We start from the raw sequence: 72,089 nt of genomic DNA, 5'->3' as shown, positions 1-72,089 counted from the left end.
ATTTGAAAATGAGATTTGAAATGGGCAGCATGCTGGCTATAAAAGCTCATTTTGGGCCGAAAAAATCTAGTCCTATTTGAGCAACATTCCGGGTTTTTAAAACCATGCTATTTTAAAAGTGAGTTGTTCAAAGGTTCGGTTTTGAAATTGACATGGAAAATTTGGAAAAAGACTCGGGAAATTCACATTTGCACTTTGTCATTCTCATGTTATAAGGATGTATGCTCCTAGACATTTCTAAGTCTCGGCAAGTCTTCTATAAGAAGGTCTATACCCTCCATCCTTTCGCGTCTAGTAGGGCAAGGGCCTTTAGGTAAAGTACCTAGAAGAGCACACTCACCCCCAAGAACCACGAAGAGGCGGAGTGGAAGCAAGCAAAGTGCAAGCACCTGGCATAGTGGGACGTCGCCCCCCACGCGTCACAAAGAAGCGCTGGGACGGCCCGGGAAAAGTCCTTAAGGGTTTATACATGAATCGTAGCACTACGAGTAATGTTTTACTTTTCAATACTTTCTTTTCAAGTTTTACCTCGGAGGAAAAGACCCTAGAAACAAAGTGTAACTAGTCTTCTTTTCCCCAGCGGAGTCGCCAAACTGTGGACAACGCCCGCGGGAGCTACATCCGCGGGATCCACCATGGCATTATCGATTTGAGGTTCCTTCGAATCAAGTTAAGACAAATTAGAGTCGCCACCAAGGTTTATGGGAACTTGGAACCGTTCAAGTCAACTTTACACTTTTCATCGAAAAGCATAAATCCAATCGACTACGAGTGATTAAAGATAAAGACTTGTACCCTATATTACTCGATTTGAATGACTCTCCTAATCCAATGATATTTAAACGGATCCACAAACCATAGATCAGCCCATAAGGACATCTAACCCCGCCCGTAGATGACAGCCTCAACTAAGTCAAGTATTTGATTTCAAACAAGGTCGTAGCTACTACGATATATGATATGCAAACATCATTTTATAAACCCTAGCATGCGAAGTTTCTATGTTGATTTAGATGCAACTAAACTAACTTTGTCAAAGTTGTAATTTAGCATGTGGGTTGATTGATTTAACAACATACAAAACAAAACAAACAAGGCTTGATGGGAATGGGGGAGCCGTTGGGATGTATCCTATTACAACCCAGGCATTTCATGCCGACAAAACAAGAAAATAAAGATACAACTCGATCTAAATACAATTGCTATATATGACACCATACACGACACATGGCCATTTCGGCCTAGGAAAACGTGCACAATGTGGGTCACTTCTCGTAGTGCGTGATTTAACTTATTCTTATCGAATTAGATATTAGGTCACGCACCAAAGCTTGCATTAGCATAAATCGGGCCACGTTGCTTTAAACAACATGCGATTTACTACGCCCTTACATGCATTGGAGCACAACTATCTAACCAAACAAGACTAAGGTTTTTAGAAATCATTTGACTCGACAAAATAAAAAACTTATTACAAACGAATTACAAGAAACGACTCGATAAACAAAATGTAAATTACAAGCTACAAAACAACGATGAACAAATGATATAAAAACGAAGCAAGAATAAAAAAAGACACGGCCAAGCACACAGCCCTAAACACACGAGATAATCCTATTACATAGGTAAGATTAGATTCATTAGGTTAGATCGATTGCAAAACGATATTGGATACATACTAGAAATCGATGACGAAAGAGGGTAGAAGGCTTCGCCTAAACCGAGTGTTCTACACGGTCTAATGGGTCCTTTTAGGTCAGGTTCGCTAGTTAATTTAACTCGTCGAGTGTTAATAGGAAGGTGCTAATCATGCACTCCTATGCTAGCGAGAAATCAAGTGATAAGGAAGATGAATTCAATTGATTTATAGATTTGTTAGCCGATTTTAATTCTTATGTCGAAACAGCCTAATGTGTCTAATTAGGTTATTAAATCACTCTAATGTCGTCTAATTGAGTCATATGTTAAGAATCAGAGGTTGAATTAACATGCAAACGGTCATAGGGCTGGTCGAATCGAGCAAAACGAGCGAGGGGTCAAAAGCGAGAAACAAAGTCAATATTCGTTTTATTAATGCCCTACCTTGAACACGAGGATATGTAAACGAGCGAGGACAATCGCCACTGGCAAGTAAGACGTTTTAAACTCGAGTCAACACGGGTGTTCATGGTGGTATTTCAACTCATACTCGGACTAAACTAGTTTCATAGTTAACGATATCAAACGATGCATAATGATTAACATGTATCGTTGACACCGTCTTGGATTATAATCGTTAGTAGATTTTATCTCGGGGGGCCGTCGTCGACGAAGAACACAGCAACAATCACGTTTTTTTTTGGTAAATCTGGACAACAATTTTCAAACTGCAATTTCTCACTCGTTTTTTGATGAAAATTAGTTTTGAAAGATCTTTTGAAAACTAGAAAGAGAGTAGAACAAATATATTAAAACAAACCATGGTTTTTATGAGGTATTGGGCATGAAAAACGAGCACAAACAGAACTGGACAGACTAGAAAAGCCGCAAAAATAGAGTGTATGACACTCTGTTCTTCGAGGGGATTCGTGTGCTCTCAAGGTCAATTTGGCTCGTGAATCTTTGTCTAAGATATATGTGGATGTTATATGGTTAATTAGGAGCAAGAAACGCGAGTTTTAATGGATATTTGAAGGGAGAACGAATGGTATTTCGAGAGAGACACAAACGGTTTCTTAGTTTGGTTGTCTCGGTTTAGTCGAGAGTTTTGAGAGGCAACTAGGGTTTGTTTGGCTCGTGAGTTATGATGGAATGGTATTAGGATATATGGAGAGCTTAGAGAATCGAATTTATGGCAGAGGGGAGGTATTTATAAGGAGTTAAAGTAGGGTTTTAAGGGGGGGGAGGCAGACGGGCTCATTTGCGCATAGCTGTTGTCCATCAGCTTTCGTGAGGGTTTGAGGATTTGTATGAGGGGTTTGCTTGGTGTTTAAGCTAGGGTAATATGGGTAGGATACCAGGGTATGGGTTAGGGTTAATGGGCACGGGTTTAGGTGGTGTTTGGAGTGGGTTTTGGAGCGGGTTTGAGCACGCAAAACAGGGGTGAACCCGTGTTATTTGCGGGCCGATTGTGTCGTGTTTGGTATGGGTTTGTGGAAGGGTTTCATGGTGGTCTAGGTTCTGGGTTGTTGTGGGTAATGTGGAGCAGGAATTGGATTGGTTGTGGCGGGTTTGGGTCAAGCTTGAAGCACATAAAACGGGTTGGAAGAGGGGAAGAGCTAACACGGGTTGGGGTGTTTGTGTGGGGCTGTTTTTGGACGGGAATTGGATGGGTTAAACAAAGGGTTTGGGGTAGGCTTTGGCTAAGGATCAAACACGGGTTATGGGATAGTTGGTTGGGTCGAAAGTGCGTCGAAAATCGAGCCCAATTCAAGCATAAAACGAGCTCACAAACCGTGTGATTAAAACGAGTTTTCAACTTTCGAAGTCGATTTTTCAAATCAAATAGCACATTAAAATAAATAACTTTTCAAATCAAATACACTCATAAAATGATTTTTCAAATCAAATATTTATTTTATTTTCAATAAAAAAACTTGAGAAAATAAATTCAAATTAAATAAATAAAATGAATTAAAACTCTTAATTTAAACATCGTTTAAATTAAATAAGAATTAAAACATTTAAATTAAATATCATTAATAAAACGCTTCATCGATGACGCCCATTCTACATCGTAAAACGAACTCCAAATAATGACAATGCCAACTAGTGAATACATGTCATCATATCATCATCGGGTGTTTGTCGGGTTTTCTGTAAATTCCAGTATCGACGGATACGGGTATCTACAATATGACGCAGGCTGCGTGCTAGACTGCCGGGGGGGCTCCAAATTTGATTTTTGATACTTGTTGTCTTTGGGTGAAATGAGCATCCCCCACACTTGAGTCGTCCTTCATACTTCAAAAATACCGAGTTGACCCTTTTTATCGCGTTTTCCCATGCAAAACTCGTCTATCAAACCTCCACAAGAGCATTAGTAACTTCCAAGTATTTGATGCAATTCATTTTTAAAAAGAAATGAAATGACATGAATTTAAATGACATGAATGTAAATTCTATCTATGAAGGCGGTAAATTATGTTAAAGAGAGTGTATTTACAAAGGTTACCGTATTTTTAACGTCGATGGCTCGACTTAGTGCTTCATTTTATCATGTTTGATAAATGGGGTCTTCCAAAGTGACTTCCTCCACCATTTGTGGTTTCATTCCCTCGTGATATGCCCTGAGACATTGTCCATTCACTTTAATTCTTCCCCGTGCTTGGGTTTTCAACCTCAATCGCTCCATGAGAATGGACCTTTCTCACAATGTAGGGTCCGAACCATCTTGATCTTAGCTTTCCGGAGAACAATTTGAGCTTATTTTGGAAGACAAGAACTTTGTTACCTTCCTTGAACTCCTTACGACTTATCATCCGGTCATGGCATATTCTTTCTCCTTGTATATAGCGGCATTATCGTAAGAGTCAAGCCGGATTTCCTCAATTTCTTGAAGTTGTAGCTTCCTATGGAGGACCACATCATCTAGGCTTTGATTGAAAGATTTGATGGCCCAATAGGCCTTATGCTCGACCTCCAAGGGAAGGTGACATGCCTTTCCATAGATGAGCCGGTATGGGGACATACCAATCGGGGTCTTATAGGCGGTGCGATACGCCCAAAGATCATCGTTTAACCTTTGACTCCAATCTTTTCTATCAATGTTCACCGTCTTCTCTAAGATGCCCTTGATTCCCCGATTAGACACCTCCGCTTGCCCATTTGTTTGAGGGTGGTAAGCGGTGGAGACTTTATGTACGATCCCGTACTTCTTGAGTAATCCCTCCATAATCCGGTTGCAAAAGTGAGTGCCTCGGTCGCTTATCAATGCCCTTGGATAACCAAACCTTGAGAAAATGTGGCTTTGAAAAAAACTTAAAACCGTTCTGGCATCATCATTCTGGGTTTGTATAGCCTCAACCCATTTCGAGACGTAATCCACCGCCAATAGAATGTAGAGATAGCCATCCGATTTGGGGAATGGCCCCATAAAGTCTATTCCCCACACATCAAAGATCTCCAAGTAGAGCATGGGTTGTTTAGGCATTTCATTGCTCCTTGATATGTTTCCAATCCGTTGGCACTTGTCACAAGTCTTTGTGAAAATGTGGGCATCTTTGAAAATGTTTGGCCAATAGAACCCGCTTTCAAGAATTTTAACAACCGTTCTTTGGGGTCCAAAGTGACCTCCGCAAGCATATTCATGGCAATGTTTGAGAATAGGTGGTATCTCCACATCTGGCACACATCGGCGGATAACTTGGTCTTGACACATCTTCCATAGATAGGGATCATCCCATATGGAAAACCGAGCATCGGTTTTAAGCTTGTTCCTTTGACTTGATGACAAAGAAGTAGGAAACTTCTTAGTCACCATATAATTCACCAAGTTGGTATACCATGACTCTATCATCCTCAAAGCATAAAGAGATTCATGAGGCAATATTCCATCAACTACCCCCATTCTTTACATTTGTTGATCATCAAGATGTAGCCGACTAAGGTGATAGGCCACGATATTTGCCAACCCCCTTTTCTCCCGTATTTCAATGTCGAATTCACTTAATAGGAGAACCCACCTCATAAGCCTTGGTTTGGTGTCTTTCTTGCTCACAAGTTGAGTGATGGCTTTGTGGTCGGTGTAGATAATCACTTTGACTCCCAATAAGTACGACCGAAGCTTCTCAAGAGCATATACCACCGCCAATAATTCCTTCTTGGTTGTAGTGTAATTCCTTTGGGCATCGTTGAGAAGGGAGGAAGCATATTGAATGACATAAGAGGCTTTGTCCTCTTTTTGCCCCAACACGGCTCCAATGGCAAAGTCACTCGCGTCCGTCATGATCTCAAATGGCCGATCCCACCTCGGTGCTTGGATGATCGGGGCCGATATAAGGCTTTCCTTCAACAAGTCAAATGCTTTCCTACAATCATTATCAAACACGAACTCCACATCCTTGTGCAAAAGTTTGCACAAGGGGTTAGCGATTTTGGAAAAATCCTTTATAAACCTTCGATAAAAACCCGCGTGTCCCAAGAACGACCTCACATCTCGAGTATTATATGGATACGGTAAGGTTTTAATCACATCCACCTTTGCCGTATCCACCTCAATCCCTCTTTTCAACACTATATGCCCTAGCAAGATGCCACTACTCACCATTAAATGACACTTTTCAGAATTTAGTATGAGGTGAGAGTCTATGCACCGTGTTAGGACCATAGCGAGGTGGTCTAGACATGACTCAAAGGAGTCTCCATGGATGGTGAAGTCATCCATGAAGACTTCCAATATGCACTCCACATAGTCGGAGAAAATGCTCATCATGCAACGTTGGAAAGTTCCAGGAGCGTTGCACAATCCAAAAGGCATACGTAGGTAAGCATAAGTGCCAAATGGGCAAGTAAAAGTTGTTTTGGATTGGTCCTCCGGGTGAATGGGGATTTGAAAATACCCGTCCAAAAAACAATAATACTCTTTTCCACTTAACCTCTCAAGCATTTGATCTAGAAAGGGTAGAGGAAAGTGGTCCTTCAAAGTGACTTGGTTTAGACGCCGGTAGTCAATGCATACCCGCCATCCCGTTTGTAAACGGGTGGGGATCAATGCCCCTTAGCTTGGGTATTTTTGACTACCGTCACCCCTCCTTTCTTTGGCACAACTTGAGTTGGACTTACCCAAAGGGAATCACGAATGGGGTAGATGATTCCCACTTGAGTTGGACTTACCCAAAATTTGATACTGTCATTTCAGTACCAAAAATAAATACCTAAGTACAACTAACAGAAGTCAGCGTAAAGTAGGGTCGATCTCTACAGGGAGGCGGTCACTATCTACTTATTAATTCGGTCTGTCTAAGGTCACAGTGGGGGTTTTGATTGTTTTGACTAAACTAACGAGATTAAGGCAAGAGAAATAGAGATACGAGAAGTTAAGCAGAGGGAAAGGAAACTAGGATGTCGGTTCATCAATGAACGTCAATTAATTGCAGTTAAAGTCACAGATTAGTCGATGTGTCGGTCTAAGGGGCAATTAATATCTCCTTCCGGTCTCAATTCGCCCTAAAATACTATTAGCTTAGCTTCCGCCCTCACTAAAGCATTCTATTGTTCACTACAGGTCTCACCCCTTCCAACCTTCTGGTCTAGGTCAAGGCTTACCAGAATTTAAAAGGCAAGAGGCATCGATTCAATCAGCAAGATACAATTAAAGCAGTGATTAACAACATAGACAAAAACAACAACGACAATCTATAAACCTAATTAGCAATTAACATTGGTCCATCGAATCCCCTAATCCTAGCAGGGGAATTAGCTAGACATAAATAAGAAAAGAGCAAAAGATAAGAAAGAAGCAAACATTGCAAATTAAATAAAGTGAGTAAACGGAGAGAGAGAGAGTTACAGATTAAGATCCGGCAACAATAAAGAAAAGAGGTGTTTAACAGTGAAAAGAGAGAAAGAAAAGTATCATAAGTGGTGAAAGAGGAGTCAAGGATTGATGTCCAAGATGTAATCCGGTGTGTCCCCCCAATGTGTTTGTCATCGTCCTATTTATAGGAGAGACGAGTTTTATTTAACCTAATAACAAAATAGACTAAAACGCCCGAGCCCAATAGCAATTCCACTCGATCGAGAGGTTTGAAACCACTCGATCGACGAATATAATTACTCGATCGAGTAACCATTAGAATGAAACCATTCGATCGACCAAGGAAAGCACTCGATCGATTCACTTTGACCACAACAGCTCATAACTTTGTTAGTTTCAGCTTCGACTTGTCTTTTTAGCTTCCGACATGTCTTCACGTATCCCGTAACAGCAACATTTCCGCTCTTAATCTACTCATCCTCCAAATGCATGCAAAGCGGACGGTAAAAGGCTTGATTTCACTACTTTCTGGTCCATTCCTGCAAATAGAACAAACAAACCAAAGTAGAATATTCGAGCCATTTCGTAGCATAAAACTATGATAATAGCATAGAAATACGTGCATAAAAAGGCCTAAAAGGACTATATAAAATGCACGTATCAAATCCCCCCTAACCGAACCTTTACTCGTCCTCGAGTACACTAAATGCAAACTAATGGAACAGAAAAGATAACTCAGACCTAGCTACAAATGCCCACTTAAACCAATTTAATGCAAGCAAACTAACACTTATAGCAAAGCAGTCAAATGCAAACGAGTTATAGGATGTTTATAAAATAGCTGAACCGTCGACCTTGCAAGACCTTTAATAATGGACTCTCACGGGTCACTCTTCTCTCATGAAGCAAGGGGTAAGCATATAAGTGCAAGAGAGAAAGAAATATAGTCGCTCACCTAAACTACGACCCACATAAACATGCATGCATCCAATATGATAGACAATTCTAACTACCGCACATACATTCCAACCAAACAAGATCCTGTCACAGCCGAGGGCTTACAAAAATATGGTAAAGTTAGGCAATGGGTAAGAAAAGGCAAAATAACTTTGGGAATGTGGAGGTATAGGCGGCCAAGCTAGTACCTAAATAGAACCAAACAACAATATCCCATTCTTACTCAATTATGGAATTAAGCACATGTGCCTTTCATTTGGCATCAAAACTCACCAAACCGAACTGAAAATACTCCTTAAAAAATATGAATAAAGCGTAGGAGCAGAAACCGTCTCAACAAATCTTCTTTTTTTTCTCTTCGGTTTCTCTTTTTTTTTTTCGAATTTTTTTCTTTTTTGATGGTTCACGATTTTTTTCTTTTTTTTCCTTTTTTTTCTTTCTTTTTCATGTCTTTTTTCATCATCCTCCTTTTCTTCATAAATTACCAACTCCGAATCAATATAAAACAAGCATTACTTGGCACAATGAAACATGTACCGCAAAAACATACACTAAACTAGCTTGACAAGGCAGGCTAAATTTGGAATGTAGCTAAGAACAGGCAAATTTGGCTAATGTGGAGTTTATGGGTAAAAATGAAAGAAAGGGAAAATTGTAAGCACCTCCCTGCATGTGACACCAACCACTAACCCGAATGTATGCAGGCAAAAAACAATTGAATTTCATACACGTGCAAATTAATGATACATGTTATGCAAGGAGTAACTACTCACAATCCTACATGAAACCGATCATAAATGACATCATTGAAATCTACCGTTCCGACTCAACCTATATGCTAAAATAAACATGAAATTTTTTGATTTTTTCGTTTTTTTATTAATTTTTTTTTAAAGCAAAAAATAAAGAACAATGCATACGAAAATTAAACGTGATAACAGAAATGCAAATAAAAAAAAAATGCAGACACAGATATGGATGCATAACCTCCCCAAACCAAACCGTACAATGCCCTCATTGTACCCAAAAATAGGGAAAGGAAATGCAAACTAAAAAGGAGAGAGAGTGTAGATGCAGAAAACTAACAAGATAACGCGAAGTAGGGACCTCCCCAAACCAGCCAGCAACATGGGAGGTCGCAAACAGCCCAGAGCGTCGCAGGAAGCTAGTCCAAGCAAAATCACTCGATCGAGAGAGTAGATTACTCGATCGAGTGACTTGGGCATCTAAAACTGCTCGATCGAGAAGATAAGGCACTCGATCGAAGGATTCTCTTTGGCAAGCACTCGATCGAGAGGAATATATACTCGACCGAGTAGAAACAATAGCAAAATGGTTCGATCGAGTACAAAAAGCACTCGATCGAGCCATCCTCAATGGATTCCTGCAAAGACGCAATAAAACAGCCCGCAAAACTAACAAAACAAGCGTAACTGATCTAGTCTATGGTACGAAGACCAAGTATTACAACTAAAATGAAATGTTTGAGAAACAACTAAAAATTAAATCTCCGGGTTGCCTCCCGGGTAGCGCTAGGTTCAGACAATTCCCAATTCGACCTTCTTTTCCCCGAGCCTCTCTAATTTAGCCTGGTCAAAACAGCTCAAAGTGCGCAGCAACTGATCAAATAGCTGCGTATGTGCTACACAAAACTGTAAGTAGCACCACAGTAGAATACTGACATAGGAAAATAAAATGTATAAACGTTTAAGTCTAACAAATTTCCTATGATAGCTCCTAAATTTATCAACAAAATAAAGGAGCTCAGGAGCAATTAATAATAATTTAGGGTACCGTTTCAGATTAATAAATTTAAGATGACAAGTACGGTGAAAAATCGTTAAATTACTTGTCCAAATGGAAGGGGGTATAGCATTAAAATGTGAAGCATAAGTCAAATTAGGCAATGTACTACTCAAACAAACAATAATAAAACTATCGTTAACTACCTCGGGTTGGTTGCTCTCAATGACGGAATCATTGACAAAGGAAGATATTACCTCTTTCGTGTTGGGAGCAATCACTGACTTAACTACCTTCTCGTCACCCTCCTCTGTGGAATCCGTCCCGTAAATCGCAGCCTCAAGCGCATCCAATTCGGCTTTGAAAAGTGGAGATTCACCGTAACCATTGTCATCATCAAAATCGTCATCTAGAACGAACCCAAGTGATGTTACATTACTCTCTCTAGCCAAATCAGTCGATCGAGTAAAATTAGTACTCGATCGAGAGCTTTCCTCTTGATAATCACTCGATCGAGTATATGAAACAGCTCGATCGAGTACTTCCTCTAAGCAGTTGTTCGATCGAGTGATGGAATATGTTCGATCGAACGTTTCTTCAGGAATTGCACTCGATCGACCAATATAATCCATTCGATCGAGTGATTCTTGCTGATCAGTGCCTAAATCTTTGTGTAAGGCTTTATTATCTGATAGAACTTCGTAATCCGAGTCATCCCAGTCATCAGCAGCACTAGGCAACGCGGGTCCTTCATGGGAAAGACCACTCTCTACGTAGGTAAAGTATACCTTCTCGGGTTGCCTAATATTCGACTCAGCTGCTAGCTGAGCTATTTCAGACTCAAGCTCATCAATTTGAGCGTAATTAAATCTCTTGCAATTGGAGTGCAAGTGCCTTCACCAAAGACTTCAGCTCAGCAATCTCTTCTCTCAGTTTATTAGGAGGAGGAGCTTGTTGTTGCGATCGCCAGACAAATGGAGGCTGTTGGTAGCCTCGTTGATAGGGCAGAAGTGGCGGCGCAATTACAACAGATTGATTAGCTTGTCTGCGTTGCTTGAACGCATAAACCTCGTCATTTTCAGCTAAGCAAAAAGCTGCATTGTGCCCAACAAAGACACCACATCTCATGATAAATCACTGTTGCGCCATATAATAGAACATAGGTGACGGGTCAAAGGTACTCAAGCCTTCCCTTTGACGATCTTGTACTTAGAACTGTCTAGGTAGGACCTGTAGGGCCTATCAAAACAGCACTAAAGAAAAAGATGAAAACGGCCTCAAGGGAAAATCCCTTGAGGCTAAAGACAGACCAAAATAACAAGCAAATAAATAGTTGCCTCCCCGGCAACGGCACCAAAATTTGATACCGCCGTTTCAGTACCAAAAATAAATACCTAAGTAAAACTAACAGAAGTCAGCGTAAAGTAGGGTCGATCTCCACAGGGAGGCGGTCACTATCTACTTGTTAATTCGGTCTGTCTAAGGTCATAGTGGGGGTTTTGATTGTTTTGACTAAACTAACGAGATTAAGGCAAGAGAAATAGAGATAAGAGAAGTTAAGCAGAGGGAAAGGAAACTAGGATGTTGGTTCATCAATGAACGTCAATTAATTGCAGTTAAAGTCACAGATTAGTCAATGTGTCGGTCTAAGGGGCAATGAATATCTCCTTCCGGTCTCAATTCGCCCTAAAATACTATTAGCTTAGCTTTCGCCCTCACTAAAGCATTCTATTGTTCACTGCAGGTCTCACCCCTTCCAACCTTCCGGTCTAGGTCAAGGCTTACCAGATTTTAAAAGGCTAATGGCATCGATTCAATTAGCTAGATACAATTATAAGCAGTGATTAACAACATAGACATAACAACAACGAGAGATCTGTAGCCTAATTAGCAATTAATATCGGTTCATTGACTTCCCTAAATCCTAGCAGGGGAATTAGCTAGACATGAATAAGAAAAGAGCAAAAGATGAGAAAGAAACAAACATTGCAAATTAAATAAAGTGAGTAAAGGGAGAGAGAGAGTTACAGATTAAGATCCGGCAACAATAAAGAAAAGAGGTGTTTAAAAGTGAAAAGAGAGAAAGAAAAGTATCATAAGTGGTGAAAGAGGAGTCAAGGAACGGTGTCCAAGATGTGATCCGGTGTGTCCCCCCAATGTGTTTGTCGTCGTCCTATTTATAGGAAAGACGAGTTTTATTTAACCTGATAACAAAATAGACTAAAAAGCCTGAGCCCAATAGCAATTCCACTCGATCGAGAGGTTTGAAACCACTCGATCGAGCAAAATTAAGCTCAAACCACTCGATCGACCAATATAATTACTCGATCGAGTAACCATTAGAATGAAACCATTCGATCGACCTAGGAAAGCACTCGATCGGTTCACTTTGACTTCAGCAGCTCATAACTTCGTTAGTTTCAGCTTTGACTTGTCTTTTTAGCTTCCGACATGTCTTCACGCATCCCGTAACAGCAACATTTTCGCTCCAAATCTACTCATCCTCCAAATGCATGCAAAACGGACGGTAAAAGGCTTGATTTCACTATTTTCTGGTCCATTCCTACAAATAGAACAAAACAAACCAAAGTAGAATATTCGGGGCATTTCATAGCATAAAACTACAATAATAGCATAGAAATACGTGCATAAAAAGGCCTAAAAGGACTATATAAAATGCACGTATCAAAAACAACAACGACAATCTATAAACCTAATTATCAATTAACATCGGTCCATTGAATCCCCTAATCCTAGCAAGGGAATTAGCTAGACATGAATAAGAAAAGAGCAAAAGATGAGAAAGAAACAAACATTGCAAATTAAATAAAGTGAGTAAAGGGAGAGAGAGAGTTACAGAGTAAGATCCGTCAACAATAAAGAAAAGAGGTGTTTAACAGTGAAAAGAGAGAAAGAAAACTATCATAAGTGGTGAAAGAGGAGTCAAGGAACGGTGTCCAAGATGTGATCCGGTGTGTTCCCCCAATGTGTTTGTCGTCGTCCTATTTATAGGAGAGACGAGTTTTATTTAACCTAATAACAAAATAGACTAAAAAGCCCAAGCCCAATTTCAATTCCACTTGATCGAGAGGTTTGAAACCACTTGATCGAGCAGAATTAAGCTCAAACCACTCGACCGACCAATATAATTACTCGATCGAGTAACCATTAGAATGAAACCATTCGATCGACCAAGGAAAGCACTCGATCGATTCACTTTGACTTCAGCAGCTCATAATTTCATTAGTTTCAGCTTCGACCTGTCTTTTTAGCTTCCGACATGTCTTCACGCGTCCCGTAACAGCAACATTTCCGCTCCAAATCTACTCATCCTCCAAATGCATGCAAAACGGGCGGTAAGAGGCTTGATTTCACTACTTTCTGGTCCATTCTTGCAAATAGAACAAAACAAACCAAAGTAGAATATTCGGGGCATTTCGTAGCATAAAACTACGATAATAGCATAGAAATACGTGCATAAAAAGGCCTAAAAGGACTATATAAAATGCACGTATCAGCAGGCTACGTCCTAGGCTGGATCGTGCACTTTCATTTTTTTACTTTGGGTAATTCCTCCGCATCTTCAAGACTTTCTTCCTTGTCCAAGTACTCGGTATAATCCTGCACATCACTAGATAAAACTACACGCAAACCTTCTTGGTCCAAATTGTTAGTGAGGGCAACCTCAAGAGGGTCCCTTTGACACAAATTATACACTTGTGAGACAATTGGTTCAAAGATGTTTAAGAAATAGCGTGAATGTGAATCGCTAGGTTATCTCATAGCATCATAGATGTTGTTTGTGAGTTTCTTGCCGTCAAATTCCATGTGAGGTTCCCATTAGAAACATCAATCTTTGTCTTAGAAGTTTTCATGAAAGGCCTCCCCAAAAGGATCAGAGTGGCCCTCGAGTAGACTTTCATGTCTAGAACACAGATGTCGGCCGGGAAAGTCAAGTGGTCTACCTCTACCAACACATCCTCCACCATCCCCTTTGGGTAACTATTTGAGCGATACGCAAGTTTGACCACTACGTCGGGTTTGTTCAAAGGTGGAAGTCCCAAGGTCTTATAAAGGGTATAAGGCATAACATTGATTGATGCACCTAGATCTAACATAGCATGGGTGAAACTCTTTCCCCAATTGAGCATGGTATAGTGAACATCCCCGGATCGCTACACTTTTTGGGAAGTGATTTTTTAAATATGGCCGAGACATGTTCACTTACCCATACTTTTTGGGTTCCCTTCCTTGTGTTTCTCCTAGGCGTACAAAGTTCCTTGAGAAACTTTGCATACCTCGGAACACCTTTTAAAAGATTGAGTAGGGGAATGTTTACTTCACACTTCCTAAAGGTTTCATAGAGATCCTCATCTCTTTCAAAAATCTTAGAATGTGCGAGAGCATGAGGAAAAGGTACCTCTACGACATGTTCTCTCACGATCTCCTCAATATGACCATTGGTGTTGTTACTTTCTTTCTCACCTTTGTCCTTGCTCAACGGACTCTTCATTTCTTCTCCACTAGCTTTGGATGATGACTCCTTTGCTTTGTCAACCACAATCTCTTCCTCCTCTTGTACCTCAATGTCAATAACCCTCTCATTTGATTTTGCCTTTCTCTTTTTCTTTGGGGCAGATTCTAAGGTTCTCCCTTTTCTCAAGGTCATGGCACTTGCATTCTCTCTTGGAGTGAATGTGGTAGAGGGGATTGAAGTAGAGTTCTTTTGGTTGCTCTAAGCAATTTCTTGGGAAATTTGGCCGAGTTGGATTTTAAGATTCTTCACCCTTGCCTCACTTGCAAGTTTATCGGCATCCATTTTGTCAAACATCTTTGTTGTTTCGGCTTGCTCTTTAACAAGAATTTTCAACGTTTCTTTATTTGACAAGTCATCTTCTCCTTGATATGTGGAACCTCATCCTTGTTAAAAAGTTTTATGGTTGCCTTGAGGACCTTGGTTACCTTGATTCCCAAATTGGAAAGACCCCCCTTTCCCTTGTTGAAAATTTTGGTTCCTTTGGTAGTTCGGGTTTGGACCTTGTGAATTTTGGTTTCTTAAATGGTTGAATTGCCCATTTTGTAAACTCTTTGAAGTATCCCCTACCCAACTAAGGTTTGGATCGTCCCTTGAGCCGATATTGTAAGTGTTGCCACTTGGATCGTATTTGTAGTATCCTCTCCCGGTAGGATTTCTACAATTATAGTTAGCATGCATCATGGCACTCACATTCTCATTGCGTATCCCTTGTTCTTGTATGATGGGACAAGACTCCACCGGGTGTGGACCTTGACAATAATTGTACTCCGCATTGGATCCTTGTACTCCACCTTGATTGTTTCCCATTAATTGAGCTACCATTTTGGTGAGATCATCCACGGTCTTCTCAAGTTTTTGGTTGGAAGGAGAGGGTGTTTCAATTGAGTTAAGAGTCTTTGACCCCCGGCCTCCTCTTCCATAGCTTCTTATGCTTGCGACTAACCTCTCTATGATCTCATTTGCTTCCGCCATGGAGTAGTTGTCAACCCCTCCACCCGTAGCGGCATTCACCATTCTTTGGTCTTGTTGAGTAAGACCGTCACAAAAGTTCACTAGTAGGTCGTCACCACTTAGCCCGTGGTATGGACATTGGGCAACTAACTTCTTGAACCTTTCCCAATACTCATACAAGCTTTCACTTTGATCTTTTTTCGGAGAAGTGATGGCTTTCTTGGCATGGTTGTGTCTTGAATCGGGGTAGTACTTTCCAAGAAATGCCGATTTCATGGCCTTCCAAGTACGAATTGTACTCAGTGGAAGGTAGAATAGCCAATCCTTTGCCGTATCTAGTAAGGAGAATGGAAAAGCTCGCAATTTAAATTGATCTTCCGTGACACCATTTGGTATAGCACCCTCACACATCATGTAGAATTCGGAGAGATGACGGTTGGGGGTCATCCCCCGCATGCCTATAAAACTTGGGTAGATTGTGGATAAAGTAGCCCTTCAACTCAAATTTTGCATTAGCTCCCATGGGTGGGTAGGCAATGCATAGGGGTTGGGTATCATAGTTTCTTGCCCGGAGCTCTCGGATGGTTCTTGTATCATTAGCCATTGGTGGATATTTTACTTCTATTGGATCAACCTAAAGGGGGTGTGGATGGTTCCACTTCAACTTGTTCTTCCCTTTGAGGTCGTTGATACCAAGGATTTGTGAATAACCACGAATATGCTCCAAATCCGTCTTCTTCGTTTGGAGTGGACTCACTACCTTGTTGGGACCTAGGCATAAACCTTTACACTAAACAGATAGATTAGAACTACCACTTACTTTTAACAATAACAAGGAAATAAGAACAACAAAGCATAAATCACAACTCAAGTTCTAGTTACGTTGCCTTCTCCGGCAATGGCGCCAAAATTTGATAGCTAAAATGCCGGTTGTCGTTATTACTAGGATTAACTACCAAATTAACAATTTATAAGCCTAACTAAACTCTACTAACTTCAAGCAATAAGGTAGTAAATTGGTAAGCTAGGGTCGAACCCAAGGGAAGGACTTTTGAACTAAGGACTTGAATTTAAACTTTATAGTAACTAATTAGGACTCTATGAACTAATTAAGATACTAACCATAATTAAGACTTACTAATTAAGTTTATCCACAAACAATGATTATGAACAATGGTTAACATGTAGTATGACATAAATGGAGAAGGTTTGGTTTTTGAAGTAGCACAAAAAAGAATAAAGATGCAATTTTTATAATAGAAGCAAAACAACAAATACTAGATATGCAACAATCAAATATGGGAAAGGGCTTGATGTAATTCTCTCTTAGTAATCCAACAATGATAAAGTTTGACTCTTTTCTCTCTATTGTTATCTATCCAATACTATCATCTCAAGAAATTGACACACACAATTAAACCATATATGTGAATCCTTCAATTCCAACCACAACTCATTAAACCATGAATGAAAACTAGAATTGCGCATGAAGCTTTTGGCAAGAGTTATAAGATAGAATCAAATCCTACTAGATTAAACCATGCTAGCAAGAAAAGACATTTAATTTCCAACTTGTTATATGAATCCTTTAAACCAAATCAACATACAACAAGTTTGCTCCAAAAAATTCTAGATAGATTAAACCATTTCTCTAGAGTTTGCAATAGTTAGGTAAATAAGATGCAAGAGTGATCAATTCATATATTTATCTACTCAACATAAGAATTTAAGAACAAAGGAAAGAACAATAGATAAATTGAGAGAGATTTAAGAGTCTTACAACATCAAAGTTAAATACTTTGATCAAATTACATCAAGTTGAAAGTTTAGCCTTCCATATCCTTAGGGTAACCCAAGAAATGTGGAAAGATTGGCATCTAAAAATTCAACAAAATATTACGACTTTCACCCAAAAATACTAAGTCTTTCTTTCATACAAGTTTTTGAGATTAATCAATAATGAGATGATAAACTAGGTCTTCAAAACATGAACTATATATAGGATTGCACTCCCATCTAGCCTAGACATGATTTTGGGCTTCCACGAAATGATTAAAGACGGATGATAAATTCTTCAAGGCCGAGGAGGACGCAGGCTGCGTCATCCACCATAGGCCTGCGTCATCCACCGCAGGCCTGCCTCGAATGGTGCAGGCTGCGTCAACAGACACAAGCTGCGTCCTGGACTGATCTCCGCTCCAAAATTGCTCTCCCTTTTTTATCCTTTCATCAATTGGCCTCCATGCTTTTAACCAAGGGATGTCAACGCCTATGTTAGCTCGTGTGTGACCGTCTTCACTTGATTGCTTGATTAGGAGTGTGGCTAGAGGCTCTTGCTTGGGATTCCGAACTTTCCTCTCAAAGCAATGCTCCACACATGCATTAAAACTCATTAATCACGACAAACAAAGGGACAGGAACACTAGCTCATTATTCCGACAAAAAGACCTTTAAATTAAGCCAAACTAGGCCAAACAAGGCCTTATTGACTCGACACCATGGACTCTATCAAGCACGCCGGTGTAATATTACGGTTTTCTATGTCTTTGGGTACTCTATCTAGTGGGACTTACTCTGTCGAGTAAGTAATCCTTTACGCAAAACAGTAGTCTGCCTGTAGGGCACTCGATCGAGTAAGTTGGGTACTCGATCGAGTAGGGGGCACTCGATCGAGTAAGTGAGTTTATGGCCTGAGTTTTGACGGGTTTTGTTAATGATGCGAGATTAATATATAATGAGTTCCGTCACTTTTCTTAAACTTCTTTATCATTCTAAAAACCTAAATTGAGAGAAAGAAGTTACGTAAGTTGATTCATCGCATCATTAGCAAATCCCCAAGGCTAGGAGAGTCGGATAATCTTGTTCTTTGTGCCGTTGTGATCCTTGTGTCGAGGGTAAGTTCCTTATACCTTTTATGTTGGATTTCGTTGAGTTCCTTTTAAACCCTAATTGGGGGATTTTGAGGGTTTTGGGTGATTTGTATGTATGTGGTAGTAATTGAATGTATACATGTTATAGGAGGAGGATTCGTAGAGGAGAATTCTAATTAGCTGCTAAATCGGCTGTGGTGGTTGCTTTTCCAGGTATGGTTCTTTCTACTAAGTATTAATCACATAAGTGTGGTTGGTGATTACTGTTGTTGTTGTATATCGTATTGGCATTGGAATCTGATTTGGTGATTGTTGGTAGTGTAATGTGATTGTTGTTGTATAACTGTCTGTGATCTTCGGGGCGCGTCTCTGGCTGAGTGGAGTCACTTGCGGGAGTGGCTTCACGCCCTTGGTTCGCCCTCTGTGGAACCCCCCACAAGAGGGGATGTGCATATTAAGGAAACTTGGGTTTATCGCTCGATGGAGATGAGCGGGGATTTGGTGGGTACGGCTGCGGTCCCCCACTGGTGGTATAGAGTACTTGTTGCGATGGGTACTCTGGCAGGGCTACACACTTTAGTGTGTAGTCAGTTATGTGGAGATTTGAGATGGAGACTGGGGTTTGTTGAGCTGTTTGTGCTGTTTGTGATATTGTTCCTTTATGGTATTTGTTTTATGTAATTAGTACTGACCCCTTTTAAATGTTTTAAAAACTGTGGTGATCCATTCGGGGGTGGTGAGCAGTTATTGAGCAGGTATGAGACGATGCGCAGGGGATAGCTGGGATGAGTCACCACATTGCAGTTTTAGAAGTCTTCCGCTGTGTCGAACATTTTGTAGTTGTTTAGTAATTGACAGTTTTGAGAACCTTTGTATTTCTTTATCAGTTTTGGATTTGAGTTGTATCACTTAAACTTTATTACAGTTAAAGTATATTTTGTTATTGTCATTTGATTATCATAGCCTCGGGTAACGGAGATGGTGACGTTCCCATACCTTAAGTGGTCCTGGTAAGGCACTTGGAGTATGAGGATGTCACAAAGTGGTATCAGAGAGACGATCTTGAAACCTATAACCAATGAACCTAATGAACATAGGGAGTCAAAATAAAATGAACCCGGGTAGAAGTTGTAGGAGCTAATGCAAAGACTTGGGAGACGTCCTAAAGTCGCGAACTCGCCCTACAATTTTGAACCGGTCACTATGGGGTGTCATGGGACCGCTATGTGTTTGCTAATGTTCTATTGCGTATGTTGAATGATGTGTTGTATAGAAATGTTGCAAAATGATTGTGGTGGAATGAGGAATGTGGTAAATGATAAAGTGTTGTGAATAGGCATGTTGCATGATAGTTGGTTTACAATGTTGTTTGGAATTGTTGGAAAAGTATATGAGAATGATAAATGATATGGTGGAAAAAGGAAGTAGTTCATATATGATAATATGTGATGAATAATGATATTGCAGGATGAATGGTTTGTAATGTGGAAATTTTAGTAACATGAGATTAGGCGATGTGATATTTTTATGCATGATTTTGTTTCCGTAAAGTAATATAATAAAGGTATATACTATATGCATGCTTTAGATAAAGTGTATGATGGATGATGGATAATCTTGAATAACAATATAATTTCAGGATTTAAGCATGTTTATATGACTGAAGTGGATTTTTTGTTGTAATGTTGATATGTTAGTAACACATGAATGGGAGTTTGATGTTATATATTATGTCATTGTCATACAAAAAGTTATAGAATAAAAGCATGTGGGTAATACATGATTGACAAGTTGAATAATATATGTGCATGACGGAAGTTGTTGTTTGGCTTTGTAAATAGTAACATATGGTTAGGGATACTGATTTTATGAGTATTGAGTTGTTTTGTTTACCTTGTTGTTGTTTAAGTTGTTTGGTAGTAAGAATCGAATAGTTATGTCGTCTGATTAAAGCGAAGTTGTCTTTAAACTGTTATAACTTGAGATGCATAAATTATTTTAATGTGATTGTAATCGGAGGCGGTAGCTTGTTCTTTTACGATTCTAACGATAGGTCACACGCCCAAAACGACCAAGAAACGAGTGAGTTATGACCGTTTTACGAAAATTAAACAGTGGTGAGAAATCCGTAGGGTACTTAATCGAGTGGCCCTCACTCGATCGAGTGCACCTCTTGTTACTCGATCGAGTAGCCCTAGTAATTTGTTTTACGTGCTTTTGACCTTCACCTACTCGATCGAGTAAGTCACTCACTCGATCGAGTGGCCTGTACTCGATCTAGTGACCCTTATTTTGGGTCATACGCTTATCGTTTAATTTTGTTGCCTATTATCTTTAATTCAAAGGTGTTATTTTGCTTCTTTATGCATTGTTTTACGTATGTGTTGGTCCTGATGCGTAAGTTACCCAATCTTGTGATGTAAGGTGTGACACCTGTGGTGAGTATGAGTTTGGTGGGGAGGATATGAGTTATATGTGGTTGTGATAGATAGTGGAAAAAGAAAAGGAAGATTGCTAAGGCTTATTAAGGCATGGAGCATGTTTTGTTAGATGAGAAAAGTGAAATGATTGTGTGTTGAGTAATGTAAAAGTAAGTGAATGTGGGCAAGGGATGATGTGAGTCTTAGGAACGTGAGAATGAAAAGATTGAAAGGAAGGATGTGGATAGTAGCAACTTGAGATGTGTAAGGAATTATGGAGAGGGATGGTTAGATTGTGTTGGTTAAGAATGTATGTAATAAAAGATCGTTGTAGAGGGATGAAGAAGAGTGGTATATAGTGAACTTAGTGGAGACATGCCGCGACGTGGATTTGCAGATTGTGAGCGAGTTTGGGAATTTGTATTATCAAGAGGTGAAACTAATGTGTGATTTCCTTGGGCAATTAACGGTATGAAATGAGTTTTGGGATTCTAGAAAAAACAATGTGATAGCATGAGATGGTCTGGACTGATTGGTGATAAATGTGAGTGATAGCATGATAAGAGAAGATCCATGGTAAGAAAGAGTGAGATGATACTGGTATAAAATAATGGGATTCGAGTTTTGGAATAATGAGAAGGTAACCGGGGCACTAAAGAGTTAGATAGAAGTAATAAGGAGTTGAACTACTAATTGGTATTGTTGAGTGTAAAGAGAAAAGAAGGATAAAAAGTAAGCTGAGAAAAATGTTGTCCGGAGTTATGTGATATAGAAGTAATGAATCGTCGAGATGTGTGATACTATCATGAGAATTTGAGTTAACGGTTATGTAGGGGTTCCGGGACGACATGTTAATCATGAGTTTCGAGGAATTAAGGAAAGTAAAAAGCTTGGTGAAGAATTTGCACGATAGGAGATCCTGGTGGTGAGTTGGGTGACGATACAATTAAGGATAATATTGGGAAGAAGGTTGAGGTAAATTTTATTGGTGGATTTGATGTCGTTATTTGGAATGCTAACCGAAGATAGGAAATGAACTGTTATATTTATAGGTGAGTGGAAGATATTTGTTGTACGAGCAGTGGTGGTATTGTGGTGTTGTCACTAGTGGTTAAGGGTGATGATAGATAAGAAAGATAGCAATTCTAAAGAGGTTGATCTTGTATAGGACGGATTGATATGTACGGTTGCGAGGAAGTATAAGACGTGGTCTTAGGAGGCGGTTGCTATTAGTTGAGTATTAGCTGTATGGTTATATTTGGTAGGGGGTGATGGTTATGCGAATGGGAGAGTATGTTATGAGGGGCATAGGAGTTAAGCTCGGGCGAGAGGTAACCTTTATCAGGTGGTAACTTACGTGTTTAGGATTGACTTGTTGGATGTGATTATGGGTCTATGATGTGTATAAACATTGGTGTGAGGTTCTGACCTCACGATAAGTGGTATGGTGTGATAGTCGTAAAGTTATTATCTGAATGTTCTGTAATATGTGTTAGATACGGTAACCTAATGGAATGATGTTCAAAAGTGATAGTTTGGGTGATCTGGTATGGCTAGTTATACTTGTATGTGTATGCATGATATATGTTTATTCCGTGAAAAGGTATGGATGATATTCATGAGATTCTTGTCTGTTTAGTCCGTATAATATGTTGTGTTGTGATCTAGTAAATCAGTTTTTAGTAAGTTTTCTTGTCCGGAAAGTTATACTGAGTCAGTGCTTATGGGCATTGTATGTGGTTGTGATGTCTATCGATGTGGTTGTTGTGCCTTGTGTGGTGATCCGGGCACGGTACTTCGTGTTGTGATGCGGGTATTTTCGCGCTGCGGTGCGGCTGTTGGTGGCGGTGTTACGATGCCGCACTGGTTGTGGTGGAGTAGGTGGGATGATTACGATTTGAGTTTCGAAAGTACATACCAGTTATGCATAGATTGATGTTTTGTTGCCGCTGTTTCATGTGAGTTCCAGTTTAGATAGATAGGCGGTTGTTTTGTTTATTGATGTTTCTTACCAGTTTCAATTTGGGAGTGAGGGTAGAGTATGATATGGAAGAGAGTTGTGTATGTTTCCGTTGTTGTCATGGTATAGTGATATTCTGTTGATGCGACACAGTTGTGAGAGGTTGTTACAGTAGTTTGACCTTGTTTTAGATGAGGCTTTGGTAGACATGGTAATGGCAAGTGAATGGTGGAACATGTGTTGTACTGATCTTAAAGCTGCAAGTGGTTCATAATCTTTTATTGGGACAGTGAGTATAGGTTGTTGGAAATTAGTATCATGTTAAATTATGGATGAGTTTTGCGGTAATGAAAGAAAAGAACTTGAGGATCTAGTGTGAGTGTGTGTAATAATTGTGGATCGTGAGTTATGTGTATGGAGATAGGTGCATGTATTGAGGACTATGTCATTTTGGCGGTAATAGGGAACAGTTGAAGTTTTGGTTAAGCTAAATATTTTGTGGTATAGGTTAGGTGGTGTGCCGAGTGAATTGAGGTATGAGAACTTTTTATGTAAGAGAGCCTTGGATATAGGAATGGTGAGTGTTTAGATTATAGGCGGTTATCTTTAACATGTACCGGGGATGAGGATAATGAGAAGATATAGCTAAGGATTTAGTATTAGTGAGTTGCGAGGACGTAACATTTATCTTAAGAGGAGTAGGATGCGATAAAAGAGAGTTTCATGGTTGTGCATGTTGTAGTATAATTGGAAATAGAGTGTTGGTGTGGCATAAAGGATGGATCTTTGTTATGGTTGATATTGTTAAAAGGTCAAGGCCATGCTTGTAGTAGTGTGATGTCAAGGGGTGTGAGAATTCTTCGAGGTTTTGACAGTTGGATGATGATGTTATGAGTGGGAGTAAACTTCGAGGACGAAGTTCCTTTTAAGGGTGGTAGAATGTAACATTCCGTTTGATGTTATGAGTGTCGTGATATTGGATTTTCTAAGTGGATAATATGTAGTGAGACAAAGATAGCGATGTTGATGGATGGTATTTGGAAATGTATGGAGTTAGTGTCGACAGACTATAGTGTGGTGGATACGATATCGTGAAACATGTTGTTGAGGTAGGCATAGTTGGTGGAGTTGGTGTTAAGAGTTCATGTTTGATAGGTGGGGTTTCGTTTTGAGTTCCTAGTTGCGTTGTTGTGTCTTGGTCGAGTTAGTGTGTTTGTTTTGAGTATGGGTTGAACTTCGGGGACGGAGTTCTTTTTAAGGAGGGAAGACTGTAATACTACGGTTTTCTATGTCTTTGGGTACTCTATCGGGTGGGACTTACTCTGTCGAGTAAGTAGTTTTTGACGCAAAACAGTAGTCTGCCTATAGGGCACTTGATGTGACCATTATTTGAGCGTATTTAGTCCCCGAATTAGCCTCGTTCCCATGCTTTTTAGTGCATATTTAGGTCATTTATTATCTTTAGTCATTTGTTTTGCATATTCTTTGAGGTTTTGTTCCCTTGGTAGGAAAGGAGTGCAAACCTTGCATTTTCATGGCAAAATAGAGCTAAATTGATCGAATTCAATGACCAAGCATCAAAGAGAAGACAAGACTAGAAAGCCTTTGTACATATTATAGTAGATGGGCAATGATGAGGAAAGATTCTTGCATCTCCGACTTGATCCCCGAGGATTGTTGGAAGAAGGAGGAAGAAAAGAAGAAAACTGGTCCAGAATCCGAGCGGCTTGACCCTCGGGACGCTCGTCCAAGACGGCCAGAATCCGAGCGACCGGCCATGGAATCCGCTCGTCCAGCAGCTAGGCAATCCGCTCGTCCCGCTGCCTTGGATGCTCGGATTGTGTTACAGCAACTTTCGTTTTCTTCTTGTTCTATGAAGGATGCGCATATTTCGAAAAGACCGGCAAAAAGGAGACCGGCATCTCTTTTGAGAGGAGCGATTCCTCAAGGACTTAATCGTCATTTAAGCCCTTAATAAACCTTAATTTGTGTACCTAATCCCCACTATAAATACCCCATTAGTCTAATTAGATAATGATGTTCTTCTTATCAATCTCTAGTGTAGTTTATATCATTCTAATCTCTTCTTAATCTTGTAATCAACTTTTAATCAAGTCTTAATACAAATCTCATTTTCTTAATCTCTCTTTTGTTCATCTTTTATTTTGGGTAATTGAATATTATTTTGGTTATTATTGGGAGATTGACAACCTTCCAATCATTCATCAAGTACTTCTATTATTCTTTGCTTTATTATTGGAATTATTAGTAGGTGTAATTCTCTTAATCCCTTTTTAATTATTGTTAATCTTCTTCATTTATTCATCATGTTTTGCTTTGTTGGTATGATTGACAACCTTGCTTAGGGGTGAACAAAAAGTGGTCCGGACCGGCAAACCGGACCGACCCGGACCGGCCGGTCCGGTCCGGTCCAGACCGGATACATACCGGTCCGGTCTCCGGGTCCCAAAAAATATGGTGACCGGTCTCCGGTCCGGTCCGGTCCGGTCCACATAAAAAAATAAAACTAAATTGCCTTATAAATTAGTACCGGTCCGGTCCAAACCCGGAAAAAACCGGACCTAAAGGGTTCCGGTCCGGTCCGGTCCGGGTCCCCTTCTAACCGGTCCGGTCCGCGGTCTTGGGTTATGTGGTTATCCGGTCCGCGGGTTCATCCGATCCGGTCCGGTCCGGTCCGGTTTTGGACCGGTGAGCACCCCTAACCTTGCTAGCATGTTTACCATGATAATGAGTGAGTAGTTTCTTTAACTAGGGTTAATGGGTAATTAGGGGAAACCAACATGGGGGATGATTCATGCTTAATTTAATATGTTTTCAAAATTTATTTGCTTGTTTGTTGTGATCTCAACTTATGCACATGTTATGTTTGATGAAATGCGAGCCTATGAATCCTTGCATTTTTTACCCATCACTTACCTTTTCAATGAGACTTGTAAGACATAAACCAACTCGAGTCTCATTAGACCATGCATATAGTTGAGTAGGGAGGATTAAGTCGACTTGTAGGTGTTGTACAATCTAATCGATTCGGCTCCGGGACCCAAACCTTCCTAGGATTGTAAGATATAAACCAACTCGATCCATCACAACAATAATTACTTGCTTATAATTTGAGAATATGTTTGTATGATCAATTCCCATGAATCCCCTATGACCACATGACACCCTAGTGCCTTTTATCAATTGTTTACATCCCTTTTTAATCATCTTGCTTGTTTACTTTTATTGCTATTTAGTTTAGTGATCTTCTACTTCACACCCCAAATTGTGACACCCCTAGACACCGCTACTTGCAATTGAAAATCTTACTTCAATACCCGTCCCTTGGGATCCGACCTTTACTCACCTCTTTACTAATAGTAGAGTTGTTGGTGGACATATAAATATTGTTTTGGTCTAGGTGCTCCTAACGACAAGTAACCGAAATTAAGCTCCAAGTGAGTCCGACCAAAAATGGCGCCGTTGCCGGGGACAGTGTTAACTTGATTTAGATTTTCTTTGATTGTTATTAGTTGTGTCTTTCTTTGCCTTGGGGAAGTAAAACTCCTCAAGGTTTGTTCTAATTATTTTCGAGTTGTTTGATATTTTGCATGTCTAGAAGATCACAAGGTAACTTGTTACCCATTGATCACAAAATTGAAAGAACTTTGGCAAATAATAGAAGAATTGCTAGAGGTACTTTGAGAGGTATTGGTGAGGTTATAGATATTCAACCAAACACTATTGAGTTCGTCAACCCTTTTACAAGAGAAGGTGAGGAGAACCCAACACAAAATCCAACACAAAATCAACCCACAATGCCTAAATTTTCATCACATTCCGTACCAACCGAGGAGAATCTACCCAATGGTACTCCCACACCACAACACTTAACCGGAAACTTCATTGCTAAATTCGCATTTATCCAATTAGTCAAAAGAAGCCAATTTGGGGGGATGCCTAGTGAAGACCCTCATTCTCACATGGAGACTTTTTGTGACTATTGTGATGCGATTTCACAAACCGGTGTAACTCAAGACCAAATTCGATGGGTCTTATTCCCTTTTTCTCTAATTGGCACCGCAAAACAATGGTAACTAATGCCATACTTGACTTTTTCAGCAGTGGGAAGATGTTAAAGCAAGTAAACAACACAGTGGTTACCCTGATCCCTAAAGTGGAATTGCCTACTTCTGTGAATCAATTTCGTCCTATCTCTTGCTGCAATGTCCTTTACAAAGCCATCTCTAAAGTTCTTTGCAACAGATTGGGGGAGGTCTTACCTGAGGTGATTAGTCAGAACCAAAGTGCATTCATCAGAGGTAGGGACATAGTGGAGAATATTTTGATTTGGCAGGACCTGACTAAGCTTTACAATAGATCCTCCTGTTCTCCTAGAGTCATCATGAAGCTAGACCTTCAAAAAGCTTATGATTCTCTGGAATGGAGCGTCCTTGAGGAGATGATGAGGGCTTTAAATTTTCCCCCTAAATTCACCAGCATGATTATGGAATGTGTGTCCACCTCACATTATTCTTTGTCTCTTAATGGAGAAATCTTTGGGTTCTTCAAGGGGCAGAGGGGTTTAAGGCAAGGGGATCCTTTATCCCCCTTGCTTTTTACAGTGTGTATGGAATATTTAACCAGAGTGCTGAATGTAGTCCAGGAATATGAGGAGTTTAAATATCACCCCCTTTGCAAGCAGTTGAAACTCTTTCATTTGTGTTTTGCAGATGATTTACTACTTTTTTGTAAAGGTGATAGGAGATCTATTGTGTTGCTTCTTAGAGCTTTTGCTACATTTTCAGATGCCTCAGGTCTGAAAATGAATGCTAGTAAGTCTAATATCTATGGTAATGGGATGATTCAGGGGCTATTGCAGGAGATTGCTGACCTTTCTGGACTGAAAGTTGGGACATTGCCATTCAAATACTTGGGTGTTCCAATTGCTCCTAGGAAGCTCCCAGTCCTTGAATGTAGTGTTCTGGTTGAAAGGATAGTGGATAGAATTAGGGCTTTGGGTGCTAGGAAACTTTCTTATGCTGGTAGACTAGTGCTTATTAAATCAGTCCTAAGTACTCTCCACTCTTATTGGGCCAGAATTTTCATCCTCCCCTCTACTATTATGAAGAAGATTGAGTGCATTTGCAGAAACTTTCTGTGGCAAGGGGATATTCATGCTAATGCACCAGCTCTGGTTTCATGGGAGAGTGTTTGTTATCCTAAGGAGCAAGGAGGATTGGGGATTACTGACATTACTCTCTGGAATCGTGCAGCTATGGGGAAATATATTTGGTGGATAATGCAGAAGAAGGATCACTTGTGGGTTAAGTGGGTCCATAGTATCTATATTAAGCAAACTTATTGGACTGTTTATGAACCTCCTGCTAGGGCTAGCTGGTCCTGGCATAGTATTTGCAGATGCAAGGAACAACTGATCTCTGGGTATGTTGGTACCTGGTGGCTTGATGAGGATGACACCTACTCTGTGGCTAGTGGCTATAAGTGGCTCAGAGGGATGCTACCAAAGATGTCTTGGCATTCTTTGATTTGGAACTCTGTTAACCTCCCTAAACATTGCTTTATTGGGTGGTTGATTATGAGGCAGAGATTACTCACTAAGGATAGGCTTTGCAGATTGATTGGTAGTACTGAGGATGGGTGTGACTTGTGTGAGACGGATAAAGAGACACATGATCATCTCTTTTTCCACTGTCCATATAGCAAAAGATGTATACAACTGCTCTCTGACTGGTGTATGACACAGTTGCCTAGTTCTAATTTTGATGAATGGTGGAACAGGCAGACATTCCAGTCCCAGGCAGAAGGTGATGTACTTGCTGCCATTCTGGTAGCTGCTCTTTATAATGTTTGGTGGGTTAGGAATCAGTGCAGGGTAAACAGTATGTTGTTTAGACCTGAATATGTTGTAAGTAGCATTCAAAATGTGGTCAGGACTAGATGTAGAGATAGGTGGCAGGGCAATTTGTCTTTCCCTTGGCTACACTAGTGTTAGAAGTTTGTTGTTTATGACTTAGCTTTCATGTTAGCGGTCATATTCCAAATTGTATGAGTCGATGTAATGATTGCTCGGTGATGTTCTAATATATCCTTACATTCTACCAAAAAAAAAACAATGGTTGAAAGGCCTTGATAAGGCTACTCTCGGAATTAACTCTTGGAAGAAATTTGCTCTAGCTTTCTACAAAAAGTTCTACTCACCGGAAAAGACTAACATGCTAAGAGCTCAAATTACGGGTTTTAAGCAAAGAAATGAAGAATCTTTGTATGAAGCTTGGGAGCGGTTCAAGGGAATTTTTCGCTCATGTCCTCATCATGGACTTAGCGAGTGGTTCTTGGTTCAACAATTTTGGAATGGTCTTTATGAAGACTCAAGAAATATTCTCAACATGGGATCAAATGGTATGTTCGCCGAAGTTGACGATAATCAAACTTGGAACAAGATTGAGGAAATGGCGGTCCATAATTCACAATATAGTAGACCTCGCAAGGCTACTAGAGGAGGAAAGCATGAAGTGGACTCTATTACTCAATTGGGTGCTCAACTTAGTGCTCACATTGATACCATCAACTTGAAGTTCGAAAAAGCTATGGCTAGACTTGAAGAAGCCTCAAAATCACCAAAGAATCATGTTAATGCCATGACGGCATCTTCATCAATCCCAAGTGGGATATGTGAGAATTGTGGAACTTTGGGACATAACCAAAGTGAATGTAGGGGAACAAATGAACAAGTGAATGCTTTTCAAGCATACAAGAGTGGTACCCCTGATTCTAATTATTACAATGAAAACACCAAATTCCACCCAAATCTCTCATACAAAAGCCAAAATGTTCAAAACCCTCAACCAACATACACCCCACCTCCCATGAGAAACCAAAATCAAAGAACCTTTTTCAACCAAAACCAAGGTTACCAAAACCAAACTCCATACAATCAACAAAATGACCAAGGTTTTGATGTTCAAAAAACGGTCCTCGAAATGCAAAAGAATCAACAAGAGTTTTTCACTCAAATGCAAAAGGATAGTCAAGCAAAGGATATCACCATCAACAACATCCTAGCCCACACCAAAATGTTGGAAACCCAATTGAATCAACTAGCATCTTCAAGTTCTTAAAGACAAAAGGGGCAATTATCACCTCAAAGTAATCCCCCAAGACATGAAACGGTTAGTGCCATCCACTTGAGGAGTGGTACGAGATATGAAGGACCAAAGAAGCAAGTTGAGGATGAAGTTGTGGAAGCTAGTGACAAAGAAGAAGTTGTGCAAAACTCCAAGGAAGGAGAACCAACAAAATAAGAATTTTCAAAGAAAAGTGAAGACAAGGCCAAGGAGAAGGAACTGGAAATGCGTGGCCACGCTCGGAAGGTATCTATGATAGATAAATCCGGTCAATCAGTTATTCTTCAGATCGAGGAAACCACTCTCGATATGATCACTTGCAAGTACGACCTGAAAGACACCTTGCATTGAGTGGGAGATAGTAATAGGACAAGAGAATTGGTGACGCACACTTGTCGAGGACAAGTGGGAGATTGTTGGAATATGTGTCCTCCGACAATAATGCGATCACGACTGTTGATCATGATGATCACATGTTTAAATCTCATTATAAAGAATACAATTGGGAAGTAACTTTTTACTGTCAACTGGTCCACACATATCGGTAATGATTGGCTGACTAGAGTTTGACATTACTGTCGTGCGACGGTGGTGATCAGTTGATCCCCTAGGTCATACCTATAGGGCAACACTCTTAATTGATCATTTAATTGATCGTATAACGTTACGAGTCAATTAAATTATTTAAAATTGACGGACGATTTTGGAAGTAATATTTACGTATTTCATTGGAATTTGATTAAATAAGATACGGTCTGAGTAATCGAATTGTATCATTACTCAGATGAAATTATTGTTTAAAGAAACAATTAAATTTGAATGAATTATTATAAATACAATTTGTTGTGATTTATAATTAGTAAAATATTTTGTTACAAGTAATTATGAATTACTAAAGTCGATTTTTGTATATGACTTATTTTTATTAATACGTTGATTTTTAATATGTTAAAAATACATAACAATTTTATGTAACATGTGACATAAGACAAATTGACATTTTGACAAAGATAATATGGAGTCCATATTATCTAAATGGACCGAAATTATGGGAGTATTAGGCTAATATTGTGTTGATTAAATTAGTGCTAAACACAATGATTACCTACTAAACTAGCCATGCAACCCTAATGTTCATTGTGAAGACAAACAAAGGCATGCATTGGCTCCTCTCCCTTCCCCTTGTCCGGTTTTTCTCAAGGAAAAACAAAGGGGTTTTTGCCTTATTTTTGATAAAACAATACATAACATTATTGTTATTCATTTATTCTTCATTCATCTAAAAATTTGAGTTTTAGAGAAAAAAAAAGCTTCCTTCTTCCTCCTCCCATAAACCAAAAATATTAAGTGTCCTATAATATTTTTGGGTCAATTTTTCTACAAGATTAATATTGTACTAGTATTTATAATATTAATTTTAATTAAGAGTGTGCTTTGGGTATAAAGCTTTGGGAGAGATCCTACACTTGGATCTTAGTTCTTCCACTAAGGAAAGCACAAGAACAAGAGAGAAAGGTGATCTCTCTTGTGCCCATATAAACCGAATTTCCAATGTAAGAATGAAGTTTCTTCCTTATTTTGTTTATAAGTTTGCATGCATAAGATCACCATAATTTAATTTATGAGTAAATTAACAAAAGCATATATGAATATGTTAGTATATAGATCTAATTTTCCTTCAATCGGTATCAAGAGCCATGGTTGTTTGCATGCAAATCGGTTAAAAGTTTTTCCGAGTTATAAGAATAACATATAAAACTTGTATATTTTGTGCTATTATGATATATCACGAAATTAATTTATGCATGTTAAAATTTCTGGTCCTAAAATGTTTTTAGGATATTTTGGTTAATTTATGGATTTTTATTGTTCATATTACATAATAATGACATTAAAAATATGATTTTATGAATAAAAATGTCATTTTCGGACTAAAATCAGCTAAACTTCGACTTTTCCAGTGATTTTTGGATATGTTATCACATATATTATTTTGAGATGACCTGTAAATTTTCATAATTTTTGGACTTCTTATGCTCAAAAAATGGATTTTTCATTATTAAAATCGGATTTAAGTGAAAAATAGGTTAATATGAGTTAAATTTCGAATCTGGTCATAGAAATTTAGTATGTTGTCACATGCAATTTTACAAGATGTGTGTAAAATAATAGGCTATATTGAAGTCTTTGTGCATGATTTATGATTTTTTGAAGAAAAATAGCATAAATAGTGACATTATTAGTGAAATATTAATAAAACATAATCTATGACTAAGGAAAAACGTCACATGTTGCATTTTATTATCATTTTCAGATCTAAAATTGAAAAGTTGGTGAATATATTTTTCTCATGTTTTTATGATTATTTTGTTAAAAACCGATAAACCGCAACGTTGTTTTTCCGGATAAATTTCGAAATTTTTAACCTAAGTTTTTGAACATTATGAGTGTCATGGTATTTGTCCAGAATATTCATGAGTTTAAATTTCAAATTTTGAATTTATTTGAAATTTTGTGATTTATTTGAAGTTTATAGCTTATTTTTGTATTTTTGGTCCATTAATGAACAATTTTTAAAATATGAGTTAATTATGGTCAAATAATTAGTGACGACTAAATTTTGAGTCCTAAGAGGTTAGGGTAATTAACTTATGCATAAATATGAATTTATGTAATTATGTGATTATAAAATGTTGAAATCACGCAAATCCGTAAAAACCGAGTAATATACGATATTGGCTATTTAAAAGGCGATTTAGCATAAAATTGGGCATGTTCATACATATTATAATGCTGCATTTTCTTTATGATTGTCATAATTTTATTTATGTAATTTTTGAATTATGTAATTTTTACTTAGTATGGCCTTAGTTTTAATTGGTATTTCCCGAAATGTATGGGAATATCGATTCGGTTGTAATTTATTGTGATCTCGTATCACCGTTTTGTAATTTAATAGATCTATTTTATTTTAGTTACAAATGTATAATAGGAAATTATGTAATTTGCTATGTAATTTAATTTATCTCGGAGTTCCCCAAGACGGATTTCTTCAAGATGGTGATACATAAAGACGGTGTTACCTCGAGATGTGTGCCACAACCGAAGTTCAAGGGACCAATGGAGTTGGTTTCCGAATATGTAATAGTTAAATAGTGTTCTATTTTTAGGAAGGCCATACTAGGATTTATTTTTATGCTTTGCATTTTATTTATATGTCGCATGCATCGCTAAATCGCCATAACTAAAACATGCATCATCATCTTCATCGAGTTTATCGACCGTGTCATTTAGAATTATCGTAGTTCACCGCTTTAGTTCACTTAAAACGTGATAGATAATAAATTGACATGGCCTCTCGCTAAAATAATCAATTGAGACATAGCCTTACCAAATAGTAGAAACCTGTTGGGAAATGTGTCCTCAACAATAGTGCGATCATATGATTTAAATATCATTATTAAATCTCATTTTAAGAATACAATTGGGAAGTAATATTGTTACTGTCAACTGGTCAACATATATCGGTAATGATTGGCTGACTAGAGTTTGACATTACTGTCGTGTGACGGTGGTGATCAGTTGACCCCCTAGGTCATACCTATAGGGCAATACTCTTAGTTGATTATTTAATTAATCGTATAATGTTGCGAGTTAATTAAATTACTTGAAAATTGACGGACGATTTTGGAAGTAAAATTTACGTATCATATTAAAATATGATTAAATAAGATACGGTCTGAGTAATTGAATTGTATCATTACTCGGATGAAATTATTGTTTAAAGAAACAATCGGAACTGAATGAATTATTATAAATACAATCAGTTGTAATTTATATATGGTAAAATATTTTGGCACAAGTAATTATAAAATTACTAAGTCGATTTTTGTATATGACGTATTTTTGATAATACGTTGATTTTTAATATGTTAAAAATACATAACAAATTTATGTCACATATGACATGTGACATATTGACAATTGACAAAAATAATATGGAATCCATATTATAGATTGGGCCGAAATATTAGAGGAGAATTAAGCTAAAATTGTGTTTACATTTTTAGTGGTGAACATAATGATTAAAAGCAAGTGTAGCCATGCAACCCTATAAGACATTGTGAAGACAAATGAGGGCATGCATTGGCTCTCCTACCTCTCTCCATTGGGCCGGTTTTTGAGAGTGGAAAAACTAATTGTTTTTCCTCTCAATTTTACCTAATATACAATAATGAAAGATAATTATTCATTCATTCTTTCCACCATCTAAAATATGAGTTTTAGAGAGATAAAAACTCCCATCTTCTTCCTCCCCAAAAACCGAAATATTCAAGAGTTATATAAATATTTTGGTTCAATTTTCTACCTAATTAATATTATACTAGTTTTGTAATATTAATTAAATTAAGAGAAAGCCTTGGGTATAAAGCTTAGGGAGAGATCCTACACTTGGATCTTGGTTCATCCATAAGGAAAAGCTCAAGAACAAGAGAGAAAGGTGATCTCTCTTGTGCCCAATATAACCGAAATCTACAATGTAAGGACTTGATTTCTCTTCTCTTATATTATTGTTTGCATGCATAAAATCCGTTTTAATTTTATGACAAATTAATTATGACATATATGAGTATGTTAATTTGTATATGAATCTACATTTCCTTCAATCGGTATCATGAGCCACGGTTGTTTGCATGCAAATTGGTTAAAAGTTTTTCCGAGTTATATGAATAACAAATAAAACTTGTAAAATTTGTGTTATTATGATATATCACGAAATAAATACATGCATGTTAATATTTCTGGTCCTAAAATGTTTAGGATATTTTGGTTAATTTTTCGGATTTTTATTGTTCATAATTTACAATAATGGCATTTAAATGTGATTTTATGAGTAAAAATGTCATTTTTGGTCTAAAAATAGCTATACTTCGAATTTTCACTTGGTTTTTGGATATGTTGTTACATATAGTATTTTGAGATAACCTGTCAATTTTCATAATTTTTGGACTTGTTATGCTCGAAAAATGAATTTTTCATTATTAAATTCGGATTTAAGAGAAAAATAGGTTAATATGAGTTAAATTTCGAATCTGGTCATAGAAAATTTATATGTTGTCACATGCAATTTTACAAGATGTGTGTAAAATAATTGGCTATAAAGAAGTCTTTTAGCATGATTTATGAATTTTTGAAGAAAAATGGCATAAATAGTGACATTATTAATGAAAATTAATAAAATATAATCTATGACTTAGGAAAAACGTCTAATGTTGCATTTTATTATATTTTTCAGATCTAAAATTGAAAAGTTAATGAAAATAATTTTTCCATGTTTTTATGATTATTTTATTAAATATCGATAAACCGCAACATTGTTTTTCCGGAAAATTTTCGAAATTTTTAACCTAAGATTTTGAACATTATGAGTGTCATGGATTTTTTCCAGAATGTTCATGAATTTAAATTTCAAATTTTGAATTTATTTGGAATTTTTGGATTTATTTGAAGTTTAATAGCTTAATTTTGTATTTTTGGACCCATTTATGAACAATTTTGTAAATAAAAGTTAATTATGGTCAAATTATTAGTGAAGACTATATTTTGAGTCCTAAGAGGTTAGGGTAATTAACTTATGCATAAATATGAGTTTATGCATTTTTGTGATTATAAAATGTTGAAATCACGCAAATCCGTAAAAAACCGAGTAATATACGATATTGGCTAATTAAAAGGCGATTTAGCATAAAATTGAGCATGTTCATACATATTATAATGCTGCATTTTCTTTATGATTGTCATAATTTTTAGTTTATGTAATTTTGAATTATGTAATTTTACTTAGTATGGCCTTAGATTTTAATTGGTATTTCCCGAAATGTATGGGAATATCGATTCGGTTGTAATTTTTATTGTGATCTCGTATCACCGTTTTGTAATTTAATAGATTTATTTTATTTTAGTTACAAATGTATAATAGGAAATTATGTAATTTATTATGTAATTTTATTCATTCCGGAGTTCCAAAAGACGGATTTCTTCAAGAATGGCGATACATAAAGACGGTGTTACCTCGAGATACGTGCCACAACCGAAGTTCAAGGGACCAATGGAGTTGGTTTCCGAATATGTAATAGATTAATAGTTTTTCTATTTTAGGAAAGGCCATACTAGGATTTATTTTTCCTTTATGCTTGCATTTTATTTTATGTCACATGCATCGCTAAATCGCCATAACTAAACATGCATTGTTTTTATCGAGTTTTTCGACCGTGTCAATTCGAATTATCGTAGTTCACCGCTTTAGTTCACTTAAAACGTGATAGATAATAAATTGACATGACCTCTCGCTAAAACTATCAATTGAGACATAGCCTTACCAAATAGTAGAAACCATGAAAACCTATTTCGCGAGGGAGTGCGCTCGGCCCCACCGGGGTGCAAACCTTGTTACGTAGGGGAAGTGGGTGATGAATGTTAATCCACCGAATTCATGTTGATAAGGGATGTATCGGCCACACCGTGCCCAAGTTAATGTGGGTTTGGATCATGGACACATTCATTCGAAATTTGGATTGAACTCAACAAAAGTATTTGATAAGGGATGTATCGGCCCCACCGTGCCCTTGTCGATGTGTTTTGGGCTATAGATAATTATTAATGTAATATTATCGACCAAGAGTTCTAAAAGTAGAATCGATTAAACGTTAATCCACCGAGTTATATTGATAAAGGATGTATCGGCCCCACCGTGCCTAAGTCGATATGAATTTGGGTCTTGGAATCATTTATCATAGTTGGGTAGAGGTCACTATGTAAATGCTTTACTTGTTGTTTACAAGTATTAATAAAACGATAAATGTTAAGTTTTTTCCACTATTCCGTTGTTATATTGTTCTATTTCTTTACCCCAATTCATATACGATATCATTTCGTTTTTGATTCAAAACTCCATTAAAACATCGTAACTAAAGACAAATATGAATTTGCTTCTAAAACCTCATGTGAACCATTGCTAAGGATCTCTTGTAAAGAGTATAGATTAAAGTTATTCATTATCAAACAGGTTTTTGATTCTTGACTAACACATCTACTTACAATGGATTATTTTTCATGTACTTAAATGAATTAAGTACCTTGAAGCGATAAATTGTTTTGGTAATTAGTTTTGTCAAGAATTCGTAATTGACCAAAATAACGCGACCACTTCAATGAAAGTTTTAAGACTAAAACGAACAAATGAAGAGTAATCTTCGTGAATTCAATTTTGCTTCTCAAAGCAAAGACTCATTGAAATAAGTGGGAGCATTCTCTTAAACTGTTAAGATGAGGAAAAGGTTCAAGAAGTAAATGGAATTGATACAAGGTAATGTTAAAGGTAAAGTTGTTGAGAATGACGATACTAAACCTATCAATCCCGACCGATAAAGTTTCCATTGTCTTAAATGTTAGACACGAGAAAGGAAACTACCCCAAATTATTGAAGAATCAACAAGTTAGTTGTGGGACATCTAATGGGACCTTCTTCTTTAAATGTTTATTTGATTAAACATAAATTTTGCTAGTACTACTTCGTCAATATTAGAAACCGGTGGTGGTTTACATCGTTGTACTTGATACATAAGATGATTAGAATATGACGACTAGCAACAATAATGTCGAGAGATAGAGTAATTGTGTACTCAATCTAGTTTTGGATTTAAAGTTGTACTTAATTATGACTATTAAGTGCATAAACTCTAAATAAGAATATAAACTTGTTAAGATACAAAAGAGGTTTTCACTTTTGTGACCCTATAAACCATGATTTGATGTATGGCTAGCCCATCATCAAGGTGATTATATTCTAAACCAAACTAGAATGATATATCATGTAGATGATGTAAGATTCAAATTGGTAACCCAAGATTAAACCTTAAATTTTGGAATGATGAACGCAAAGAGTTATCGAGTACTCTTGAAACCATTAGATTGATAATGGTATATGCGTATCTTGTATTCAAAGCAAGATGTCTCGTGCCTTTTGGTTGAAAAGGGGATCGAGGTTGTAAATCATCGATCCAGAATAGGTTGATCATTTTCTTTTACCAACGATTTAAGTTGACGCTAGTGTGTTCACTTAATAAGGTAAATAGAGAAATCTTTGAAGAATTTCAAAGAGTTCAAGGAATCACGATTTAGTCGTGATGGGATTATCAAAGTGAGGACTTTGATATAAGCCAAATGAATTGTGATATAGTATCACAAATTAATCTCTCTTAAGACGCATTATGGGATAATGTATGATTGGATAAGAATTCAAACGCTATTCGATAAGGTTTGGACTTCGATCAAGTTATTTTGAGTTACTTGATCCTTTTGGGGATTTTATCATTTTGTCTAAATTTTTCCTTTCTTTCCACTAAATCGAATCATATGAGATATGAAATGGTAAGGGTACCATGGTTGTAAGTTTTCACAAGAAACAAATGCTCATTTTTCCCTCTTCAATTATCACGAGTACGACGGGTTTGCGGCTCGTGAAGCTGTCTTTCGAAAATACAAGTTTATTTTTAGAAGACAGAGTGGGAGAAATTATTCAAGAGCCACAAAGAATGCCACAAAGAATGTTATGCACAAAGAATGCCACAAAGAATGTTATGTCGCAAGAAACTGGTCTTTCTTGGCTACATGAGACATTTTGTGTAAGACGTTGTTTCTTTAAAACCTAGGAGGTTAAATTCGTCACTTGTTAAAAATGATGAATTCATGCTACTTTTAAGAAAGTAAAGAGCTTATAACTTACAAAAGAAATTGTTTGATTCAAGTTGATTACTTCTGGACTTACATAAGAGTGTTTAAGTCACAACTCAATACAAGGCTTAGAGCCATGAAAATCCGAAATAAAAGGCTTGATTAGTGACAAAGGTTTTGCACTAATAAAGAGATATTTCATAGCAAGATTAGTTGCAAAGGGTTTTGCACTAATTGAAATGCTTAAGTCTATTTGGATCTTCTTAAGGATTGTGTTTCATTATGAGGTTATGAAATACGTAGCAAGTGAATCTAAAACCCGCTTCTTCAAAAGAAGGAATGTATTCAATACATGTCTTGAGTTTAGTAGATTCTTGCAATCCTAAGATAATGTGAAACTTAAGAGAGGGTCTTAAGTAGGACATCAATGAGTTAGAATCAACATTTTGATCATGTGGTAAAACATTTCTCAATAAGTCGAGAAGTTGTGTTTATACATGGAGTTTAGTGGGAGTTACGGAAGTTTTTATTAGTCTTATATGTGGATGACATATTGATCATTGCGAATGATTTAAGACTTTTGGAGTATTATAATACATCTTTAATATACGGATTTATGAAGATAAATCCACGTGATATTGGCGTCAATAAGAAGTCTTATGTTGATAAGATTCATGACCAGTTCAATTAAATTGAACATATTTGATTGATTCCATTTGCTTCATTTTTGCCGGATCAATTAAATGAGTAATGATGTATAACACTTCATATGCTTTGAGTATGATGAATTGTTTTTCAAAATCGAATTTAAGTAATCTTTACCAAGTAAGCTATAAAGATTACCCTTAAGTGCTAACGAAGCATTAAGGAAGTAAAGCAAAGTGTTTATGATGCAATATTGTGTAAGGGAGTTACACAAGTGACAATTGACAATTGAGATTGCGCATGGTTTCCGACAAAACCATAATCAAAACACATTAGAATGGTTAAGATACCATTGTGGCAATTTTAATTAAGAAGTAGATTTTCTAGAATCGTTCTAGGCAATAAAGAACAATGAGAGATATTTATAACGGAAATTGAGTACACTTGCGATCATGAGATGTGCAAGAAAGATGAGTCCTGCACACTGTGAAAACAGTGGGAGCTATTCTTAGGCTAGAGGGCCTATGTCTTGATTGGATCTCGACACGTACTCAGAAAGTTTTGTAATGCAAATGTATACATTACAAAGGAAAACGAGTATGTAGTAAGGTTGAGTAAGGTACAAGAAGTTGATAAAACCTACTAACCAAAGCCTTCTCAAAGGCTAAACATGATGAATCATGTCATTTCAAATTGAATTGAAATGAACAACTACGTACAAGATCAAATTAGATTATAGAATATGAAATAGTAATCAGGCATTGACTATTCATATGTGATAATCACATTTGTCGTTCGAGTTTTATTTTAAAACTCTTTTATTATACTTTGTTACATCCAAACGGGTTGTAGAGACAATTGAACCCCGTTAAAGTGAACACGGATTAACATTGTTTTGCCCATAGTTACTTATATGAGGTGACGTCTCGAAGTGACTAGAGTGTGAGGCGATTGATGGCAAGTTCAAGTGCCATACAGTCATGTGAGATGACTAGTCGATCACATAGGCAGACTGTTAAGAACATTTTGTCGGGCCTAATGACCGCTTATAGAGTTCTGGCAAATTTATATAGCCTGGTCGTGGCGAGAGCTACTATAGTATTCAAATGAGTCGATTCTTTTGACTAAAGACTATTCTCCTAAGATGGCACAGTTTCAGATTAACTTTGATTTGTGTTACTACGACCTTCGTAAATGGGGTCAAATGGGCATATTTTGGGTTATGATGGCTGTGGCTAGTCGAAGGGAATGAGTGCGATAGGAATTGTCCACCCCCTTGTCAGGGTTAAAACAATATCTCAGGGCCACTCGAGGAGTAATGAACTGGAAATGCGTGGCCACGCTCGGAAGGTATCCAGAGTGGATAAATCCGGTCAATCAGTTATTCTCCAGATCGAGGAAACCACTCTCGATATGATCACTTGCAAGTACGACCTGAAAGACACCTTGCATTGAGTGGGAGATAGTAATAGGACAAGAGAATTGGTGACGCACACTTGTCGAGGACAAGTGGGAGATTGTTGGGAAATGTGTCCTCAACAATAGTGCGATCATATGATTTAAATATCATTATTAAATCTCATTTTAAGAATACAATTGGGAAGTAATATTGTTACTGTCAACTGGTCAACATATATCGGTAATGATTGGCTGACTAGAGTTTGACATTACTGTCGTGTGACGGTGGTGATCAGTTGACCCCCTAGGTCATACCTATAGGGCAATACTCTTAGTTGATTATTTAATTAATCGTATAATGTTGCGAGTTAATTAAATTACTTGAAAATTGACGGACGATTTTGGAAGTAAAATTTACGTATCATATTAAAATATGATTAAATAAGATACGGTCTGAGTAATTGAATTGTATCATTACTCGGATGAAATTATTGTTTAAAGAAACAATCGGAACTGAATGAATTATTATAAATACAATCAGTTGTAATTTATATATGGTAAAATATTTTGGCACAAGTAATTATAAAATTACTAAGTCGATTTTTGTATATGACGTATTTTTGATAATACGTTGATTTTTAATATGTTAAAAATACATAACAAATTTATGTCACATATGACATGTGACATATTGACAATTGACAAAAATAATATGGAATCCATATTATAGATTGGGCCGAAATATTGGAGGAGAATTAAGCTAAAATTGTGTTTACATTTTTAGTGGTGAACATAATGATTAAAAGCAAGTGTAGCCATGCAACCCTATAAGACATTGTGAAGACAAATGAGGGCATGCATTGGCTCTCCTACCTCTCTCCATTGGGCCGGTTTTTGAGAGTGGAAAAACTAATTGTTTTTCCTCTCAATTTTACCTAATATACAATAATGAAAGATAATTATTCATTCATTCTTTCCACCATCTAAAATATGAGTTTTAGAGAGATAAAAACTCCCATCTTCTTCCTCCCCAAAAACCGAAATATTCAAGAGTTATATAAATATTTTGGTTCAATTTTCTACCTAATTAATATTATACTAGTTTTGTAATATTAATTAAATTAAGAGAAAGCCTTGGGTATAAAGCTTAGGGAGAGATCCTACACTTGGATCTTGGTTCATCCATAAGGAAAAGCTCAAGAACAAGAGAGAAAGGTGATCTCTCTTGTGCCCAATATAACCGAAATCTACAATGTAAGGACTTGATTTCTCTTCTCTTATATTATTGTTTGCATGCATAAAATCCGTTTTAATTTTATGACAAATTAATTATGACATATATGAGTATGTTAATTTGTATATGAATCTACATTTCCTTCAAAACCATGAAAACCTATTTCGCGAGGGAGTGCACTCGGCCCTACCGGGGTACAAAACTTGTTACGTAGGGGAAGTGGGTGATAAATGTCTATCCACCGAATTCATGTTGATAAGGGATGAATCGGCCCTACCGTGCCCGAGTTGATGTGGATTTGGATCATGGACACATTTATTCGAAATTTGGATTGAGCTCAACAGAAGTATTCGTGACCGTAGTCGCATGTGTTCCGGGCTATAGATAAACATTAGAGTAATTTTATCGACCAAGAGTTCTAAAAGTAGAATCGATTAAACGTTAATCCACCGAGTTATATTGATAAAGGATGAATCGGCCCTACCGTGCCTAAGTCGATATGAATTTGGGTCTTTGAATCATTTATCTAGTTGGGTAGAGGTCACTAGAAAAATGCATAAAACTTGTTTAAATTATACATTTTTACGAGTAGTATTTTAAAACGACATTTGTTTTATTCCTTCTATTTTGTTTTGTAGACCACTTCTTTTTCTCATAACAAATGGCAACACCAACCCCTAACGCCACGCCTCTCGCCAATACATCATGGCTCCGATCCTTCATGGATCGATGTAAACTTGAAAAGAATGGGTCAAATTTCTCCGATTGGGATGCCCAACTCAAACTTGCCGCCCAAGGTGACGACAAGCTTCGTTATCTTACCGAGGCCTCTCCACCCGAACCTACTACTAGGTCGACCGCCGCCACTAGGGAAGCATATGAGGCTTACCAAAAGGAGTCCGCCGCAATGAAAAACGTCTTGATATTTGCAATGGAGGCGGATCTCCAAAGGAGAGCCTTTAAAATGGGCAACGCTAATGAGATTTACTCCAAGCTTGTGACAATGTTTTCACAAACTCCGCGGATCGTCCAATATGAGGCGGTCGCGGCATTCTTTGATCTCGACTTCAAAGAGGGCCAACAGGTTAGCCCTCATGTGCTCAAACTTATGGAGCTTGTCGAGACCTTGAAAATTCAAAAGGTTGAAATCCCCAAAGAACTCATTGTAGATAGGATTCTACACTCCTTGTCCAAAGTCAAAGCGTATGTTCAATTCCGGGTGAATTTTAACATGCAAGACAAGGATGTGTCTCTTGAAGAATTGCACAAGTTACTTGTGCAAGCCGAGAGGGACATGGGGTTAAATGTGAACCCACCAAAGGATGTGCTTAACATAAGCACTAAGAGTAAGGGGAAGTTCAAAAAGAATGGGAGGAAGGGTAAGAAGCAAGCTCCCACTTTCACCAAAGCTAAAGCTAATGATGCTAGCACTTCGAAAATCAAGAAGGGTCCTCTTGATAAATGCCATTATTGTAATGGTATGGGACATTGGAAAAGAAATTGTTCCAAATACCTTGGTGATATTAAGGCTGGAAAGATCACTCCAGTAGGTAATTGACTATCCCTTCTTTTATATTTCTAATTCAACTATGGTATTGTGATACAAAGTTGTGATAATGTATCTCACTTTTTATTGTAAATAGGGCCTCCACCAAGCAAAGACAAGGGAAAGGAAAAGCAAGCATGAGAAACCATCAAGAAGCTAGGAATAGCTTTCATGGAGCTTTGCTTTTTATTGTCTTATTTTTATTCATGTTTTGAATTTTAGAACCTTTAAGTTTCCGTGTTCGACATGGAAAGGTATTTTGGATAATTGGTTGTATTTTGGATAATGGTGGCTTGGTTTGCAACCCAAGTCACCCGTTTTATCACCTTATCCTTTGTTCTAAAATTCGTATTTAAATGCTTGCTCTTAGAAACATATGATTATTCACTTAAAGTGATCTAATAGACAACTATAATGATGGGATTCATTATATGTCCACATGTTTAAGGCTTGTGTATGATCATTTATAAAGTGGTGTTGAGTCTATGAACTCTCTTAAAGGAATGTCAATCACCAAGTACACTTACGAAATCTATAACTATTAGTCATTCTATGAGATAGTTCTCCTTATACTTCAACATCATTACTTGTGTCTCATATGCTATCTTTGAATCTCTAGAGTATTTATTCTAAAGATAGAGTGGGAGAAAAATGAGGACACAACTCACACCAAGATAAGATTGTGTAAATGAGATCTACGCAAGAGAGAATGATTTGAATAAAGGTATATCTATTTATATAGTATACCCAATAGATGAGATCTATGGTCTCAAGTAAGTTCTATATGACTAAAGAGACCAAGTGAAGTAATCGTAAAAGTATGTTCTCAAGATAACTACACGAGGAGACCAAAAGAAAGTTTTGGAACAAAATGACTAAAGTAAAGTCTTAACAAGAGTTTTGACTAAGTTTATGAAAATTTTGACCAATAGTTTCAACCTTGAGATTTACTTAAGAGCCTAAATGAATCATAGTAACATACTAGTTATTAACAAGTTGCAAGGATTGATATACAGATATCTTCAATAGCCAATTTTTGACCACACAGATGTCATTTCTTAACCTCATTATGAAATGGTTAAACCTCCTTCCGAAAGGGTATTTCGAAGGACGTGTTCTAGATATTATTTATATTTGAATAATGACATCGCTGCACATCATTATGATATGTGTGAGTTAGAGATTAAAATCTCTTTCCATAAGGTTAAGATGAGACCACTTCAAAATAGGTATTTTGAAAGGATATGATGTGAACATATATGGTTTTATCTTAATAACTTGGCAATGCAATTTATATTTCAATTCTTGAAAAATTTCGATTGAGAAGTCAATTTCGAAACATGTGGAATTGAGTAGGAGTTAGGAAATTATCATGTGAAGACATGAAATTTAGTGGGAGCTATCATCCTTTGAATGTTTACAACTCATCACTCATTGAAGAATGACGAGCTAATACCTTCTTTCATAAAGAAGCATTTGAGTTTTCAATTCTGGATGAAAATGGACCATGATGAATCCAACTACATCATGAGATGTTGGATAAGTAATGTTTACAACTCATCACTCATTGAAGAATGACGAGCTAATACCTTCTTTCATAAAGAAGCATTTGAGTTTTCAATTCTGGATGAAAATGGACCATGATGAATCCAACTACATCATGAGATGTTGGATAAGTATTGTTAGATACACATCGAATCAACGAGATACGTAGGTTATTCATTTAAATGAAAATGGAATTGCCATTAGCAGTCATGGTCGTTCCTTGAACCTAAATATAGTTGATGACATGATTAAAAGTTACTAATGTTTCCGCCATTAGAATAATCATGCACATGTCCAATGGTAATCATATGCATAAGATCATGATGATTCATTGGTAAGCCATAATAGAAACGTCATGAATTCTCGAGTAGAATCCAATGAGCGATTTCGGTGTTTGACGGAATGCTCTATTGTGTGTCAAGAGGTTGCACATATTATAGAAAATCCGAGCACATGCAAGGATTTATGAGAATCCTAAACCTTTTCAAGCTAGAAAGAGAAATAAGAAGTTTTGGAAAGATACTTAGTTGAATAAGAAGTTACTCAAAACTAATCCTTCCTAATATGCTAGGACTTGTGAGAAGTGAAAGATCATAGATCCATATTAGACTCTCTAATAAAATAAATTTATCTCATAAATAGTTATTTATGTGATCTATGTAACATGCATGCTAATATGAAAGCATAAAAACAAAGTATAAGGAAAAACAATTTCCTTACATTGATTATAAGGTAAAATGGGCACAAATTAGTTCTCCTTACTAATTTGTTCTTGAGCTAAATATATGTGGATGATCCTCCTTGTATAACCTTCAACTAGAAAGTCTCCTCCAAGTAGCACCCAAGAACAACCCAAATAATATTAATAAGTAAGAACTAGTAACTTATTAATATGTGCCCTTGATAATAATACTAGTAATATTACTAACTATTCTTAGTAATAATGCATACTAGAGAATAATTGTAGAGAGATGGAGGAAGTTTTGTTCACATGCAAAATAATGAATTGTGTAAGAGAGGTAGTGTGAGCAAGTGAACAAATATATGGAGTGTGTAAGGGGGAAAGGAAGTGGCGGGTGGAAGGAGTCTTTAGTGGACAATTTTTGTTTTATATTTTTATCTTACATCACATGCAAAATGTAGTATAAGACATATATTATGGTAGTATACAAAATAAGGTAAAAATGATTATGTAAGTAATCATTCATTGCACTTATTTTACACGGTCCACATGACCATATACGGGTCCATGTTGGTTTTTATATTTGTCGCACAAATCCGTGTAATTTTCATTTTAAACATCGTTTCATGTTTAAATGCTTCCATAATAAATTCGTCCAATTCACTCCGTAAATATACGTGTACCACTACACATATTATTTACGTACTAATATTAATCACATTAATCAATTAGTACAATTTTAGTAAATTAACAGTTAATTAACTAAAACCCGTTTCCTAAAACTTATTATTTAATTATCGCATAATTAAATAATAACTGCCGCTCCTCGAGTTCGCAACTCGAAATCTCTCTAATACTAATCGACTAACCTCTTAGTTGATAAATCAAGGGACTAAATGAATTGTATCTCATACAATTAATTAGTTATCAATTGGGGTTCGTTCCTTTAGGTGTGACCGAAAGGGGTCAGTTGATCACCGCCGTCTCACGACAATAACGTCAAACTCTAGTCAGCCAACCGTTATCGATTTACGTTAATCAACTGACGAGGATCAAATAATTAAATATCTGATGATATTCTATTAATGAGATTTATTATGTTAACGCACTATTGTGGAGGACACTAGCTCCAACAATCTCCCACTTGTCCGACACAAGGTGTGCGCTACCAATTCTCTTGTCCGTTTTAATCTCCCACTCAATGCAAGGTGTCTTTCAGGTCGCACTTGCACATGAACACATCGCGAGTGGTTTTCTCGATCGGGAGTGTGACTACCGGACCGGAAAAATCTCTCACAGATTACTTCCGAGCGTGGCCACGCATTTGTAGTCATTAACTCCTCGAGTGGCCTTGAGATATAGTTACCCAACGTGGGTGGACAATTTCTGTATGCCCTATCTATCCTATTGCACAATACTGACTCACCATGACCTAGTAAATGCCCTTTTGGCCTCCTTTCACGGCACGACCTAGGACAAAAACCAAAGTCACTCGGAAACCGCACCGCTCGATAATAGTCTCCAATCAAAAGAATCGACTCATTAGAACATCTTAGAGATCCCCGCCACGACCAGGCGTCTATAATAGAACTTAGGGACTCTCTAAATGGTCACTGTCCGGCAAAGTGTCACACACTCTGCCTATGTAATCGACCAGTAATCACATATGACCTTATGGTGTTGAACAACCATCAATCGACTTACAATCTAGTCACTCCGAGACGTCACCTCATTAAGTGACTAGGGACAAAATACAATGTTCATCTTATTCACTTGAATAGTGTTCAACATTGTCTCCACAACATATTCAGATAAACAAGGTATTAAAATTTAGTCACACTAAATAAAAATTCATAAAAGAATGAATACGAAAACAATGAATATGATTATCATATATATAATAAAAGATACACTATCCAATTATTACATATCCATAATCTAAAGAAAACCTGGTACTCGTCTCAATCCCATAGAGACGACATGACCATCATGCTTAGCCTTTGATAAAGGCTTGGTTAAAGGATCGGCAATGTTGTCATCTGTCCCAACCTTACAAATGTCAATTTCCTTCCTTTCCACATAATCTCTAATTACATGGTATTTCCTTTCAATGTGTCTAGATTTGTTACTAGACTTAGGCTCTTTGGCTTGAAAAATAGCTCCACTGTTATCACAATATAGAGTGATAGGATCTTTGGCGGAATGGACTACTCCTAGCCCCTCCATGAATTGCCTAATCCAAACAGCTTCCTTCGCACCTCTCGTACGCCGCAAGGTACTCACCTCTGTTGTAGAATCCGCAGTAACACTTTGCTTGAAGCTCTTCCAGCAAACAACTCCTCCATTTAGCATAAACACGTAGCCGGATTGGGATTTCATGTCATCCCGATCAGTTTGGAAACTTGCGTCCGTGTAACCTCTTACACACAACTCAGTTTCTCCTCCAAACACTAAGAACGAATCCTTAGTTCTTCTCAAGTACTTAAGGATGTTCTTTACGGCTATCCAGTGACTCTCACCAGGCTTGGCTTGATACCGACTTGTCATGCTCAAGGCATACGCAACGTCGGGACGAGTGCAAATCATAGCATACATGATAGACCCAACAACGGAAGCATAAGGGACGGTCTTCATGTGTTCAATTTCCTTAGGGGTAGAGGGAGACCGTGACTTGCTCAAAGTAATCCCTTGGCCCATAGGTAGAAATCCTCTCTTGGAGTCTTTCATATTGAACCGGTCAAGAACTTTGTCAATATAAGCTTCTTGACTCAATGCTAGTATCCTCTTGGACCTATCCCTATAGATCCAGATACCTAAGATTCGTTGTGCCTCTCCCAAGTCCTTCATTTGGAAGTGTTTCCCTAGCCACTCCTTAACGGAAGTGAGCGATGGAATGTCATTCCCAATGAGCAATATGTCATCCACATATAGGACAAGGAATATAACCTTACTCCCACTAAACTTCATGTATAAACACGGTTCTTCCACACTTCTAGTGAATCCGTATTGTTTAATGACATGATCAAAGCGATGATTCCAACTCCTAGATGCTTGCTTAAGACCATAAATGGACTTCTTGAGCTTACACACCTTCTTAGGGTTAGATGTATCCACAAAACCTTCGGGTTGTATCATGTACACCTCTTCTTCTAGAATCCCATTCAAGAAGGCGGTTTTGACATCCATTTGCCATATCTCATAATCATGAAATGCGGCAACCGCTAAGATTATCCTAATGGACCTTAGCATAGCGACAGGAGCGAAGGTTTCGTCATAGTGTAAACCATGAACTTGGGTGAAACCTTTTGCCACCAATCTAGCTTTGTAAACATCCACATGTTTATCCACGCCGATTTTAATTTTGTATATCCATTTACACTGAAGAGGTCGCACTCCCTCAGGTAAATCCACCAAGTCCCATACTTGGTTCTCGTACATGGAATCCATTTCGGACCGCATGGCTTCTAGCCAAAGCGAGGAGTCGGGACTAGACATGGCCGATTTGTAGGTAGTGGGTTCATTACTCTCAAGAAGTAACAAAACACCATCCTCTTCGATGTTACCAAGGTAGCGATCAGGTGGATTAGAAATCCTACTTGACTTTCTAGGAATAATTACCGTTTCGGAGGAAGAGGGAATGCTATCCTCCACGTTCTCCTCTACCTCGTTCTCGGTTTGTGGCTCTCGAACTTCTTCAAGTTCAAATTTTCTCCCACTCTGTCTCTTAGAAATAAATTCCTTTTCTAGGAAGACAAAGATCACGAGCCACAAACACTTTGTTCTCGTGTTTATTGTAGAAGTAATAGCCACGTGTTTCCCTTGGATATCCTACAAAAAGACATTTGCCGGATCCGGGTGCAAGCTTATTGTCGACTTGATCTTAACGTACGCTTCGCAACCCCAAATACGCATGAATGACAAATGAGGGACTCTCCCTGTCCATATCTCATATGGAGTCTTATCTACGCTTTAGTCGGGCTTCGATTTAGTGAAAATATCTGCAGACAAGAGGGCAAAACCCCAAAATGAACTAGGAAGCTCAGTTAGACTCATCATTGACCGAACCATATCAAGTAAAGTTCGGTTTCTCCTTTCGGCCACACCATTTAATTGCGGTGTGCCAGGAGGAGTCCATTGTGATACTATACCACAATCTTTTAGGTGTGAATCAAATTCAATATTTAGATACTCACCACCACGGTCGGACCGTAGAGTCTTTATCTTTTTATCCAATTGGTTCTCTACTTCCTTTTGAAACTCTTTGAACTTGTCAAAGGCTTCACTTTTGTTCTTCATTAAGTAGACATACCCATATCTACTTAAGTCATCAGTAAAAGTAATGAAGTAGAGAAAACCTCCTCTAGCGGTGATGGTTAATGGTCCACACACATCCGTGTGTATGAGAGCCAAAACCTCACTTGCTCGTGTCCCTTTTCCCGCAAAAGGTGCACGAGTCATCTTGCCTAAAAGGCAAGACTCGCATGTACCATAAGATTCGAAACCAAATGGTTTGAGCACTTTTGATGAAGCAAGTCTCTTAATGCGTCTTTCGTTTATGTGGCCTAAACGACAATGCCAAAGGTAGGATTCGTTTGGATCACCCTTTTTGAGCTTTTTAGTTTCCATATGATAAACGTCATTAACATCATTTAAAACATAAATGCCTCCAATTGAAATGGCCTTGCCATAAACCACGTCATTTAAAGAAAAAGTACAACACTTGTCCTTAATCATAAAACAAAAGCCTTCCGCGTCTAACGCGGAAATGGAGATGATGTTCTTAGTTAAAGTTGGTACAAAATAACACTTATTTAAATACAACTCTAAACCACTAGCTAAAGTGAGCACATAGGTCCCTACGACAACGGCGGCTACTCTAGCTCCATTGCCCATGCGGAGATCCACATCACCTTTTGCTAGTGCTTGCACGTCCCTTATACCCCGCAAATGGTTACAAAGGTGAGAGCCACATCCGGTATCAAGTACCCAAGTGGAAGTACAAGCATAATTAACGTCTATCACATAGAGAGAGGAAATCATACCAATAGGCGTCACACGCCCTTCCTTGAGATCCTCCAAGTATTTGGGACAACTCCTCCTATAATGCCCCTTCCCATTACAATGGAAACATTCGGCCTCGGAGAGCTTGACACTTTTTGCCTTGGGATTGCCATTCACAACGGCCTTCCCCTTTCCCTTGTCAATTTTCTTTGACGATTTCTTGAATTGGGACTTTTCTTTCCCTTTTCCTTTCTTGACTCCAAGAGACATGTTCTTTAACTTCATGGTTAAAACATCTCCCTTTTCACTCCCACTAGCCTCCATATCCCTCTCCGCTTGGGTGAGGAGTGCATGAATTTCATGGTAACTCTTATCCATACCATTCATGTTGTAGTTTACCCTAAAGTGGGCAAACTTGGTGGGGAGTGAGTGAAGGATACGATCCACCACAAGAGTTTTAGGAATCTTACACCCTAGACGCTCTAGGATGTCAACATATTCGACCATTTTAAGGACATGGGGACCAACCTTTTGGCCCCTCTCAAGCTTAGCTTCAAAGAAGCGTGCCGCCGCATCGTATTGACGGACTTTAGGTGTTTGTGAAAACATAGTGATCATACGAGTGAATATCTCGTAAGCATTTAAAGAAATGCATGATAGCTTGAGGTTTGGCGATATTGACCATATCAACACATTCTTGATATCATTCAACATCCTCACATAGTCATCATGGGCGGTCCGCACCGCCGATGAAGCTCTTGCACCGGGCTCAATAGGAGGAGCATCGGTCAAGTAAGTGAGCACATTGTCGGACAACGCGGCACTTTTGATGTTGGATTCCCATTCAAGAAAGTTACTACCGTCATCTTTTAAAATACATTTGTCCATTACGGACCTTAGCCATGAATCTTTGCCTAGTGAAGTAGTCGATGGAGTTGATGAAGTTGCCATTGCGAATTAAAATGCTACAACAAAAAGGGAAAATTAACATTCATTGTTTTAAAAAATTACTTGTAAAAACATGTTTAGCAAGTTTTAGCATTTATATAATGACCTCCCACTAAATTATATAAATGATTCCAAGACCCAAATATTAAACAAAATGAGCATCGCTTGGGCGAAACATCCCATAATTGCGTAAATTCGGTAAGTCACGTTGACTAATTCTACCTCTAGAACTCTTGGTCGACAAATTTCCTCAAATTTATCTACTAGCCCCGGAACACAAGACCGTCTTATATCCCGTTGAGTCCAACCAATTTTGGCGTGTGATAACCGCTTACCACCCTACTTACCCAAGGTAAAAAGAGAACACCCCGCTTGGGCGAGCGTGGCTCTAATGAACAAGAGATTCATAGGTGTTACTAATTGGTAAGGCTAATCTCAATTTTAGTTAAGTGAGAGATCTTGTCAATTTAGTCATAAATTCCTTATAAGTGAATTAATTCAGTGAATGTAAATGACGTGAATTGACAACCGCGAAAAATAAAATGCATGTGAATGGCGATTTTGGCATGCGCGAAAATAAAACAAGCAAACATGTAAGCATATGATTAAATCCTAGTATGGCCTTCTAGTTAATAAACAACTAGTCTATTACACTTCGGAAACCAACTCCTTGGTCCCTTGCCTCTTCATTCCTTAAGTGGCTCTTCCTTGTGGGATTTGGAACACCTTCCAAAAATAGACTCCGTCTCGTTGTAATCCGTCTTTTGGAAACGCCGGTAAAATAACTATTACAAATTAATTACATAGCTATTCCTATTATACATTAATTAATAAAATGAATAAAACTATTAATTAATTACAAACCGACGATACGAGATCGTATTTAATTACAAACAAATCGATATTCCCATTCATTTCGGGTAATAACGATTAAAAATTAACTAGGCCATACTAGGTACAAAAGATAAATACTTTAAATAAATGACAATCATTCATTCAACTTAAATAAATATGCTTAAAATGCTGTAAATATGATGCCAAAATCGCCCTACCTATCATTCATTGGTATCCATCTCGGTTTTGTGGATTTAATCGATTTTTAACATGTAAAAATCAATAATTAACTCTTAAATCTCATTTAAGTCCAAACTAATAGTCCAAACTGTTTTGAACCTCAAAATTAGTCCTCACTAATTTTATGACAAATTATTAGTTTGGTTTGGTGATAATTTGCTAATTAAATCGGAAAAATCATAATATTTAAGTAAAAATCCAAAATAATTGAAAAATTACCCAAACAATTGAAACAAAAAATTTTAGTATTCTGGAACACTCCCAAGAACACCAAAAAGTCATAAAAATTGCCCAAAAATTTCGGATAAATTTTGTGAAGAAAAAGATCGATATTTATCGGTTTTTAACCACTAAAACCAATAAATCATCAAAACAAAGTGAAAACACACATGCAAAATCACTTTTGACATTTAAATAATATTATTAAATGTACATAAATTTATCATGGGCAGAATCAAAAATTTCGAAATTATGATTAATTAATTTGACTTTTATCGACTTTTTACTCAAAAAATCAATAAACATGCAAAAAAATTCGAACCAACCTTCAACCTTTTGCATACAATCAGTAGAAAACATGCATGAAATACCATAAAAAGGCCATGCACCGAATCAACATTTAACTAATTTTAGTCAATTTTTCACTAAAATGCGACATTTTGACTCGGTTTTCTACCAAAAATCATTAAAATTAGCAAAATTACTTGACAAATCACCAAAAATTCCACAAACCTTTTGAGATCAGTAGGTATGCATGTCCCAAAAATTTCGTGCCAAAACCTCTTCTAACACAATTTTTGAGTTTTTACTAATTATCTCATAATTCATAAAAATGCTTAAAATCAACATGCAAATTACAAGCCTATGCTCTGATACCACTTGAAAGATCATAGATCCATATTAGACTCTCTAATAAAATAAATTTATCTCATAAATAGTTATTTATGTGATCTATGTAACATGCATGCTAATATGAAAGCATAAAAACAAAGTATAAGGAAAAACAATTTCCTTACATTGATTATAAGGTAAAATGGGCACAAATTAGTTCTCCTTACTAATTTGTTCTTGAGCTAAATATATGTGGATGATCCTCCTTGTATAACCTTCAACTAGAAAGTCTCCTCCAAGTAGCACCCAAGAACAACCCAAATAATATTAATAAGTAAGAACTAGTAACTTATTAATATGTGCCCTTGATAATAATACTAGTAATATTACTAACTATTCTTAGTAATAATGCATACTAGAGAATAATTGTAGAGAGATGGAGGAAGTTTTGTTCACATGCAAAATAATGAATTGTGTAAGAGAGGTAGTGTGAGCAAGTGAACAAATATATGGAGTGTGTAAGGGGGAAAGGAAGTGGCGGGTGGAAGGAGTCTTTAGTGGACAATTTTTGTTTTATATTTTTATCTTACATCACATGCAAAATGTAGTATAAGACATATATTATGGTAGTATACAAAATAAGGTAAAAATGATTATGTAAGTAATCATTCATTGCACTTATTTTACACGGTCCACATGACCATATACGGGTCCATGTTGGTTTTTATATTTGTCGCACAAATCCGTGTAATTTTCATTTTAAACATCGTTTCATGTTTAAATGCTTCCATAATAAATTCGTCCAATTCACTCCGTAAATATACGTGTACCACTACACATATTATTTACGTACTAATATTAATCACATTAATCAATTAGTACAATTTTAGTAAATTAACAGTTAATTAACTAAAACCCGTTTCCTAAAACTTATTATTTAATTATCGCATAATTAAATAATAACTGCCGCTCCTCGAGTTCGCAACTCGAAATCTCTCTAATACTAATCGACTAACCTCTTAGTTGATAAATCAAGGGACTAAATGAATTGTATCTCATACAATTAATTAGTTATCAATTGGGGTTCGTTCCTTTAGGTGTGACCGAAAGGGGTCAGTTGATCACCGCCGTCTCACGACAATAACGTCAAACTCTAGTCAGCCAACCGTTATCGATTTACGTTAATCAACTGACGAGGATCAAATAATTAAATATCTGATGATATTCTATTAATGAGATTTATTATGTTAACGCACTATTGTGGAGGACACTAGCTCCAACAAGAAGTGCTAGGTCAATCATCTTGACAAATTGTTGCAAGACTCTACAAAACATATACCTAGTGCATTGTGTGTAGATGGAGTACTTGATCAGTACAAGTTATATCATTCATCACAAATTCGTTCGTTATGTGATAATCGATAAGGAAGTTCTTTCAAGTTAAAGAACCAAAACCAAGGTCGGGAACCTTGATGTGTACTTGGTAAGGTTCATGCTATGAGAGAGAACATGAATGTAAAGGAAAATGCAAGTATAAGAAGTTTGAACACATGGACACATGGCATGTTAAACTTCTATTGCAATCAATAAGTGTTTACACTTACGATATGCATCACAAGGTTGTAATATGATATTGACTACCCGAGTGTGATGTCGACATTTGTCGTTTGAGTTATTATTAACTCACCTTATACTTTGTTACATCCAACGGGTTGTAGTGACAATTGAACCCCGTTAAAGTGAACATGGACTAACATTGTATTTGCCCATAGTTACTTACATGAGGTGACGTCTCGAAGTGACTAGAGTGTGATTCGATTGATGGCAAGTTCAAGTGCCATAGAGTCATGTGAGATGACTAGTCGATCACATAGGCAGACTGTTAGGAACATTTTGTCGGGCTTTATGACCGCTTATAGAGTTCTGGCAAATTTATATAGCCTGGTCGTGGCGAGAGCTGCTATAGTATTCAAATAAGTCGATTCTTTTGACTAAAGACTATTCGCCTAAGATGGCACAGTTTCAGATTAACTTTGATTTGTGTTACTACGACCTTCGTAAATGGGGTCAAATGGGCATATTTTGAGTTATGATGGCTGTGGCTAGTTGAAGGGAATGAGTGCGATAGGAATTGTCCACCCCTAGTGTGGACAAGGCCCTCGGGAACTGCGTCCGTGGGATCCACACTAGGCATAATCGACTCGAGGTTCTTTCGAATCGAATTAAGACATATTAGAGTCGCCACCAAGTTTTTTGGGAACTTGGAACCGTTCAAGTCAACTTTACACCTTTCATCGAAAAGCATAAAGCCAATCGAATACGAGTGATTAAAGATAAAGACTTGTACCCTATATCACTCGATTTGAATGACTCTCGTAATCCAATGGTATTTAGACGGATCCACAAACCATAGATCTTGAGTAAGGGGTGAGGGTACGTGTTAGGAAGCCCATAAGGACACCTAACCCCGCCCGTCAATAACGGCCTCTACTAAGTCAAGTGTCGGATTTCAAACAAGGTCATAGCTACTACGATATATGATATGCAAACATCGTTTTAAACCCTAACATGTGACAACAATTTCTATGTCGTTTTAGATGCAACTAAACTAACTTTGTCAAAGTTGTAATTTAGCATGTGGGTTGATTGATCTAACAACATACAAAGCAAACAAGGCTTGATGGGAATGGGGGAGCCGTTGGGATCTACCCTATTATAACCCAGGCATTTCATGCCGACACAACGATAAATCAAAGATACAACTCGATCTAAAATACAACGCTATACACAAAACCGTATATGACACATTACACGGCCATTCGGCCTAGAAAAACGTGCACAAAGGGGTGGCCCACGGCTTACATGACTCACGGCCTTGGGTCACTCCTCGTAATGTGTGCTTTCACTTAATCTTATCGAATTAGACATTGGGTCACACACCAAAGCATGCATTAGCATAAATCGGGCCATGTTGCTTTAAACAACATGCGATTTACTACGCTCTTACTTGCATTGGGGCACAACCATCTAACCAAACAAGACTAAGGTTTTTAGAAGAGGTTTTGACTCGATAAAAGTAAACTAATTACAAACAAACTACCAAACATGACTCGATAAACAAAGTAATTACAAGATACGAAATAACGAGATAAAGATAAGAAGACAACGAGAAAAGAGACTACAAGGACACGGCCAAACACGGCCCACACGATCTAGCATACCCTAATTCTTAGGTTAGATTCATTAGGTTAGATCGATGATTGCGAAACGGGTTAGGAACGAATTAGAAAACAAGTTAGAAACGACGTTGATCGATTGAAAAGAGGTCTTGCAATTGTGTATTCTACACGGCTCAAAAGGGGGTCAAATTAGGTCAAGTTCGCTAATTAATTTAACTCATCGAGTGTTGGTAAGAAGGTGCTAATCACGCACTCTTATACTAGCGAGAAATTAGGTGAAAGAGAGAGATGCGTTCATTAAGTTACAGAATTGTTAGTTGATTTTTAAAGCTATGTCGATGTACCCTAAAGTGTCTAATTAGGTTATTAAATTGATCTAATGTCATCTAAATGAGTTATATGTTAACAATCAGAGGTCATACTAACATGCAACGGGTCCTAAGGTGGGTCGAATTGGCCGAGACAAACAAAGGGTCAAAAGCGAGGAACGGAAGTTAGAAATTCGTTTTATTTATGCCCTACCTTGAACACGAGGATATATAAATGAGACGGGGGTGTACGACCGACTGATGTAGCGGTTTCTTTTCCCATCTCAAGTCAACGCGGGTGTTCATGGTGGTACTTTAACTCATACTCGGATTTGATGCACCCTCAACCTACATGTACCGTTGACACCGTCTTGGGTCGTAATCGATGGTAGATTTTATCTCGAGAGGCCGTCGTCGACGAAGAAACAAAGCAAACACGCGTTTTTATCGAATCTGGACAGCAACTTTCAAACAGCGATTTCTCCCTCGTTTCACGATGAAAATTCGATTTAAAAGATGTTTTGAAAACTAGAAAGAGAGGAGAACAGAGATCTTAAAGCACACCCTGCTCGTTTTGAGTTATTGGGCACGAAAAACGAGCACAAACAGAACTGGACAGACAGAACAAATCACAAAACAGAGTGTATAACACTGTTTTTCGAGGGATTTCGTGTACTCTCAAGGGCAATTTGGCTCGTAAATCTTTATCTAATGTGTATATGGATGTTATGTGGTTAATTAGGAACAAGAAAATCGAGTTTTGATGGAGGTTTGAGGGAGGAACGGATTGTTTTTCGAGGAGGACACACAAACAGTTTCAGTTTGTATGTCGGTTTTGTGGAGGGTTTTTGAGAGGCAATTAGGGTTTGTTTCTGAGGTTTAAAGCTTGTGAGTGATGGTGGGATGTGGGGAGAACTTAGAGGAATGAATGTATGGTAAAGGGTGGGTATTTATAAGGAGTTAAAGTAGGGCAAAAGGGAGGAGAGGCAGACGGGCTTGGCTGAGCATAGCTGCTGTCCAGCAGCTTTTGGGGGGTTTTCTAGGGTTCGTTTGGGGGGTTTTCTTGGTGGTTAAGGTAAGGTAATATGGGTAGGATATTAGGGTATGGTTTAGGGTTAATGGGCACGGGTTTTGGTGGTATTTGGAGCGGGTTTTGGGCTCGGGATTGAGCTGCAAAACAGGGGGGCTGCTCGTGTATATGCGGGCTGTTTGGGGGGTGTTTGGGATGGAATTTGGGCCGTGGTTATGGGGGTTCGAACTGGGTTGGATGGGTAGAGGCTTAGGTTGGTTAGTGTACTCGATATTCGTGCCAACTCGTAAAGAAAACGGGCTAAAAAACCGAGCTAAAATCGAGCTCAAAAACATGCTTTTAAAACGAGTTTTCTTCGCTTTTAAAATCGATTTTTCAAATCAATTAAAAAAATGATTTTTCAAACCAAATATACTCATAAAATGATTTTTCAAATCAATTATTTATTTTATTTTCAATAAAATAAACTTGGGAAAATAAATTCAAAATAAAATAAAATAAATTGAATTCACCTCAAAAAACCATAATTTAAATATCATTTAAAATATCAAAATGAACTCACTAAAAAACATTAATTTAAATATCATTTAAAATGATAAAATGAACTCACTAAAAAAAACATTAATTTAAATATCATTTAAATTAATAAAATACTTCATCGACGACGCCCATTCTACATCGTAAAACGAACCCAAATAATGACAATGACAACTAAAGAATACATGTGTCCTATCATCATCGGGTGTTTGTCGGGTTCTCTATAAATTCCAATATCGACGGATACGGGTATCTACAGAGCCCCCACTTTGACTGAGGCTTGGACAAGGCGAAAGTCAAAGTATACCCCAGGTCCCTCTCGACCTGAGGATTCTTCGGGTCGTTTATAGTCCATTAGACTTGCGTATATAAGCTCTTGACCATAAGAAGAGACCATACCCGAAACTTCGTTGGGGATTGACTCTTGCTTCTGTTGTGTCAAATTATCGTCGTTGGTCGTCGACCCATAAAATTGCATATATGGTGGATTGAGCCTTATCCTTAGGCGCCTACGTATCCGTTTCTGACGGAATCAAACCCGCGTCGTAGTTCGGCAACTGCTGACACTTGCCTAAAGTTTATCATCTGCTGGCGTTTGTCCAAAATTCGTCATCTGCTGACATTTGCCCAAAATTTATCATCTGTTGGCGCTTGTCCGAATGGGACGGGACTTTCCAGGGAGGTTGCCGCCGCTGTCATCATTTTCTTTCAGCTACGGAATTCTTCCATTTCATACTCTTGTATTGAATTGAATTCTTGGTGGATATCATCCTCTACATCTTGATAGTGGTCTCTGAAGCCAACGGCTTCAGAGCCCCCAGTTTGTGATGGCTCTAAAGTCGAAGACTTTAGAGCCCCCAGTTGAAGCATATCCTGCTATATTTGAAACACAAAAACGTACTAGCAATAATCATCACATAAGCACATTTGGATCATCGATCTTGAAATTGGATTATTTTGAAAGATTGGGTCATCGACCCAAAAATTGAATTTGAAAATTTTGAATGATTGGGCCATCGACCCGAAAATTGAATTTGAAAATTTTGTGTGATTGGGCCATCGACCCGAAGTTTGAATTTGAAAATTTGAATGATTGGGCCATCGACCCGAAGTTTGAATTTGAAATTTTGGATAATTGGGCCATCGACCCGAAAAGATTCTACTACTTGGATCATCTATCCACAAATCGCAAAAAGTTTTTGAGATTTTGAAATTTTGAAGTCGGACCTTGATAGGTGAGCATGAAATGCGACTCAGACATTCTATATGACTCGTAAACAACATGGGCGTAGCCCGCTACCGCAAAACAAAAAAAGAAAATAAAACCGTAAGTGTGCACGGGCTTTAATTCAAATATGGACTTGTCGAGGGTAGAAATGTAAATCGGTCGTTCCGGCGCTCCCCAAAACGCGATAGATGTGCGAAAACCCGATGCATCGTGCCAAAGACTGGTGTGAACTGGGGCGGGCCTAAGAGGCGCGCGACCCAAGGCCCACACGGCTCAGAAAAACGGCACCCTAGGGGTGTCATCCTAGATGCTTCCTTCCCTTATACTTTCTATATATAAGGAAGAGTCAGATTGCCAAATTTATTCTGCTTTCCCCCAAACTGGTGCAAATAACATAAATCATTATGAATAATCTAGCGAGTGCTATGCGAGCGTGGGAGACAGACTTCACTGGCGCAGAGAGACAAGAATTAAAGACCGCTCAACTGGCGCAATTACTTCCCTTACGCCAGATCCCCCTTCAACCTGCGTTGTTGGAACACTGCCTTAGCTATTGGGATCCTTGTAACCATGTTTTTGCTTTTCCTGAGGGGGAGATCTGCCCTTTACCCGAAGAGTTTTCTGCCCTGGGAGGATGGGATGCTGAGGCCATACCGGCTATACCAAAATTTCATTCGGGGTGGCGTGGAACATATCTAGACTGCCTTGGCCTTTCCAGGACGGAGTCTGAGGAGATAGTTACTGGTGACGAAGTCAACCTTCTTGCTATTCATCGGAAATTTTGTATCTTGCGAAACAGTACTTTACTGTCATCGCGCAGGGCCTTTGGATTGATCATGTTACACCTTTATGTCTTCGAAGGTAGGATGAACAAGACAACTTGTGTAGGACAAGCGAAGCTTTTGTCTATTGTGTCTCAGATGGAGACGAGACATAACCCTTCCTGGATTATTCTCGCTGAAACCATCAGGGGTTTAGATGTTAAGAAAATGAACCTTGGTGCCGATTGGTCGGGATGCTCCCGTCTATTGCAGGTAACAAAATCTATTCTCTTGGTTTCGCGTCCTTGATTGATTTTTCTTTTACCACAATTCTTGTGTTGTTGCCACGATTTATTTATATTTTGCCACGATTTTGTTGCATTCTACCACGATTTTGTCACGATTTCGTTGCATTCTGCCACGATTTTGTCACGATTTCGTTGCATTCTGCCACGATTTTGCTGTATTCTGCCACGATTCCTGCCACAATTCCGTTTTTTCCTTCTTTTTTTTTTTTTTTTTTTTTTTTTTTTTTTTTTTTTTTTTTTTTTTTTTCATGTTTTTTTTTGTTCTTTTTCATGTTTTTTTTTGTTCTTCCAGGTGTGGCTTTGTGAGAGATTTTGGCTCTTTGCCCCGCCTCGTGAGCCCAGCTCGTATCTCGCCCGTATGCTGACTATGCGTGCCAAGCGGTATGAAGACGAGCATCAAAATGACCTTGCCTATTGGCGAAACAAGCCGATGAAGGGGAGGTCGCCCTCTTTCTTTGGTTCATGCCTTGGCTTCGCCTCAAATCTTTTACTATCCTTAGGAAGATGATAAGACCGACGTTTGCAACCACCGGGTTTAGAGAGGTCTATTCACATTTACCCCGACCGCGTCTGCGTCGATGGGTCGTAGACAAATAATTCCCAAGTGTGAGGGTTTGCCGGGACGAGCAAGAGAGCTGAATTCCTCTATATGTGATGATTGGCTCGAAAGGTGGCACCAAAGGCGTCTTTGGTACGTGTCCGCGCGCCCTCAGACTACTTGGGTATCCCCGTCATACACTAAGTGGCTTAAAGAGAAAACTAGTTCAGGTAAGGATTTGTGTCGGAAGGACGAGCTTGTCGACATCAGATATTATGACAAAGGCAGAGACAGTCGCGACTTCTTTGCTAATGATCCTTCGTCTGCATCTGGACCTGAAACTGAAACTGAGAAAACTCCTAAGACTGACTCACAGGTGACAGGTGTATGGAAACGGTTGGGTTCAAAACCACATTCGGGATCAGCCTTGGAAGGAAGACTTGGCCCTCGCTTGAGTGCAAAAGATAGGCTGGGCCCTCGGGAGGAAATGATGATCCCTCCTAAGAAGCGCGCTAGACAGAACACAACTACCCCTCCTCCACGGGAGCCTCGGCCAAGTGACCCAAAAGGCAAAAGGGAAAAGGAAGATGTAGGAGCCTTCGATTCCAATCTATTATTTACTACTACTACTATTTATCATTTGTCGCTTGCTGTGTGTGCTTTTTTTTCTTTTTTTTTTGGATGTTGTAATGGGCATCGCCCGATTTTAATAGGACTTACTATTTATTAAAATTCCCAGTTTCTGCATAAAATTTCGTTTTATTTAAGGAAGGGTCGGTTGTACTCTTATAAAGAGCGCCTACGTATCTCGTTGTCATGAGAATCAAACCGAGCTCGTACTTCCACTAAACAAATGCGCTACAACTATCAGTTTATAACGCACAAAAACAAATGAAGCAAAAGTGCCATGGCCTAGACTCGCTCACGAGCACCGCAATTCAAAATTTTATTTTATGACATTGAGAGTGAGTTCTAAGGATAGTACTTCTTGATTGATCCAAATTCGTCGGATTTGCGAAGTCGTTTCCATCTAGATCCGTTAGTCTGACTGCGCCTCCCGATAATATTTTCTTTACCAGGTAAGGACCGGCCCAGTTCGGCTTGAATTTTCCCCTCGGGTCAGTTGGTAGTAAAGCACGAACAGACTTTAGGACCAAATCCCCATCCTTTATTCCTCAAGGTTTCACCTTCTTATTAAATGCTCTTTGTATCCTTTTCTGATAGAGTTGAACATGGTATAGCGCATTTAACCGTCGCTCGTTGAGCATGACCAAAGAATCATACCTAGCCTGTAGCCAGTCAGCCTCCGGAACCTGACTTTCTAACAGAATCCTTAAAGAAGGTACCTCTAATTCGATAGGCTGAACTGCTTCCATCTCATATGTCAAATAGAACGAGTCGCCGGTGGGTGTGCGAATAGACGTCCTGTATCCCCATAGTGCGAACGGTATCTTCTCTGGCCATTCGCGATAATTGTCGGTCATTTTCCTGAGAATCACAGTGATTGTCTTGTTGGCGGCTTCCACCGCGCCATTTGTTTGAGGTCGATAAGGTGACGACTTGTGGTGTTTGATTTTATACTTTTCAAGTATCACGGCAGTTTCAGCCTGGAAGTGAGTGCCATGGTCGCTAATGAACTCATGCGGCACACCATATCTGCAAATGATTTCATTCTGAATGAATTTTGCTACCTGCTTCGCCTGTAACACTTTGTAGGATTTGACTTCTGCCCACTTCGTGAAGTAATCGATGGCGACTAGCATGAAACAATGCCCACCTGTTCCAGATGGGTTGACCTTTCCAATAATGTCGATTCCCCATGTTGAGAAAGGCCATGGTGATGTCAGAGTATACAACAGTGATGGTGGCACGTGTTGTATGTTCGCAAAGATTTGGCAATTATGGCAATGTTTGACATATTGGCGACAATCTGTCTCCATCGTGGTCCAATAATATCCTAATCTCATGATTTTGCGAACCAGCATATGGGCATTCATGTGTGGGCCACATTCCCCGTCATGGACTTCTTCCATGACTCTTTTTGCAGTTGGTGAGTCTATGCATCGCAGAAGGATATGTAGCCCCGTCATGTAACAATGTTGTCGCGGTCCTCTGGTATGTAGCCCCTGCGTTTATCAACCCAAAAGGCATTACTGTGTAGCAATAAGTTCCCCATTGCGTTCTGAACGCAGTCTTATGCATGTCTTCTTTCGCCATCTTGATTTGATTATAACCGGCGTATCCATCTATGAAGGATAGTAACGCGCGTTTTGCCGTGTTGTCAACCAGGATGTCGATGTGAGGTAATGGGAAATCGTCCTTCGGACTTGCCTTGTTTAAATCCCGGAAGTCGACACAAACCCGAACTTTACCATCTTTCTTGGGCACCGGAACGACGTTAGCCACCCGGTCGAGTATTTCGACACCTTGATAAACCCAACTTTGAGTTGCTTGTCGATTTCTTCTCGACTTTCGAGACCAATCTGTATGCATTTTGCGTAGTTTCGCTTGACCGGCTTATATCCCGGCTTGATTGGGATCCTGTGCTCCGCAATTTCCCTATCAATGCCTGGCATGTCTTTGTAGGACCATGCGAAAACATCTTTGAACTCATGCAACAAATCAATGAACCCCTGTCTTTCGGTGGGACTTAAAGTAGTTCCTATTTTAAGCTCCTGTGGTTCTAAGGTTGTACCTACATTGATAGTTTCGGTATCTTCGATGACCGAGGTTTTCTGTTCGTACTCTTCCAACCCTTTTATCAACTGTAGAGGTGGTTCCACTTCTTCTTCTTCGACCAACTGTTCATCCTGGACCTCAGTCTCAATGTCATTATTAAAACAATCATTTTCAAAGTTTGAATTGCAATGTAAGTAAGAGAAGTCGTAAGCAAACTGGTTCATATTATTATTGATTTGAAATTGCGCGAAATGCGCTAACATTTGAGCCAACTGGTCAGAGCTCAGTGGCGAGATAGGGGTATTCGGGACAGGCCCCGGAATACCACCATTAGGAAAAGGTGCATAGGAAGGGAAGCTAGGGGAGGGGTATTTTCAACACCTGACTCCTTAGACTCAATCTTAGGACCTATCTCAGACTCAGACTCTGACTCAGACTCAGACTCAGAATCGGTAACATCATCTGGCTTGAACATCTCTCCTTCTCCAGTTGTCAACTTGAAAAGGAGTCCCTTGTTATCAGTCCACTTGACGGTTTTCCGCCATCCCGTGTTGGTCCTAAGAGGATCCACATCGGTGATGAGGGTAGATGGATCGAACCGCTCGCTCCTCAGGATCATGCTTACCAAATCTTCGTTTGGTATTGGTGATTTCTTCTCTTCACCGAAAAGGAGACCCATGGCTTTCTCGTCATTTATTGGATCCAGCTTGGTTTCTACTAGCATCACGGTCGAGAATGTCTTGGGGATGTAGTAGCAATCTTGGAATACTTCGATTCCTGGGACCATAAGGTTCTTCTTTGGGTCAAAGATAGGTTCGGGGAAGTCCATGCAGGGAAGTTCTTCCCCAGTTCTCACGAAGTGACCGTTCAGAGTTAGGTGATACGGTCCCATTTTAATATCTCGATCTTCGATCGTTCTTCCCCTCTTTTCCCGCAGATCTTTCTCAGTGGGCTCATATCCAAGCCCGAAAGTTACTCCTTTGGCTACGGGTGGTTTCAACTTGAAAGCCTCCTCCTTTCTAGGATATAAAGAGAAACCGAAGTACTTCCCAGTCTTGAGAATCACCTCGCAGCATGACTTCCGTATATAGATCCATATTCTCGCCGGAGTTCACTCGATCATGTTGACAATCTCGAAACCACATGCATCATTGGCAGTTTCGACCCTTACTTCAGAAGTAATGTCTCCTCCCGCCACAAGATGGTGGCGTGGCGTCAATGGTGACGGTTTTGCCATTGAGTGGGACCTTGATTTTTCGATGCGGCGTTGATGTTACGGCCCCGCAAAGATGGATCCGGGCCTTCCCAACAATAAGTTGAAGGATGACCATATGTCAATTACTTGGCAACTTATTTTCTTTTCCACTTGCCCAGTCTGTACTACCAGGTCGACAAGTCCACTCACTCGACGCACAGTGCCATCGAATGCCCGAACTGTCTGCGTAGTGGGGATGAAGTCATTCTTCTCCAAGCCCAGAATATGCGCCGTTTTCATAGGGAGTACGTTGACAGCCGATCCGTCGTCAACCAAGGTCATAGGGATATGCTTGTTGAGACACACGGTAGCAATATAGAGGGTCAGGTTATGTCGAGGCCCGAACGGTGGCAAATCTTCGTCGGAGAATGTCACAGCGTTGGTAATCTGAGGCCGATTCTGGGCGATGTGAGTGACCATGCCCGCAGGAGTAGTATTCGACGACACGGTCATGTTCATCAAAGCTTGTAACAAAGCTTGACGATGTTCGAAAGAGCTCAGGATAAGTTGCCAGATAGATACGTCGGCCTTAGTCTTTTGGAGTTGCTTGATGAGGGAAGCCTCGGAGGTCGACCCTTCACCAAGAACTTCGACCACTACCGGCTCTTTGAGAGGTGTCTTGTTCGGGGTATCTTTAGCTTTCTCCACACGATACGGGCGTCCGGATCTAGTCAAATGGTTTGACTCTAGGGAATATTGCCTCACCTTTAAGATTTCTTCTTGGGTGTGAGGAATTGTCGCACCTTTGACGAGGTAAACATCATCCTCGTCATCAGCCCAAACGCCATTAACTTCATTGCTGCTTCGGAGTATGTAAGGAGTACAATCGACCACAAAATCTCCGAATGTAATCTCGTTTCTCGAGCTTGGTAGGAATCCGGAGCAATCCACGAATATTCTTCCGACGAAAACCCCTTTTAGACGACATGGGCGGATCAAGTGAGAGTAATCGACACTATCCTCGGTAGAGACAAAGTTAGTGTGGTCGCCAAACGGATTGGTGACGTTGTTGGGCTTTATGGCCGGGATTGGGAGCGTTCCGTTCTCAATCATATCTTGAATTTCGTGCTTTAGTCTAAAGCACCTTTCAGTATCGTGTCCCTTCCCTTGATGAAAGGCACAGTAGGCATTTGGTTTGTACCATTTGCCTTGTTGTTCAGCAGGTGGATCCGGAGTTGGGCCAATGGGCTTCAACTTTCCTTGGGCCATGAGCCTTTGGAGAGCGTAGGCGTAAGTGCACCCGATATCGGTGAATACCCTCGGAGCTTGGCGCGGAGGCCTTTTTGACTATCCATCTAAGAGATTGACAGTTTCAACAAAGTGGGCCGCTGCTGGTGCTTTTGCTTTAGATGACGAAGCCCCTTGGTATCCTTTTGGCTTCTCAGCTTCGGCAATTCGGACATCGTCCTCTACCTTTATCCCGATCCTTATCAATTCTTTGAAAGAACCAAAATTTTGGTATTTCAGAGCATTACGGTAAACAGGTCGTAAATTCTTCACGAACTTATCTACCATTTCGACTTCATCAGGCTTCTTAGCTAGTTTTACGCTTTCAGCGCGCCATCTTGCGAGGAATTCAGTAAAGCCCTCTTTTTCCTTCTGTGTCATCACTTCCAAAGTCCTTATGTTCGTTTGAATCTCAACATTGTCAAGATAGTGCTTACGTAACTCCACCGTAATATCTTCGAAAGTGGGGAAGTTCTTGAGGTCAAGATTATAGAACCACGCCTTTGGGTGTTCACCCAGAGATTGGGCGAAAATTTCGGAGAGCATATCAGCAGGTACTCCTTGGTGCTAAGTACCCTTTATAGGCCTTAACATGGTGGATGGATCTTGGTGCCCTTGAACTTTGGGATGTCAAGTGAGTACCATGTTCGTGGGCAACTTATCCGAATCGGGGCATAGGCCCTAGCATTCTCATAGTGGATGTTCTTCCCCGGGAGAGCTTCAAACGGTCTTCGATGAACTTGAACCGTTTCTCCGGATCGTCGAGGTGGAGGGGAATCTTCACCCAGCTTAGATTCGATTGCATCCATTCGGGTCATCATGAGGTTCACGGCCTCAGTGAGCTTGTTAACAGCATCTTCCATTGCTTGACGTCGGGTTTTTGGCGGCCTTTCTACAAGAAAACCTCGTACTAAGTCAATATTTAAAGTAAGAGCCCATGCACACTTAAGGACACGACCCCAACTTGACTCAAACAAAGACTCGACTTGAAATTAACTAAACAAGGGTTCGACTCATGATTTGATTTAGACCTTGGTTCATTTTAGACTCGACAAAACGACATGACTCAAACTGTCATAAATTGGTTATAAACCGGACTCGGTGTGGCCAAACCCGTGATTGGACTAACATAGCCCATAGGTTCGGGTGAAACGCCCTAAATGGCCTAGCTTGGGCGTTTTTGTGGACTATCCTAGACCAAACGGTCGACCAACATGACTCAAGGCCCAAGAGGTGAGCTTGGGTGACCCAACAAGGTCGTGTTCTAGACTCTTAGAACGAAACACACCCGGCCTAACACGGCCATGACCTGGACACGACTTGATGCGTTTCATGCTTGGTTGAGGTTCGAGAGGCATTTTGGATTGGTTTTGAAAAAAACGAAAGGTTGATTCGAAAATGAGATTTGAAATGGGCAGCATGCCGGCTATAAAAGCTCATTTTGGGCCGAAAATTCTAGTCCTATTTGGGCAGCATTCCGCGTTTTTAAAACCATGCTATTTTGAAAGTAAGTTGTTCAAAAGTTCGGTTTTGAAATGGACATGGAAAATTTTGAAAAGACTCGGGAAAACACCTTGCACATTGTCATTCTCATGTTATAAGGATGTATGCTCCTAGACATCTCTAAGTCTCGGCAAGTCTTCTACAAGAAGGTCTATGCCCTCCATCCTTTTGCGGTCTTATAGAGCAAGGTGTCTTAAGGTAGAGTACCTAGAAGATCGTCCCCACCATCAAGAACCACGCGAGGTGAAGTGGAAGCGAGCAATGTGCAGCTTCCTAGCATAGTGGGACGTCGCCCCCCACGCATCACGAAGAAACGCTGGGACGGCCCGGGCAAGTCCTTAAGGGTTTATGCATGAATCGTAGCACTATGAGTAATGTTTTACTTTCCAACACTTTCTTTTCAAGTTTCACCTCGGAGGAAAAGACCCTAGAAACAAAGTGTAACTAGTCCTCTTTTCCCAGTGAGTCGCCAAATCGTGGACAAGGCCCTCGGGAGGCTCGCGTCCGCGGGATCCACACTAGGCATAATCAACTCGAGGTTCTTTCGAATCGAATTAAGACATATTAGAGTCGCCACCAAGTTTTTTGGGAACTTGGAACCGTTCAAGTCAACTTTACACCTTTCATCGAAAAGCATAAAGCCAATCGACTACGAGTGATTAAAGATAAAGACTTGTACCCTATATCACTCGATTTGAATGACTCTCGTAATCCAATGGTATTTAGACGGATCCACAAACCATAGATCTTGAGTAAGGGGTGAGGGTACGTGTTAGGAAGCCCATAAGGACACCTAACCCCGCCCGTCAATAACGGCCTCTACTAAGTCAAGTGTCGGATTTCAAACAAGGTCATAGCTACTACGATATATGATATGCAAACATCGTTTTAAACCTAACATGTGACAACAATTTCTATGTCGTTTTAGATGCAACTAAACTAACTTTGTCAAAGTTGTAATTTAGCATGTGGGTTAATTGATCTAACAACATACAAAGCAGACAAGGCTTGATGGGAATGGGGGAGCCGTTGGGATCTACCCTATTACAACCCAGGCATTTCATGCTGACACAACGATAAATCAAAGATACAACTCGATCTAAAATACAACACTATACACAAAACCGTATATGACACATTACACGGCCATTCGGCCTAGAAAAACGTGCACAAAGGGGTGGCCCACGGCTTACATGACTCACGGCCTTGGGTCACTCCTCGTAATGTGTGCTTTCACTTAATCTTATCGAATTAGACATTGGGTCACACACCAAAGCATGCATTAGCATAAATTGGGCCATGTTGCTTTAAACAACATGCGATTTACTACGCTCTTACTTGCATTGGGGCACAACCATCTAACCAAACAAGACTAAGGTTTTTAGAAGAGGTTTTGACTCGATAAAAGTAAACTAATTACAAACAAACTACCAAACATGACTCGATAAACAAAGTAATTACAAGATACGAAATAACGAGATAAAGATAAGAAGACAACGAGAAAAGAGACTACAAGGACACGGCCAAACACGGCCCACACGATCTAGCATACCCTAATTCTTAGGTTAGATTCATTAGGTTAGATCGATGATTGCGAAACGGGTTAGGAACGAATTAGAAAACAAGTTAGAAACGACGTTGATCGATTGAAAAGAGGTCTTGCAATTGTGTATTCTACACGGCTCAAAAGGGGGTCAAATTAGGTCAAGTTCGCTAATTAATTTAACTCATCGAGTGTTGGTAAGAAGGTGCTAATCACGCACTCTTATACTAGCGAGAAATTAGGTGAAAGAGAGAGATGCGTTCATTAAGTTACAGAATTGTTAGTTGATTTTTAAAGCTATGTCGATGTACCCTAAAGTGTCTAATTAGGTTATTAAATTGATCTAATGTCATATAAATGAGTTATATGTTAACAATCAGAGGTCATACTAACATGCAACGGGTCCTAAGGTGGGTCGAATTGGCCGAGACAAACAAAGGGTCAAAAGCGAGGAACGGAAGTTAGAAATTCGTTTTATTTATGCCCTACCTTGAACACGAGGATATGTAAATGAGACGGGGGTGTACGACCGACTGATGTAGCGGTTTCTTTTCCCATATCAAGTCAACGCGGGTGTTCATGGTGGTACTTTAACTCATACTCGGACTAAACTAGTTTCATAATTAATTTAAACGATAAATAAAAAGCGAGAAACAAACAAAAACAAACTATAAAAAAACAAACATAAAAAACGAAATAAAAGAGAGAAAGAAGAGGATTTGATGCACCCTCAACCTACATGTACCGTTTAAACCGTCTTGGGTCGTAATCGATGGTAGATTTTATCTCGAGAGGCCGTCGTCGACGAAGAAACAAAGCAAACACGCGTTTTTATCGAATCTGGACAGCAACTTTCAAACAGCGATTTCTCCCTCGTTTCACGATGAAAATTCGATTTAAAAGATGTTTTGAAAACTAGAAAGAGAGGAGAATAGAGATCTTAAATCAACCCCTGCTATTTTTGAGTTATTGGTCACGAAAAACGAGCACAAACAGAACTGGACAGACAGGAACAAACCGCGAAAACAGAGTGTATAACACTCTGTTTTTCGAGGGATTTCGTGTACTCTCAAGGGCAATTTGGCTCGTAAATCTTTGTCTAATGTGTAGATGGATGTTATGTGGTTAATTAGGAACAAGAAAATCGAGTTTTGATGGAGGTTTGAGGGAGGAACGAATTGTTTTTCGAGGAGGACACACAAACAGTTTCAGTTTGTATGTCGGTTTTGTGGAGGGTTTTTGAGAGGCAATTAGGGTTTTTTTCTGAGGTTTAAAGCTTGTGAGTGATGGTGGGATGTGGGGAGAACTTGAGGAATGAATGTATGGTGAAGGGTGGGTATTTATAAGGAGTTAAAGTAGGGCAAAAGGGAGGAGAGGCAGACGGGCTTGGCTGAGCATAGCTGTTGTCCAGCAGCTTTTGGGGGGTTTTCTAGGGTTCGTTTGGGGGGTTTTCTTGGTGGTTAAGGTAAGGTAATATGGGTAGGATATTAGGGTATGGGTTAGGGTTAATGGGCACGGGTTTTGGTGGTATTTGGAGCGGGTTTTGGGCTCGGGATTGAGCTGCAAAACAGGGGGGCTGCTCGTGTATATGCGGGCTGTTTGGGGGGTGTTTGGGATGGAATTTGGGCCGTGGTTATGGGGGTTCGAACTGGGTTGGATGGGTAGAGGCTTAGGTTGGTTAGTGTACTCGATATTCGTGCCAACTCGTAAAGAAAACGGGCTAAAAAACCGAGCTAAAATCGAGCTCAAAAACGTGCTTTTAAAACGAGTTTTCTTCGCTTTTAAAATCGATTTTTCAAATCAATTAAAAAAATGATTTTTCAAACCAAATATACTCATAAAATGATTTTTCAAATCAATTATTTATTTTATTTTCAGTAAAATAAACTTGGGAAAATAAATTCAAAATAAAATAAAATAAATTGAATTCACCTCAAAAAACCATAATTTAAATATCATTTAAAATAACAAAATGAACTCACTAAAAAACATTAATTTAAATGTCATTTAAAATGATAAAATGAACTCACTAAAAAAAACATTAATTTAAATATCATTTAAATTAATAAAATACTTCATCGACGACGCCCATTCTACATCGTAAAACGAACCCAAATAATGACAATGACAACTAAAGAATACATGTGTCCTATCATCATCGGGTGTTTGTCGGGTTCTCTATAAATTCCAATATCGACGGATACGGGTATCTACACCTAGTCAAGGTTATAACAATATCTCAGGGCCACTCGAGGAGTAATGAACTGGAAATGCGTGGCCACGCTCGGAAGGTATCTATGATAGATAAATCCGG

The 72,089-nt window shown here is 38.7% G+C and overlaps 1 protein-coding gene and 1 non-coding gene across 2 annotated transcripts; both read right to left on the bottom strand.

Annotated features, from left to right (window-relative positions):
- Positions 1-28,921: 28,921 nt before the first annotated feature.
- LOC141601879 (uncharacterized) lies at positions 28,922-54,207 on the bottom strand. The gene is made up of 3 exons (XM_074422187.1): positions 53,865-54,207; positions 50,868-51,791; positions 28,922-29,013 (listed from the first exon to the last, which is right to left on the bottom strand). The coding sequence occupies exons 2-3, from the start codon at positions 51,775-51,777 to the stop codon at positions 28,922-28,924; spliced, it is 1,002 nt and encodes a 333-aa protein (XP_074278288.1). The 5' UTR covers positions 51,778-51,791; positions 53,865-54,207.
- On the bottom strand, positions 29,131-29,237 carry LOC141604304 (small nucleolar RNA R71). Its single transcript, XR_012526010.1, has one exon. It is a non-coding gene; the product is annotated as a small nucleolar RNA R71 (small nucleolar RNA).
- Positions 54,208-72,089: the final 17,882 nt, after the last annotated feature.

Source organism: Silene latifolia, chromosome 9 (genome assembly GCF_048544455.1).
Source record: "Silene latifolia isolate original U9 population chromosome 9, ASM4854445v1, whole genome shotgun sequence".
In the NCBI taxonomy this organism is placed as follows: domain Eukaryota; kingdom Viridiplantae; phylum Streptophyta; class Magnoliopsida; order Caryophyllales; family Caryophyllaceae; genus Silene; species Silene latifolia.
The sequence above is the reverse complement of the archived record's forward strand: the minus strand, read 5'-3'. Positions and strand labels throughout refer to the sequence as shown.

Coding starts and splice junctions, on each gene's coding strand:
- LOC141601879 (XM_074422187.1), bottom strand. CDS start 51,777: ATGGCAACTTCATCAACTCCATCGACTACTTCACTAGGCAAAGATTCA. Junction 29,014..50,867: donor AGGGCGTGTGACGCCTATTG/GTATGATTTCCT, acceptor TTTTTTTGGTAG/AATGTAAGGATATATTAGAA.